The 72089-nt window shown below is 44.9% G+C and overlaps 1 protein-coding gene across 1 annotated transcript; it reads left to right on the top strand.

Annotated features, from left to right (window-relative positions):
- Positions 1-35985: 35985 nt before the first annotated feature.
- On the top strand, positions 35986-66477 carry YWHAQ (tyrosine 3-monooxygenase/tryptophan 5-monooxygenase activation protein theta). Its single transcript, XM_029051009.2, has 5 exons — positions 35986-36510; positions 60363-60486; positions 63594-63757; positions 64285-64380; positions 65345-66477. Exons 1-5 carry the CDS (start codon positions 36217-36219, stop codon positions 65402-65404), a joined length of 738 nt encoding a protein of 245 aa, XP_028906842.1. The 5' UTR covers positions 35986-36216; the 3' UTR covers positions 65405-66477.
- The last annotated feature ends 5612 nt before the right edge of the window (positions 66478-72089 follow it).

The raw sequence follows: 72089 nt of genomic DNA, 5'->3' as shown, positions 1-72089 counted from the left end.
GGTCATGGATTCGACTCCCTCTCTGCCACTTGTCAGCCATGTGACTGTGGGTAAGTCACACAGAAGCAGAGCAGCGTGGCGCAGTGGAAAGAGCATGGGCTTTGGAGTCAGGGCTCATGAGTTCGAATCCCAGCTCTGCCACTGTGTGACTGTGGGCAAGTCACTTAACTTCTCTGTGCCTCAGTTCCCTCATCTGTAAAATGGGGATTAAGACTGTGAGCCCCACGTGGGACAACCTGATTCCCCTATGTCTACCCCAGCGCTTAGAACAGTGCTCGGCACATAGTAAGCGCTTAACAAATACCAACATTATTATTATCATTATTAAGTCACTTAACTTCTCTGTGCCTCATTTACCTCATCTGTAAAATGAGGATTAACTGTGAGCCTCACGTGGGACAACCTGATTACCTTGTATCTATCCCAGCGTTTAGAACAGTGCCCTGCACACAGTAAGCTCTTAACAAATAACAACATTATTATTATTATAAAATTGCTATACTGGGGAGTGAGTAACTAAGTATTGTCACATGTAAAATTATGCCTATCTGTTGCTCTGCATGGTCAATGAGACGCATTCATCTCCAAATTTTATTGTGCAGAATGGTCAAACACCACACCTCGGGAGGTGATTAGTATGAGACCCCAAGACACTTTTTAGGTTACATTTATACCCAAACAATAGCCCCCTTTTCCCCCTTCCCCTACATGCACATTTCAATCACTGACATAGGCATCTTGATTCTCAGATAAGGTTATCTTAGGTGCCAGGGCTTGTTGACACACTCTCAATGGTCAGCAGTAAAATTCAGCCTCTACAAAGGATTCTCTAAACCCGACTTTTTTGTACTGACCATTTAAAAGTTAACTTTTCATAGTGACATTTTAAAAGTTCTCTTCCGCGTTCCTCAAAATGGTGCTATTTCAGCTAAAGCTGTTTCCACCAAATGGCCTGCACATTACTTTCCATATTGTTTAAGGCGTACGGATTCGAGTCGATGCAATAGGGAGAGAAAACGGGACGGGGCGATGAGAGGTTAGTCAGTGGAGGCTTCCTGTAGGAGAGAGACCTCTATTTCTATTTCTGTCTAGCGTTCTGCGCGTAGTATACGCTCAAGAAATGCCCTTGTTTGATTGATTAGCGTTCCAGTGCCCTGCCTCCTCAGAATGCTACTCTCATTTCCTTGTACTGTTTGCCCTTATGATACCGTTTGCATTTCCTGCAAACAGTATCGTAAGATTGATTGTCAGGACAAAGGTCCCTTGGCTGTATTTCAAAAGGAAATGTATGATAATCCCAGCAGCCCGGATAAGAAGTCCCCGCTTCTCAACAAAGTCACTCCTAAGCTAATGGCCCCGGCTCGCTCACACTCACACAGGACCCTGCCCATGTATCTTGTTCAGAGATTCTCCAACAGTGCCAAGTTGAACTTCGGGCTAAGCGTTAAAGGGTTTTTGGGTTTTTTTTTTTAATGGTATTTGTTAAGCGCTTACTATGTGGCAGACACTGCACTAAGCGCTGGGGCGGACACAAGGTAATCGGGTTGGACACAGTCCCTGTCCCACATGGGGGTCACAGTCTTAATCCCCATTTTTCAGATGAGGTCATTTGAGGCCCAGAGAAGGGAAGTGACTTGTCCAAGGTGACACAGCAGACCAGTGACAGAACCGGGATTAGAACCCACATCCTTCTGACTCCCAGGCCCAGACTGTATTTGCTAGGCCACGTTGCTTCCCCTGCCTTTACTGGGAACCCAAATGGAGCACCCAGATCTGCCAGCCATGGTTAAAGCAGGAAAATGTCCCTAGCCAGGTTTCCCTGGCCCAGCTAAATCTATCAAAGAACAGAACCAGCAAGGCAATCAATCAAGGGTATTTACTGAGTGCCTATTGTGTGTACTTTCAGTGGCTACACACCCTCCTCCTGGCCCCACCCCAGCCATTATGTGCTGTAAACTGAGACCACAATTTTTACTTGGAAACCATCTGGAGACACTCTTAATCATTTCTCTCAAAAACTACAAGGCTCCATCCTGGTTCCTGGGTCCTGGGACCTGCAGTTGCAGAAGAGGGACAACGTTTTTGTTAGACCCAAGATAAGTCTGCTGTGTGACCTTGGGCAAGTCACAACTTCTCTGTGCCTCCGTTATTATTATTAAGTGTCGTCGAGTTGTTTCCAATTCACAGTGACTCCATGGATATCTTTTCTCCATAACGTCCTGTCCTCTGCCATAGTCCGCAACCTTTCTAAGGGTTCTTCTGTTATGGTCTCTATCCATCTAGCTGCTGGTCTGCCTCTTCCCCGCCTCAGTTGGCTCAACTGTAAAATGGGGATTAATCCTGTGAGTCCCATATGGAACACGGACCGTATATCTACCCCAGCACAGTGTTGGGCACATAGCAAGCACTTAAATATGATTCCAAAAAAAACCCAAACAAACAGAGGAGCAATTTAGCTTCCAGAAGTGGTAGGAGGGGAGTTGGGATAATAACAATAATAATAATAATGTTGGTATTTGTTAAGCGCTTACTATGTGCAGAGCACTGTTCTAAGCGCTGGGGTAGATACAGGGTCATCAGGTTGTCCCACGTGAGGCTCACAGTCTTCATCCCCATTTTACAAGCGAGGTAACTGAGGCACAGAGAAGTGAAGTGACTTGGCCACAGTCACACAGCTGACAAGTGGCAGAGCCGGGACTCGAACCTATGACTCCCAAGCCCGGGCTCTTTCCACCGAGCCACACTGCTTCTCTATGGGAGTTGGGAGTCCCCTCCAGATTGTAAACTCGTTATGGGCAGGGAAGGTGTCTGCTAATTCTATTGAATTGCATTCGTTCATTCATTCGATCGTATTTATTAAGTGCTTCCTGTGTGCAGAGCACTGGACGAAGGGCTTATACCTCCCCAAGCGCTTACTACAGTGCCCTGCACATAGTAAGCACTCAATAAACACCACTGATTGATTGAGAACACTCTGGGCAGGGAATTTGTCTGTCATTCTGTTATACTGTAATAATAATTATAATTATGGTACTTGTTAAGCGCTTAGAACAGTGCCAAGCACTAGCAGCTTGGCTCAGTGGAAAGAGCCCAGGCTTGGGAGTCAGAGGTCATGGGTTCGAATTCCAGCTCTGCCACTTGTCAGCTGTGTGACTGTGGTCAAGTCACTTCACTTCTCTGTGCCTCAGTTACCTCATCCGTTAAATGGGGATGAAGACCGTGATCCTCACGTGGGACAACCTGATTACCCTGCATCTACCTCGGCGCTTAAAACAGTGCTCTGCACATAGTAAGCGCTTAACAAATACCAACAGTATTATTATTCTAAGCACTGGGGTAGATACAAGTTAATCAGGCTGGGCACAGTCCCTGTCCCACACAGGGCTCACACTCTTATCCCCATTTTACAGTTGAGGTAACTGAGGCACAGAGAAGTGACTTGCCCAGGGTCACCCAGCAGACATGTGGCAGAGCTGGGATTAGAACCCAGATCCTTCCGACTCCCAGGCCACGCTGCTTCTCCAAGCACTTAGCACAGTGCTCTGCAGTAAGCACTCTGTAAATACAATTGATGGCTTGAGAAATGTGCTCCGATCGAAGGAGGTCTGAAATTTACAAGTAGGATGCAAGCCAAAGTGGAAGGGGTGGAGGAAGTGGAAAAGAAACAGGCTGGGAATCTCGAGGCCTAGATTCTATTTCTGGTTCTGTCTCTGTGTCTTTGTTCGTCCCCGGAATAAGGCTGACTGAGTGGAGACCTAATAATAGGTCACCTAGAGCTGACCCCAGGAGGTTTCACAAAGGTAGAGGCTATTGTGTGACTTCGCCATTACCTCGGGCGAGGTGGCCTTGAGAAAGCCATTAGCGCGTCCTGTTCTCCCATTGTCCCCATCTGTAAAAGTGTGACAAGTAATATTTGTTCCCCGTCTATCTCAAAGGGATGCTGTGAGGATTAATGAGTTTTGGGATAGGTCTGCAAAGGACAAGTGTGATTTTTGAAGAGACTTTTTTCGGCTCCAGAAAATTCCATTCTGGACCCAAATCTGCAGAGCCTTAGCACCGGGTTAATCTTATCAAGGATCACCCTCCGCACTTTCAAACCCTTTTTAAAAACACATTTCCTTCAAGAGACCTTCTTCAACTGGGCCTCCATTTCCTCTTCTCCAACTCCTGTCGGCGACATCCCTGTGTTTGGATTTTCACCCCCGGCGTAGTGGCTAGAGCACGGGCCTGGGTGTCAGGAGGTCACGGGTTCTAAGCCCGGCTCCGTCACTTGTCACTTGGCCACTTGTCAGCTGTGTGACTTTGGGCAAGTCACTTAACTTCTCGGTGCCTCAGTTACCTCATCTGTAAAATGGGGATGAAGACTGTGAGCCCCACGTGGGACAACCTGATTCCCCTGTGTCTACCCCAGCGCTTAGAACAGTGCCCGGCACATAGTAAGCGCTTAACAAATACCAACGTTATTATTATTATTACTTGTCTGCTGTGTGACCTTCGCTTCTCTGTGCCTCAGCGACCTCCTCCATAAAATGGAGATTTAAGACTGTGACCCTCATGCGGGTCAGGAACCGTGTCCAACCTGATTAGCTTGTATCTACCCCAGCGCTTAGTACAGAGCCTGGCACATAGTAAGCATTTGACAAATTGGTACTCTGTCTATCAGTCAATCAACCAGTGGCGTTGACTGTATGAGAAGCACAGGCACTTACAAGAGAACACTATAATAATAATAATGATGGCATTTGTTAAGCGCTTACTATGTGCCAAGCACTGTTCTAAGCACTGGGGTAGATACGAGGTAATCTGGTTGGCCCACGTGGGGCTCACAGCTTTAATGCCCATTTTACAGATGACGAAACTGAGGGACGGAGAAGTTAAGTGATGGGCCCAAAGTCACACTGCTGACAAGCGGCAGAGCTGGGATTTGAACCCATGACTTCTGACTCCCCAGCCCGTGCTCTTTCTACTGAGCCACACTGCTTCTCCTAATTTAAGTGACTTGCTCAAAGTCACACAGCTGGCAAGTGGCGGAGGCGGGATTAGAACCCACGATCTCTGACTCCCGAGCCCGACCGCTTTCCAAGGGGCCACGCTGCTTCTCTCTGCCCACGGAGAGCTTACAGTCTAGGGAGAATCATAATAATGTTGGTATTTGTTAAGCGCTTACTATGTGCAGAGCACCGTTCTAGGTGCTGGGGCAGATACAGGGGAATCAGGTCGTCCCACGTTAATCCCCATTTTCCAGATGAGGTAACTGAGGCACAGAGAAGTGAAGTGACCTGCCCACAGTCACCCAGCTGACAAGCGGCAGAGCCGGGATTCGAACCCATGACCTCTGACTCCCAAGCCCGGGCTCTTTCCACTGAGCCGCGCTGCTTCTCTAACTAATCATCTAACTGACAGAGCATCTGAGACGTTTCCACTCACACAGCAACCCAGTTCTCTCACCCCACTGCCATCTTACGGAGCAATGGCAGTTCCCACAGGGATAATGACGACTGTGGTATTTGTTGAGTGCTTCCTCTGTGCCAAGTAGCCAAGCACCGTACTGAACGCCGGAGTGGATACAAGAAAATCAGGTCAGACACTATCCCTGTCTCCCATGGGACTCACAGTCTAACAGGGAGGAGGAAGAACACATATTTAATCCCTCTTTTACAGATGAGGAAACAGAGGCACGGAGAGGTGAACTGAGTTGCCCAAGGCGACACAGAGGGCAGAATGGCGGAACGGGGATTCGAAACCGGGTCCTCTGACTCTCGGGCCTGTGCTCTTTCCGCTAGGACGACTGGCAGCGGAATGAGGGCTCTTCGGAGGGATTTCTTAGTTTCTCCAAGCTCCAACTGTTAATTAAGCAGATTCTGAACCGGTTAGGAGGAGCTCAGAGTATAATTCAAATCTCAACTACCTTTTCAGCCCAGCGCCCATCTGTGTCCTGCCAAAGCGGTTTAGACCAAGGGCCTGCGAGTCAGAAGGACCTGGGTCATAATCCCGGCTCCTCCACTTGTCTGCTGTGTGACCTTGGGTAAGTCATTTCACCTCTGCGGGCCTCAGTTATCTGATCTGTCAAATGGGGTTTAAGACTGGGAATCCCATGTGGGACAGGGACTGTGTCCAATCTGGTTAGCTTGTATCTACCCCAGCACTTAATACAGTGTCTAGCCACTTAATAAGCGCTTAATAAATGCACGTAGTAAGTGCTTAGAAGCAGCGTGGCTCAGTGGAAAGAGCCCGGGCGTGGGAGTCAGAGGTCATGGGTTTTAATCCCGGCTCCGCCGCTGTCGGCTGGGTGACTTCGGGCAAGTCACTTCACTTCTCTGGGCCTCAGTTCCCTCATCTGTAAAATGGGGTTGAAGACTGTGAGTCCCAGCACTTAGAACAGTGCTTGGCACATAGTAAGCGCTTAACAAATACCAACATTATTATAAATACCATTAAAAAAATTGTTCTCCTAGCCGGTCGCTCTATTAATAACTCATTAACAAGCCAGAAGCTGACCGCTTCGTGAAGACGCTAGCGGTTTCCATAACTTTTTTCAACCTACCGCTAGGTTTGCTTTATTCGGGCATGTGCAACATATGTGAAACAAAGTGTGATCTGTGAACAGGAGGTGTCAAACAACTACAAAAAATATGATTTTAAATTCATCTTTCAAATTGCATTTTTCTGTGGGACAGAAATATACTTTATTCTTCATTCAGGTACATCTATATGTAGGGCAAGTGATTAATAAGGATTTAGCATGAGCTGCATGGAACAGTGAAGAAATCAATCACTGGTATTATGTAATGCTTACTGTGTGCAGAGCACTGTACTAAGCACCTGGGAGACTACAATATAACAGAGACAATAGACACATTCCCTGCCCAGAACAGGTTCACCGACTAGAGAGGGAGACAGATGCTAACATAAATAATTTATGTTATGTTATGCATGTAATAAATGCATGAGAAATCAAAGAAATGGGATCATAACCTTTTCCTTAGGACTGGAAATGAAAAAGGACAATAATAATAATAATAGTGATGGTATTGGTTAAGCGCTTACTATGTGCCAAACGCCGTTCTAAGCGCTGGGGGAGATACAAGGTGATCGGGCTGTCCCACGTGGGGCTCACAGTCTTCATCCCCATTTTACAGATGAGGTAACTGTGGCCCAGAGAAGTTAAGCGACTTGCCCACAGTCACACAGCTGACATGACGGAGTGGGAATTAGAACCCACAGCCTCTGACTCCCAGGTCCATGCTGTTTCCACTGTGCCGTACAAAACAGCAGAATCTTCGAGACGGTGAGCCCGTCGTTGGGTAGGGATTGCCTCTGTTGCCGAATTGTACTTTCCAAGCACTTAGTACAGTGCTCTGAACACAGTAAGCGCTCAATAAATACGACTGAATGAATTAGTAGACACATTCTCTGCCCGTAACACATGCACAAAAGCTCCCGTGGAAAGTACATTCAAAGAAATCGGAACGAATATAGAAGTCAGAGCCATGTAAGCTCATCCACTAGACTGTAAACTCATTGTGAGCGGGGAGTGTGACTACCAACTCTGTTTTATTATACCCTTCCAAGCTCTTAGGAATCAATCAGTCAGTCAGTCGTACTGTTTGAGTGCTTACTGTGGGCAGAGCGCTGTACTGAGTGCTTGGGATAATACAATATAACAAAGCGCTCAATAAATATGATTGATGGATAGAGTTCTCCTAAACCCTCTCTCCCCCAGCAAGCCTTCCTTGATTAATTCCACTCCCTTGGCCACATCGGCCCAACGGCCTTCTTAGCGCTTACATATTTATTCTCATCCTCAATAGTTAGGTGTATTTAACTGTTCGAATTTATTCTAATCTATTCTGCGATTTCATCCTGGAATGTTGTATTCATTCTACTCCCCCCCCATCTGACGGTTGTTCTTCTTACCATTCCCACTATTTGTAAAGATCTCGTATGTCTCTCCCGTCTTATTGTAGGGAACTGTGAGACCGTGAGCTCGATGTGGGACGGGGACTGGGTCCAACCCAATGAACTTGCCTCGTATAATAATGTTGGTATCTGTTAAGCGCTTACTACGTGCAGAGTACTGTTCTAAGCGCTGGGGTAGATACAGGGTTATCAGTTTGCCCCACGTGAGGCTCACAGTCTTCATCCCCATTTTCCAGATGAGGTCACTGAGGCCCAGAGAAGTGAAGTGACCTGACCACGGTCACCCAGCTGACAAGTGGCAGAGCCGGGATTCGAACCCATGACCTCTGACTCCCAAGCTCAGGCTCTTTCCGCTGAGCCACGCTGCTTCTCTAACTTCTATCTTCTCGTATCTGCCCTGGCGCTTAGTACAGTGACTGGCACATGGAAAGCATTTAACGAATATCATCGAAAACAAAAACAAACAAAAGGGAACGGTCTTTTGCCTCTGATGCACCTTCTCGTCTTACACACATACCATTTCCTGGATCCTATATATGCATCGGAAAGAAGACAGTTGGGCTCTGGAACTCTCTGGAAGAATATTTCATGGAACCTCCGTCGAAAAGAAAGGGATAAGTTATAGGACCACCCCGGGCTGAACCAGGGACAAAATTCTTTAGGCAGGGATTGACGCCGCGTTCTTCGGATAAAAGAGAATAGTGCTTGTGCCTTTAATTATGGAGATGTCAAGATAAAAAAAAAAAGATGCATAGAGCTTTCCTGGCTAATCCCTTGCTAGTCTTATTTTTATTATTATTTCAAGGTGAAGAGTCCTCATCCAAATTGTTTAACAGTTACCCTGCTGGGATCAGCACACCTTTGATGACCTTCTACTTGGGGGGTTTTTAGAGTTTCATCACATGTGGCATTTTCTTTTTTTAACAAAACACAAAACATCTCCCAGAAACTAGTCACATACACAGACTTTGACAAAATGAAATAAAACATCTGGGAAGGGAACTGACTAATTATCGCCTCTCATCGTGGTGTAGCGAAGCTTTAGCATCATTCTTATGAACTCAGTACCATCACAAACAAACTAGGCAACACGGCCCTGTGGAAAGAGCTCAGGCTGGTGAGTCAGAGGATTTGGGTTCTAATCCCAGCTTCACCATGTACCTGCTGTGTGACCTTGGGCAAGTCACTTAAGTTTGCTGGGCCTCAATTCCCTCATCTGCAAAATGAGGATTCAATTCATTCATTCAATAGTATTTATTGAGCGCTTACTATGTGCAGAGCACTGTACTAAGCGCTTGGAATGGACAAATCGGCCACAGACAGAGACAGTCCCTGCCCTTTGACGGGCTCACGGTCTAATCGGGGGAGACGGGGCAGACGAGAACAATGGCAATAAATAGAGTCGAGGGGAAGAATATCTCATAAAAACGATGGCAAATAAATAGAATCAGGGTGATGTCCATATCTGTTCTCCCTCTTACTTAGACTCCTTTCGGATCTCATTATCTTGTAACTACCCCAGCACTTAGAACAGAGCTTAGCGCATAGTAAGCGCTTAACAGATACCACAACTATTATTATTATTAGACTGAAAGCCTAGTGAAATGATGGGGGTGGTAAGAAGGTGGGAATGGGGTGGCGGAGATGGTAGGGGAGATGCAGACTGTAAGCTCGATGTGGGCGGGGAACATGTCCAAACAGTAGCCTCCAGAGAAACAACCCAGTGGTTACTGGGGGGAATATGGTAATCAATCAATCGATCGATCAATCAATAGTACTTTCTGAGCATTCACTCTGCTGAGCACTGTGCTAAGAGCTTGGAAGAGTACACTATAGTAGACTAGTTACTAGGTTCGTTCATTCATTCAATAGTATTTATTGAGCGCTTACTATGTGCAGAGCACTGTACTAAGCGCTTGGTCGTTACGCAAACCCCAAACCAAAGTCTTACTGAAAGCACATCTCCTCCAAGAGGCCTTCCCCAACTGAGTCCTCATTTCTTCTTCTCCCACGCCCTTCTGTGTCACCTTTGCACTTAGATTTAATAATGATAATAACTACGGCATTTGTTAAGCACTCACTATGTGCCAAGCACTGTTCTAAGCGCTGGAGTAGATGCAAGCTAATCAGGTCGGATACATTTCCTATCCCACGTGGGGCCCCAGTCTCAATCCCCATTTAACAGATGAGGTAACTGAGGTGCAGAGAAGTTAAGTGACATGCCCAAGGTCGCACAGCAGACAAATGGCGGAGGCGGGATTAGAACCCAAGGTCTCTGACTCCCAAGCCCGTGCTCTTGCCTCTTGGCCATTTGCTCCCTTGATTCGCCCCTCCCTCGGTCCCACGGCACTTATGTACATACCCGTAATTTATTTATATTATTGTTCCCCCAATCCATCGACTGTAAACTCACTGTAGGCAGGAAATGTGGCTACCAACTCTTTTATATTGTAACCCATCAATCAGTCGATTCGACGGAGTGGGTGGACACATTCCAAATGCTTAGTACAGTGCTCTGCACAGAGTAAGCACTCAATAAATAATAATAATGATAATGTTGGTATTTTATTAAGCGCTTACTCTGTGCAGAGCACTGTTCTAATACACCTGATCGATTGACTGATTAAGTAGACGCCATCTCTGCCCTCGAGGAGACAGGCATAAAAACAAATTAGAGCTAGGGAAAGCAACTGAACAATACCCAAGTGCTTAGGGGATAAGCACTATTGCACTAATGCAGTGGGGATGTGGAAGTTCTGAAGTGACACTAGGGGATGGAGAAATGGATCCATATCGCCTAAGATCTTTGAAATTCACCACACTTCCAACCCGTCAACACTTTTGTACAAAGAAACAGTGTGGCCTAATGGATAGAGCACGGGCCTGGGAGCTGGATTCTTATCCCGGCTCCGCCACGTGTCACACCTGCTGTCATTTAACCTCTGTGCCTCAGTTACCTCATCGGTAAAATGGGGATTAAGACCGTTAGCCCCATGTGAGACAAGGATTGCGTCCAAAGCAACTAGCTTGTATCTAACCCAACGTTTAACGTCGTGTCTCGCACATAGTAAGCACTTAGATACCGTTAAGAAAGAAAATCTTTATACTCTGATGTTTCCCCTATCTCTAAAGCATTTTAGAGTCTCCCCCACTAGACTGAGGAGAGAGATAATTGCCTTCCAACCCTTTTGTACTTTGCCAAATGCTTAGTACAGTGTTTTGCACACCGTAAGTGCGCAATAAATACTATTGAGTGCCACAGCCTGGGCTCCGCAATAGCCCGGTCCGCTTTTGGAGATTTCTGGCATAAATGACAAGGAGGAAGAGAAGGCAGGAAACGTGTGTCCCATCTCTTTTATATTGTAACCCATCCAGCAGTCAATACGACAGAGTTGGTGGATACATTCCGAATGCTTAGCACAGCGCTCTGCACGGAGTAAGCACTCAATAAATACCACTTGTCGATTGACTCTCCACTCTTCCTTCCTGCTGGGTCTTCACTGCTGTCCCCTTACACCCCAGACAACAGGGATACTCCAGTGGGATCCCCAAGAAGACTTTTGGATGGTGAAACAGAACCCACAAAAGGGTCATCCATAGATTCATTACTGCTCTGCCCTACTCAGTCTCCTTGCCCCATGGTGTAGCGGATAGAGCACGGGCCTGCGAGTCAGAAGGTCATGGGTTCTAATCCCTGCTCTGCCATTTGTCTGCCATGTGAATTTGGGCAAGTCACTTCACTTCTCTGGACCTCAGTTACCTCCTCTGTAAAATGGGGATTGAGACTATGAGCTCCACGTGGGACAGGGACTGTGTCCAACCTGATTTCCTTGTATCCACTTCAGTGCTTAGCACAGTGCCTGGCAAATGATAAGCGCTTAACAAATACCACGATTATCTCACCATAAACCTGCCCTACCTTACTCTGTCATCACATTCTCTGCTTCGCTCCCCCCACAATGTCCTTGCCCATCCCCATACTCCTCCGTCTACCACTCTGGGCTACCATTAGGCCTGTGATCCTCGAGTAGCCGGGAAAGGGAAGGCAAAGTGTAAGGTTCAGGTGGCAGGGAAAAGGAAGAGAGGAAGATGGGGGTGAATGATGGCTAGAGCGGGGCTAAAATCTGACAGAAAAGGGAAAACCTTTTCTCCTCCTGAAGGTAAAATCAGGTGGTCTGCTGGGTATTTGCCCTGCCGCTGTGTTCTGTGAACTGAAACATTTGAGAACCACAGCTCTAAAACACATGACCCAAACCTCTAAACTGCCAATTCCCAAGTGCTGATAACATAAACATCAGGGTTGAAACCTAAACATTTCATTCCAGTTAACATATCTGTCTCCGATGTTTATTGAGAAGAATTCCATTTGAAAATCTCCCACACCTTGGAACAAAATAGACCCTGCTTGGCATCTGTCAGAGACAGAGGTAAGATAAACCACTTGGCTCAAACTGAGCAAAATCAGTTGTAAACCTATTTGTAATTTTCAAGTCATCAATAAAATAAATCTTTCAGCTCCCTAACACTGGAAGTGATATTTACATCAACCAATCTGGACTATCAGAACTTAATTTTTATTCTAAAACCTGCTCCGTGTGACTCTGCCCCAGCTCCCAAATCGGCATATTGTCTATACGTTAGATCATATCTATGATTTATATTAATAATAATAATGTTGTGTGACCTTGGGCAAATCACTTTAATTCTCTGTGTCTCAGTTACCTCATCTGAAAAAGGATTAAGACTGTGAGCCAGCCACACAACACAATAACTATTATTACTGCGGTACTTGTAAAGCACTTACCGTGTGCCAGGAACTGTACTAAGTGCTGGGGTGGATACAAGCAAATCGGGTTGGACACGGTCCCTGTCCTATGTGGGGCTCACGGATTCAATCCCCATTTTTTACAGAGGAGGTAACTGAGGCCCAGAGAAGTGAAGGGACTTGACCAAGGTCCCACAGCAGATGTGTAGCGGAGCCGGGATTAGAACCCATGACCTTCTGACTCCCAGGCCCGGGTCCTATCCACTACACCATGCTACTTCTCTAGACAGTGAGACCGACATGTAGCGTAGGAATATCCAGCAGGATTTGGCAAGAGACTGACGTGAGATCTGAAAGACAGTGAAGAGTCAAGGAAGACACCAAAGTTTCCGATTTCTGGGAGAGAGCGAATCCTGGTGTTAGGGTGGAGATGGGAAAGCCAGGAGGAGGAGTGAGATTAGGGATAATGAATAGTTCCAGGTCCGTTTGTTGTCAAGTTGAGTTTTGAAAGCGCCTAGACTGTCAGCACGTTGTAGGCAGGGGATGTGTCTACGAACTCTGTTGTACTGTACTCTTCTAAGCACTTAATACAGCGCTCTGCACACACAGTGATTGCTCAATAAATACCACTGATTGAATGATTGATCCCCAGTACTGCCATTTACCCCATCATAAAGAAGTTGCTTGAATATTTGACCATCATGCATTGTCCATGTGCACTTCAAGTGTGAACATATCTTGCTATAATGGTTATTTAATTTTTCCTCTTTAGTTAAAATTGTATTCTAGAACCACAGCATGTTTTATGGCATCTATTAAGTGCTTACTATGTGCCAGGTACTGTACTAAGCAGAGGGGTAGATGCAAGCTAATCAAGTTGGACAAAGTTCCTGCCCCATCGGGGCTCACAGTCTTAATCCTTTTACAGATGAGGTAACCGAGGCACGGAGAATTAAAGTGACTTGCCCAAGGTCACACAACAGGCAAGTGGTGGAGAAGGCATTAGAACCCCGGGTTCATCTGACTCCCAGGTCCATGGTCTATCCATCAGGCCACACTGCTTCTCAGCATTTAAATGCATGGCTTTAAAAATAAAGAAATGAGAGCATGGCAATGAGGAACCTCTGTGAAGTAAATCAATACCCTGACACAAGAACACTGTGAACTCTTCCCTGTTTATTCATTTTTCAAAAATGTTTCGTGTGCACCCAGAGCGAAGGGCTCCTAGGTGCATGTGCAAAATTTAAACACATTGCATTCTTTCTCTTTTCTTAAAATAACCAAGATAAAAAGAAGTATTTAACCAGGAATCCACAAAAAGTCTTTCTGAGAGGTCAGGCTAAGATGAAGCTCCCAGTTTTAAAGAACGTAATTTAAATTTTAGTTAGCAAAACAAAACTCCCTGCACTTAGGGGATTGGTTCTTCAGGGGACCCAGGTGGGGCCCTGACCTCCAGAGAATGTGAACTGAAAAGAGTGGAGGGGGAAGCAAGAAAGAGGGGGAGAGAGAGAGCGGGAGAGAGGAAGAGAGAGAGGGAGGGAGGGAAAAGTAGGTAAAGGAGGGAGAGCGAGAAAGATGGAGAGAGGGAGAAAGAGCGAGAGAGGAAGAGAGAGAGAAAGGGAAAGAGATCGGGAGGAATAGAGAAAAGATATAAAAAGAAGGGAAGAGATTGAGGAGCAGAATCAGAGGATGGGCTAGAGAAAGGGTAGAGCCCCAAAGGAGATAGAGAGGGGAAGGGGAAGGACTAGGAAAAAGGAGGAAGGTGGCTTACTGAACTTCGGGTCTCATCTTTCATTCATTCATTTATTCATTCATTCATTCAATAATATTTATTGAACACTTACTACGTGCAGAGCACTGTATAAGTGCTTGGAATGTACAATTCACAACAGATAGAGACAATCCCTGCCCAACAGTGGGCTCACAGTCTATAAGGGAGCGGGGGTTCCTCTCCTATCACTCTAAACTGTAAGTTTGTTGCGGTAAGGGAATGCATCTATTTATTGTTATATTGTACCCTCCCAAGACCTTAGTCCAGTGCTTTGCATACAGTAAATACGATTGAAAGGATGAATGAATCACGACCAGCAGAGTGGCAGCCCCTAGCCTAAGCTCAACTGACCCCTCCTGGGTGGAAGCTCCTTGAGAGCCCGGGACCAGCTCTAATTCCCAACTGTGTATTCTTTCCCAGCATTTAGTACAATATTTTGCACACCCTAAGTCCTCAAAAAATACTATTACTACAACTAAAACTCCGGGCAATAGTTCGTTAGGGCCAGTCGGGTTGAGGTCTGCAGTCCCCTGGCTCCACCACAACTGACCTTTCTGGGTTGTTCCTGGGACTTTCTGGGGGAACAGGTTAATATTTTACCATCAAACCCCTCACTTGCAGGGACAGCCAAAAGAAGGCCAGTTCAGCTCCCCCTCTAAACTGTAAGCTCCCTGTGGGCAGGGAACATGTCTACCAACTCTGTACTCTCCCAAGCGTTTAGAACAGTGCAGGATATGTACCTACCAACTCTGTTATATTATACACTCCCAAGTGTGAGGTGCTATAATGGATAGAGCACGGAGCTGGGAGTCAGAAGGTCGTAGATTCTAATCCTGGCTCCGCCACGTATCTGCTGTGGGACCTTGGATAAGACACTTCATTTCTCCGGGCCTCAGTTACCTCATCTTTAAAATGGGGATTGAGACTGTGAGCCCCACATGGGACAGGGACTGTGTCCAACTTGATTTGCTTGTATCCACCCCAGTACTTAGTACAGTGCCTGGAACATAGTAAACACTTGCCAAATACCGTCATCGTTATTCCGTTACTCTGTACAGAGTAAGCGCTCGATAGAACTAGCGTTTCTACCCCAGCGTTAAATATAATGCCTGGCACATGGGAAGCTCTTAAAAAACACCACAGTTATTACTGTTATTATTATTAATAAGTCCTCCATAAATACAATAGATTAATTGCTCTGCACACTGGAAACATTCACTAATTACCACTGATTGATTCAAATGCTGCAGCAGTGGCAATCACCTCTGCACAGGCTTGCGAAAGAAGAAGAAGAGAAGGAGGAAGAGGAAGTAGGGGAGAGAGGCCGAGAAAGAGGAAGGGGAAAGAGGAGGAGGAAAGGAAGCAGCACGAGGCCCGTGTTTCGTTGTTTAACATAAATAGGTTCCTCCTCTTGACTCTATTTCTTTTCTCGCCCTCTCCTTCTTCCCTTCATTTCTTCTCCTTTTCCTTCTCCCTGTTCCTTCTTTTCCTCCTCTTTCCCTTTCCTCAGTACTCTCCTTTCTCAGTTTCATCCTCTATCTCCCCTGAGGTGAGGGGGCTATACGAGTTCATCTCAGGCAGGACCACACCAGCCGTACCCTGAGAGTGTCTGTGACCCAGTCTCCTGCTTCACCATTACCGTGCCGCTCTTAGCAGTCGATGCCCTCCCTTCTTCCCCTCTGCCTCCTCCCCCTCAGCTCCTGGAGACACCTGAGCAGGATAGACAGGAAGGCAGGCAGACAGACGAACTCCCCGAGGTGAAATGCGGTTCTGTGTCTGAGTCTGGCACGGGGGAAGCAGCCATTTCCTCGAGGTCTCTACTCGCCTCCTGGATCTCAGTTTCTCTGCAGATATCCCGCATTTAGACTTTCAACTCACTCTATCCCTTAATTTTCTTTTAAATCCAGAAAAGCAGCCTTAACGTGGGAAGCGGTAGGTTGAGACACTGCCCTGAAGGGAGAGAAAGTTTCCCAGCAGCGAGGAAGTGTTGTGGAGAAAGGGATAGGAGTCCCGATGACAGCTGATCGAGAATGGCAGGCTGTTTGTCAGGTTGGCGGTAGAGCAGTAGAGGTGGGAAAAATGGCCCGCTAAGCCAGGAGACTCTCCTCAGGGGTCTGCAGTCAGGTTTAGGGGCTGCCACAGTGGAGCACGAAGAAGGAAGCCAATTCTGCTTTCACCTTTCCCTGAAGTCCCTCAGTATCACCCAGGATTTCAAGTCCTGCTCCCTCTAGAAAAGAGGAACCTGCAGAAAGAAGGCTATGATAAATCTACCCTCCACTAATATGGGGGGGGGAAACGTCAGTAATTGTCCTTTTTTTCTCCCTTTTCTTTATAAGAATCACAGTGAGAAGACAAAAGGATGGCAGTCAATAGTTGATGGAGGCTTCTGGGAGAATTACAGGAGAGATAAAACGCTCTAACCAGCAACTCCTCCTGCTTCCCAGCTCCGCAACAAAAACTTTAGTCACTGCACAGACTTTTCAGGTTGCAGTACGTCTGGGTTCGCCCTCCCCTCCCAGCCTATTTCCGCAGCAGTTCTGATGCAAGGTTTTGGCTTCCCTCCCGAATGCAGGGCTGCTGAGTCAGGAGGTAATTCCGGTTTTGACTGGCTTCCAATTTGTGTCATGACCAAAGAGAACTTTTCCTTGAAAAAAGGCAGGACCAGAATAGGAGAGGGGACAGTGGTGGAGGAGAATATAAAGAAAAGGACCTGGGTTCTAATCCCAGCTCCGCCACTTTTCTGCTGTGTGACCTTGGGCAGGTAATTTCACTTCTCTGGGGCTCAATTACTTCATCTGTAAAATGATTAAGGAATTAAGACTGTGAGCCTTATGTGGGACAGGGACTGTGGCCAATCTGATTAACTTGAATCTACCCCAGCTCTTGGGTCCGGCACATAGTACATTTTTAACAGAAGTAAAAATGTACATGGCACATAGCCCGGCACAAATACCATTTAAAAATGCAAAAAGTGCAATTCCTCATGCGGAGTTCAACAAGGAGTTTTCCGCTATCTGCAGGTGGCAGGTAATTCTTTATCTTGATTGAGATTGATTACTTATGGATGAATCGGGACAGGGATTCATGAGAAGCAGTGTGGCGTAGTGGGTAGAGCATGGACATGGGAGTCAGAAGGGCATGGGTTCTAATCCTGACTCCGTCACTTGTCTGCTGTGTGACTTTAGGCAAGTCACTTAACTTCCCTGAACCTCAGTTACCTCATCTACAAAATGAGGATCAAGAGTGAAGCCCCAGGTGGGACAGAGACTTGTCCACCCTGATTAACTTGTATCAACCTCAGCGCTTAGAACGGTGCTTGGCATATAGTAAGTGCTTAACAAGTACTGTAATTACTAATTATTATCATTATAGCATATCCATCTGACCCAGGGCTGTGGAGAAAGACGATATCCTCTGCCCTGACCGTTATCAATCGATCGATGGTTTTCGTTGAGCACTAACTGTATGCAGAGCACTCTACTAAAAGCTCGGAAGAGTCCAGTATAACAGAGTTGGTAGATACGTTCCCTCCCCAAGCCCTTGCAAGTTCCAGAAATCCGGCATTCCCCAGCACACCTAACCTGGTCCTGGGGCTGAGGGTCTTTAAAGTGTATCAAGTCCTAAAAGTATTTAAACGATATGGATCCAAGTGCTTGGGCAGTGCAGAAGGGAGCAGGAGTAGGGTTTAACATATTTGGGACTAATAACATACGGAATGCAGTACGTGCATCCAGTTTACTAAAACAACATCATAAAGCGTAATGTAATGACACCATATGAAATGGGAGGTGGGGGGGAATTTTTCCCAGTTTCAGGGCAGCCGAGTGTCCAGAGTCAGACTTGCACCATTTCACCCCACTATTGATCCATCAGTCAACCGACTATCTCTCGCAGCGTGGCCTAGTGGAAAGAGCAGAGGCCTGGAAGTCAGAAGACATGGGTTCTAATCCCAGTTCCGCCCCATGTCTGCTGGGTGACCTTGGGCAAGTTGCTTAACTTCTCTGTGCCTCGGTTACCTCAGCTGTAAAATGGGAATTAAGACTGCGAGCCCCACGTGGGGCAGGGACTGTGTCTGACCTGATTACCTTGTACCTATCCCAGAGCTCAGAACAGTGCTTAGTAAGTGCTTAACAAATACCAAAATGATGATGATTATTATTACTATTAATAAAGGAGAGACCATTCTCAAGGATGGTGACCCTTCAACCTCTTATGGTTGTCCGTTTCAGTGTTATAGCACCGTGACACTCAAGACACTCTTCCTTATGCCCAAGCTAAATCTCTCCTTTAGTTTCAGCCAGTGATAAATTGGTTGAATTTCTTCATAAGCTTGAAGACATCTTGTTTGCATCACACACTGATTCATTTACAATAATATGTCATCTCTCTGTCTGCAACAGATAGATTGTCGTCGATAGTGTTCTCTTCTCCAGGATAAACAACTCTAATTCCTTTCCCTTTCTATTCCTTTAATCTTTTATTGTTGTTCTACTCTAAGCTCTCTTCAGAAATAAACAATGAAATTTTCTCTTGGGAAAAGGAAAACACACTTCATTAGTGATGTTTTCAGAGTAGAGGATCATGGGTATAATGACATGGAATGACCCAAAGTGGTGGTGATGATGATGATGATGATGATGTTCTAGAAACTCATGAAGCTGAAGTACCTGAAGAAAAGTAGGAGCAGAGTCAGGAGCTGAGCTCAACTGCAAGAAGGGATAGGCCTTCTCTTCCAAATCCCCTGGACCGTAATCATCCCCACCTTCAAAGCCCTCCTAAAAAAGTCCACCTCCTCCAACAGACCTTTCCCCGCTGATTATTAGTTCCCTGAATCTCTCTTATCGACCCTTCAGAAGTCTCTTCATTTGCTCCTATGGGCAGGGAACATGTCTACCAACTCTGTTATATTGTAATAATAATAACTATTATGGTACTTCTTAAGCGCTTACTATATACTAAGCACTGTTCTAAGTGCTGAGGTACATACAAGCTGATCACGTTGGACACAGTCCTTGTCCCACATGGGGCTCACACTCTTATCTTCATTTTAAAGATGAAGTAACTGAGAAGTGAAATGATTTGCACAAGGTCATCCAGCAGACACGTGGCAGAGCTGGGATTAGAACCCAGGTCCTTCTGACACCCAGGCCCGTGCTCTATCCACTAAGCCGCGAACTCTCCCAAGCACTTAGGAAAGTGTCCCGCACATAGTAAGCACTCAATAAATATGATTCTTATGTATTTTTGCCTATACTCAACACTTGTATATAGATACAAATATATGTACATGTGTGTATATATGTATGTGTACATGTATGTATGTATGTGTATATATGTATATGTGTGTCTGTGTGTACATATGTGTGTACATGCACACATACATATATACATATATACACACATATGTATCGATACATATATATGCACGTGTGTGTGTGTATATGTGTGTATGTGTATGTGTGTGTGTATATGTATATATGTGTGTATGTATATATGCATGTGTGTACATACATACATATATACATACACACATATACCCACACGTACATATATATGTATATATACACAAGTGGACATTTCATTTTATTTATTCTGTTTCCACTGCTTGTGCATATTTCTATGCAAAATTTCCCCGCCCCTTGTTAGACAATGAGTTTCTTGTGCACAGGGAATGTGTTCTGAGCAACCGTTATACTCTCCCAACTGCTTAGTACAGTGCATTACATTCAGTATGCACGCAATACCATTAATAACTGTGATATTTGCTGAGAACTTACCATGTGTCAGTCATTGTTCTAAGTCATTCATTCATTCGATCATATTTATTGAGCACTTACTGTGCGCGGAGCACTGCATTAAATGTTTGGAAAGTACAATTCGGCAACAGATAGAGACAATCCCTACCCAACAACGGGCTGGGGTAGATCCATCTTAATCTGGTTGGACACAGTCCTTGTCCCACATGGGGGTCCAAATGTACGTAGGAGAGAGAACAGGTATTAAGTCCTCATTTGATGGTTTAGGAAACTGAAGTGCAGAGAAGTTAAGTGACTTGCCCAAGATCTCACAGCAAGCAAGTGGAGATCGGGGATTAGAACCCAGGTGCTCTGATTCAAGGGTCAATATCAGTGCTACTATTACTAAAGAACCGCATTGGATTTTATTTGCTAGTCACACTGCAACAGTATACACAGTTTGTGTACATAAACAAAGGTACTCTGAATAAAATTCCAGCAGCAGGTAGTTACTGCTTTTATTAAATTCCTAAATCCACCATTTAAAGAATCCAATTAAGCTATAATTCTAAAGAATTCTAATATAATCAACAGTAGCAATGTGTTCTTCCTTTTCAATTTTTCAAATGGTACTTACTAAACAATTACTAGGTGCCAGGCATATATTGTGTTGGGATGAATTATGAAAAAAAAATAATAATAATAATAATTATGGTACTTGTTAAGCTCTTACTAAGTGCCAAGCACCATTCTAAGTGCTGGGGTAGATACAAGGTAATCAGGTTGGACACAGTCCCTGGCCCACATGGGACTCACAGTCTTGATCCCCATTTTACAGATGAGAGAAATGAGGCACCGAGAACTGAAGTGATTTGCTCAAGGTCACACAGCAGACACGTGGCAGAGCCAGGATAATAACACATAATAATGATGATGTTATTAATAATGATAATAATAATGTTTGTTAAGCATTAACTATGTGTCAAGCAATGTTTTAAGTGCGGGGTAGAGACAAGGCAATGAAGTTGGACGTGGTCCTTGTACCACATGGGGCTCACAGTCTTAATCCCCATTTAACCGAGAAATTAAGTGACTTACTCGCTCAAGGTCAGACAGCAGACAAGTGACAGAGTCGATATTAGAACGAGGCCCTTCTGACTCCCAGGCCCATGCGTTTTCCACTAGGCCACCCTGCTTTTGAAACAAAAGTAGGATGTTCCCAAGCCAGAGCCTAAAAACTGCAAAATATTTGAGGAAATACATAAGTTAACTAGGCTTTTAAAGTGATACTTTGCAAGTACTGAAAAATATCGAACTAGTACAAGCTGAGCTGCTAGTTTCCATGGGAACCCCTGAATGATTTTTCAACCTCACAAGGGGCCTTTTCAAACGGAGAATTAAGTTGTGCATTATATATTTAATTAGGGCCTGATCCACTATGACTTCATAAAAGCTGCAAAAGAGATTCTTTTTTTAATGGTATTTAATAATAACGATGGTATCTCTTAAGCGCTTACTACGTGTCGAGTATTTGTAAAGTGCTTATTATGTGCCAGGCACCGTTCTAAGCACGGGGGTATATACATGATAATCAGGTTGGACAAAATCCATATTCCACATGGGACTCAAAGTCTTAATCTCCATTTTACAGATGAGGAACCTGAGGCACAGAGAAGTTAAGTGACTTGCCCAGGTTCACATAGCAGAGAAGTGGCGGAGCTGGGATTAGAACCAAGGTCCTCTGACTCGATCAGTCAATCAATCATTTGCATTTATTGAGCGCTTACTGTGTGCACAACCCTGTACTCAGCACTTGGGAGAGCACAGTCTAACAATATAACAGAGTTGGTAGATACATTCCCTGCTCAAAGAGAGCTTACAGACCAGAGAGCCCCTGTACTTTTCAGTAGACCGTTCTGCTCCGCTAATAGGTCGTAAGCCTACAGTAGGACTAGGGTAAAAGCCCAGATATGACTGATAAACAAAACAAGCAAAAAAAATAAGTAAATGGAATAACAATAATAGTGGTATTTGTTAAGTGCTTACAGTGTGTCAGACACTGTACTAAGTGCTGGGATCGTTACAAGAAAATCGGGTTGGACACAGTCCCTGTCCCACAAGAGACTCACAGTCTCATTTGATGGATAATAATAATAATAACGTTGGTATTTGTTAAGCGCTTACTATGTGCCGAGCACTGTTCTAAGCGCTGGGGTAGACACAGGGGAATCAGGATGTCCCACTTGGGGCTCACAGTCTTAATCCCCATTTTACAGATGAGGTCACTGAGGCACAGAGAAGTGAAGTGACCTGCCCACAGTCACACAGCTGACAAGTGGCAGAGCTGGGATTCGAACTCATGACCTCGGACTCCAAAGCCCGTGCTCTTTCCACTGAGCCATGCTGCTTCTCATGAGGTAACTGAGGCACAGAAAAGTAAAGTGACTTGCCCCAGTGGTGGGCAAGTGGTGGAGCCAGGATTAGAACCCAGATCCTTCTGACTCCCGGGCCTGTGCTCTATCGACTAGGCCAAGCTGCTTCTAAATAACCAGAATGCTAAGGGTAGCTGATAAAATGAGATGACTGAGGAGGAGGGGATAAGTATGGAACGTCTCCTGAAGGATATTAGTTTATTCCGAGCGCTTAGTACAGTGATCTGCACACAGTCAGCGCTCAATAAATACGATTGAATGAATGATTGAATGAATGAATGAATGAATGATACAATGTTTTAGGATGCCTTTGGGGATGAGGAGGGATGTTGGTTGACAGATTTGAGTGTGGAGAGAGTTCCCTGCAGGGGAAAGAGCGTGTACGATGGCTTAGAGACGGGAGAGTCGAGAGCGAATTACAGTTCATAATGGTGGTACTCGTTAAGCGCTTACTATGTGCCAGGCACTGTACCCATCGATACCAAGCAAATCGGGTTGGACACAGTCTCTGTCCCACATGGGGCTCACAGTCTTACTCCCCATTTTACAGATGAGGGAACTGAGGCCCAGAGAAGTGAAGAGACTCGCCCAAAGTCACACAGCAGACAAGTGGCGGAGCTGGAATTAGAACCCGAGTCCTTCCGCCTCCCAGGCTCATTCGCTATCCACTAGGCCGTGCTGCTTCTCCGCGTGCAGAGCACTGTACGGAGCGCTTGGGAGACGACGACGTAATGATAAACGTCCACGGTCCCTGCCCGTGTCGAGCTTAGAATCTAGCTTTTGGTCTACTGTCTAACTTCCAGTCGGGGAGAGCCCCAAGCCACGGGGGAGAGGCGGCGAGCGCGGGGAGGACACCGGCGGAGATGCCAAATGTTTTACGTCCTCACGGGCAGGCCGCGGCACACCGAGCCCGCTGGGATTGGAGCCCGGAGAACCGCAATGGAAAGACGGATGGTTTCCCTGTGGTCTGAACCAAAACTTATTTTCTTGAGGAATAGAGAGCTGTGAGGTTCAGGAGAGACTGCCTGGCTTGGACAGGAAAAATGTAATCCAAGTGCTCCCTCCCCCAAAGACCCATGCAACTCCAACATTCCTGGCAAGGGCTGGATTAATCCTCCTGTGGGCTCGGGGCTGTTAGATTCTGTGGGCCCACTGCATCCAAGATCTTTTTTCCCTGTAATTGAAAATAAATTGATCACAGGTCTGGCACCGAGGCTATTTAACAGCGTACTAAACTTGCCTTTCAGTGAAAATAAATCTGTCGCTATATTTCAATCACAAACATGCGGAATATAGTTTTAATTCCAAATAGCCTACTTTTTTTTTACCTTAGAACACTTGTCTAGAAGGTGGTAGCGTGGTTAACGTCCAGAGTCCTGCTGCTCTACCTTGGAATTAAAAATGGTGGACCGGATCCCGATGAGAGTAAATCAAGCCCGTAAAATGCCATCTGCTGACTTCTCGTGGAAGATTGACCGTTTAGGTCGGTAAGCAGTATATTAAAGAACACGGATTTCATAAAAAAAAAGTAGTTGTGGGCTTCCTGGGGGAAGAGCACAGCTAATTAAAACAGCACTTATGTACGCAGCACATATGTACATCCCACGACACTATACACATACGCAGACGTGTATACCCCAAACCATAGTTTGCAGCGTGGCTCAGTGGAAAGAGCCCGGGCTTGGGAGTCGGAGGTCATGGGTTCGAATCCCGGCTCCGCCCCTTGTCAGCTGTGTGACTGTGGGTAAGTCACTTCACTTCTCGGTGCCCCACTTACCTCATCTGTCAAATGGGGATCAACCGTGAGCCTCACGTGGGGCAACCTGATTACCCTGTATCTACCCCGGCGCTTAGAACAGTGCTCTGCACATAGTAAGCGCTTAACAAATACCAACATTATTACATTAAATATCGGACATATTGTGTTATGTTGTATTGAATATATGTTATATAGTATACATTATCGATCAGTCGTATTTATTGAGCGCTTACTGTGCGCAAGGCACTGTATTAAGTGATTGGGGGAGTGTAATACAGCAGAGTTTGTAGGCACATTCCCTGCCCACAAGGTCATGTAATCAGGAATTTATCTTTGAACGGCCTCCATTAGACCTGGATCGCGGCTCCTCGAGCCCCCAAATTTAATCCAGCCCAGCTCCTAGCCTCTTTGCTCCTATCCTTAAAACAGTAGTATTTATTGAGCCGGTCAGTCAGTCAATCATATTTATTGAGCGCTTACTATGTGCAGAGCACTGTATGAAGTGCAAGGGAGAGCACAGTCTAACAGCATAACAGAGACATTCCGTGCCCACAATGAGCTTACAGTCTAGAGGACTGTAGATTGAGTAACTACTATGTGCAGAGCACTGTACTAGGTGCTTGGAAGGAGGTTTTTTCATTTTAATTGGGAACCCGGTCTTCCAAAGGGGCACCTCAAGCTGCTTCTACCCACGGGAAGATGGGTTTTAGATTTGGGACTCCCAGATGGGCTGCTGCCGGCATCCTCTGTGGCCAGCCTTGAGTTAACCCTCCCATGCTGACGGGACGGTGGCAAGTGAGCCGGGGGATAATAAATCCTCAGAGCTGGGTAAAGGGAAGCCAGCAGTGTGACCTAGTGGAAAGAACCGGGGGCCTGGGAGTAGAGGACCCGGGTTCTAACCCCGACTCGGCCAACTGCTGGCTGTGTGGCTTTGGGCAAGTCATTGCGCTTCTCCGGGCCTCAGTTTCCTCCACTGTAAAATGGGGATTCGATTCCTGTTCTCCCTCCCATTTAGAGTCTTTCATTCATTCATTCATGCATTCGTATTTATTGAGCACTTACTGTTTGCAAAACATTGTACTAAGCGCTTGGGAGCGTACAATACACATTCTCATCCCGTCTGCTGTGTGACCCTGGGCAAGTCACTTAACTTCTCCGTGCCTCCGTCACCTCATCCGACCAAGACTGTGGGGATTAAGACTGTGAGCCCCACGAGGGATAACCTGATTACCTTCTATCTACGTGTCTACGCCAGCGCTTAGAAGAGTGCTTGGCACATAGTAAGCGCTTAACAAATACCGTCATTATTATTACATTCCCTGCCTACAAGGAGCTTACGGTCCAGACAGGGAGACAGATAGCAATATAAATATATAAATAAATATAGAAAAAAATTTGGACTGAGAGTCCCTTGCGGGACCGGGACTGTGTCTCACCAAATTAAACGGTATTCATCCCAGTGCTTAGGACAGTGTTTGACAAATAGTAAGCACTTAACAAATACCATCAAAAAGAGAGGGGAGAGAGCAGAGCGGAGGAGCTGAGTTGCCCTGGAAACCCAGAGTACATTAGGGTCCGTTACCAAAATACTCTCATTGTGCCAAAATTTCCCAGGTCTGCGTCGTGCTTCCTTGCTGCCCGGCTTTCTCCCTCTTGGGCCTCAACTTCCTGCAGGGTAGCCTGCCTGAAGGAGTCGGGGCGAGACAAAACTTCCCCTGGAGGGTCTACGGGAAATCTAAATAGGGATTAAGTCAAACTCTGTGACTCAGATTGAGGTTAAAGGAATCCTAAAGTGTGTTTTTAAGTCGTGTCTAAATAAGAAATGGAGGCAACACTCAACCTCAGGGGTAAGTACAGTGCTCGGAACATAGTAAGTACTTAACAAACACCATAAATCAAAAGGAGTGATGTAATTTGCCAAGTCCTTTCCTTTGCTCATTCATTCATTCATTCGATCATATTTATTGAGCGCTTACTGTGTGCAGAGCACTGTACTAAGCGCTCAGAATGTACAATTCGGCAACAGACAGAGACAATCCCTGCCCAGCGTGGCTCAGTGGAAAGATCCTGGGCTTCGGAGTCAGACGTCACGGGTTCGACTCCCGGCTCTGCCACTCGTCAGCTGAGTGACTGTGGGCAAGTCACTTCACTTCTCTGTGCCTCAGTTATATCATCTGTAAAATGGGGATTAACTGTGAGCCTCACGTGGGATAACCTGATTACCCTGTAGCTCCTCCAGCGCTTAGAACAGTGCTCTGCACATAGTAAGCGCTTAACAAATACCAACATTATTATTATTATTATTCACAGGTGGGGGACCCTTTGCACTCCTGAAGGAGGTTATGGAGTCTCCTTCTCCAAGGACTTAACTACTGGGTAGATCAATCCACAGTATTCATTCGATCATATTTATGAGCACTTACTGCACGCAGAGCACCGTACTAAGGCTTATGCATTGAGAATGTTTGGGAGAGTACAGTACAATAGAGTCCCATCTGCCTGGCCAGGGAAAATGGTACTTATCGAGTGTTTACTATGTGCAGAGCACTGTACTAAGCACTTGGGAGTGTGAGATACAACAGAATCAGTGGACGCAATCCCTGTCCCTTAACGAGCTTAGTGGGGGAGACAGGCGGATGAAATCAATTATCTCTCACAGTCCACCCAAGTCCTAAAACTCCCCGAGAGAGGACCTTGCCTCTATTCTCCATCTAAGCACATTCCCAATCTATGTTATTTTATGGAAGTCAGGAGATCCGATATCTAATCCCACTGGCCTGCCATGTGTCCCGTGGCAGACCAGCGTGACTCACGTTACCGTTCCCTGTTTCGGTTTCCTCATCTGTAAGATGGGGTGAATAAAATACCCCACTCACAGGTGAAGCCAAAATGAGATCACAATTATGAAGTCCTAGAGTTTTAGCGTTTGGTTTTTTTTCTTTTCTCACTAGGGACCTGATGATGTTGTTGATGTTGAATGATCATGAGGAAATAGGTTAGGTGAGGGAGAGTGAAAAGACAGTTTAATTATCAGAGGGGTGTGGATTTTGCAGGGTTTTACTCAACTTGATTTCAATAAATGTTACATTAGGTAATTGGTGATTTTGCTCTCCTAATCATTTTTTTACAAATTGGAGTTAATCCTCCCTCCCCCAAAAGACCCCAACTTAGGTTTTAAAATTCTATTCTGACAGTGAAACTTAGTTGATTTTCCCACAGTGAACTTCATCAGTGAAATCTCATTTCTTCAATAAATTGCCAAAACTTACACTGCCATCAGTAATCAACATGCATTTAGTAATGGGGTATCTGGAAAATTTGATCATTTTAAAATTCACCATATTCTTTTGCCTAGGCAATTTCTTCCCATTTGGAAAGTATCTGGATTTATTTTTTTTTTAGCATAAGGCCACCTATGGTTGGTTCTCACTCCAAAACAGAATTCTTAACTCAAAACCAACATTTGGACATTGTTAAGTTTCAGACTGTTGTTGGAATCTGATACCCCAAACTAAACATGTTTGCTGGGGAGGCTAACTGGCAATTGTGATGTTGAACATTCATTGACCAATTTGCATCATTTGGGAAACGGCAGAAGGAGTAATATTACTAAAGAAGCACTTGCAGTTCAGATGTGGAATGTGAAAATAAAAGTTAAAATAAAATCTAAAAGTTTGGAAAATGTAAACCAGTTTTAGCTGAAATCTAGCAGAGGAAAGAAAAAAAACAAGGCCAAGGATGTCCATCTTATTCTTTATCAAAAATAGTAGGTATTGCACGTCCCCCCCGTTTAGCTAGTTCTGGAATATCCCTTACTTGGAATCGGGCAAGAGAGAAAGCAATCAAAGCCATCTCACTATACCTAAAAAAAGGAAATACACCATTATTGGAAATAAACCAATCTCTGTTTTCTCCGGTCTGAGCCAAAACCTGACAAGATAAATGCATGGAAAAAGATCAGGCTGTTTTGCTGATTTCTGTTTTGCATGTCTAAAGTAAAAGCAGCCAAATAAAGATTTCAGATCAAACAGGTGATTGAGGACTAAATAATCCATTCAGTGCCAATACCCTGTTTTTGTCCCCAAACCTTCCTACCTCCTAAGAGAAAGGAAAAAGAAAATCACTGTTACTGCAGTCTCCTCAGCCTCGCTTCACTGATATCTTGTTTCCTCTCTCCTCCATCCCACAAAATATGCCAAATCTGCTTGAGAAGTGGTAAGGCAGGGTTTTTTTTTTTCCTCTTTATTTCAGGAAATTTGATAACTGTGTTGCTAATGCTGCAGCAGCTTCTGAACTCTGTTTGAAAATATCTCAGGAACTCGTACCTTTCAATAGGATGCCGTCACTGGTTTGGTCAGCTACATTTCTGAGACCAGTGAGGCAGCGTTGGGAACCATTTTTTCTGAGAGTTCTCACGACCGATTGTAACAACTGTTGCTCGCAAGCGGAGAATATCGTCATGTGGGAATACCTGGAGGAGGGTTGAAATATTCATATTTTTTCTAGTAATGATGCAGAGTGAAAAAATCTTATAGATTATAATTGTGTGCTTATTTAGCCCGTGAATGCCTTGAGGGCAGGGAACGTATCTACCAACTCTGTTATATTGCACTCTCTCAAGTGCTTAATACAGTGCTCTGCACGCAGTAAGCTCTCAATAAATACAACAGGTTGATATACTCCTAGAATTTATAGATGTCTGTAGATGTTTCATAATTTCTATATGTGACTTGTGTGGGCTGAACTGCTTTAATGGTCATTTTGTCCAGCTTTCACTGGACAGCCTAAGGAGAGAGACAAAGACAGAAAGAGGGAGAGAGAGAAAAAGATAGAGAGAGGAGAACACTGAGAATAAAAAGAGGAACACAGAGGGTAAAGCATAAACGAAAGAGGAAAGACAGAATGGTGGAAATTAACCGGCAGTGTTTGTGGGGAAGACAGGGTCTCTCGGTCAGTTGGATTTATTGAGCATTTACTTTGTGCACAGCACTGTACTGAATGCTTGGAAGAATACAACAATATAACAGACACATTCGCTGCCCACAATAAGCTTACAGGGGGAGACAGACATTAATATAGACAAATCTACAGATATGTATGTAAGTACCCTGTGGCTGGGAGGAGGGTTGAATAAGGCGACGCAGAAGTGGGAGAAGCGGAAAGGAGGACTTAGTCAGGGGACGCCTCTTGGAGGGTGTAAGCTCTGTATAAGAACAGGAAAAAAAATTGGAAATAAGGGGAGGCTGAAGAATGGACATGAGAGACCAGAAAACTGGGCCATTGGAAGGACAAACAACTAGAGAAAAACATAAAGAGAAAAATACAGAAAAATAGTTCAGAACAAGTGCTGAGGCTCACTGCGGGTGAGGAGGAGCATGACAGGGAGAGCTTTGATAGAAGAGGGGAGAGGAAAAGGGCAGAGAGGGAAGTAGGAAGATTAATTAATAATAATGTTGGTATTTGTTAAGCGCTTACTATGTGCAGAGCACTGTTCTAAGCGCTGGGGGAGATACAGGGTCATCAGGTGGTCCCACGTGAGGCTCACAGTCTTCATCCCCATTTTACAGACGAGGTAACTGAGGCCCAGAGAAGTGAAGTGACTTGCCCACAGTCACACGGCTGCCAAGTGGCAGAGTGGGGATACGAACCCATGACCTCTGACTCCCAAGACCGGGCTCTTTCCACCGAGCCATGCTGCTTCTCTGATCTGCCCTGGACGAGACCGCCGTTGGACTCAATCAATCGATCAGTGGTATTTACTGTGAGCTCACTATGTGCAGAGCACCGTACTCAGTGCTTCCGAGAGTACGGTACTGCTCCGGGACTCAGGAAACCTGGGTTCTATTCCTGGTTCTGCCCATGCACTTTGCAACGTGCCGCCTCCCTGCCCACCTAGCATTCCTAGCCCCAGGAGGAATATTACTGGAAGGGATGAGGGAATGCTGGGCAAGCCACTAGCATTATAATCAATTCCCCCGCACATGAGGAGCAGAGAGTCCTAACGGACAGTGCACGGGCCTGGGAGTCAGAAGGCCCTGGGTTCTAATCCCGGCTCTGCCACTTGTCTGCTCCGCGACCTTGGACAAGTCACTTCACTTTTCTGGGCCTCAGTGACCTCATCTGTAAAATGGGGATCAAGACCGTGAGCCCCATGTGGGACATGGACTGTGCGCAACCTGGTTAGCTTGTATCTACCCAGGGCTTACTACAGTGGCTGACATGTAGTATGTACTTGTACTTGTCAGCTGTACTTGTCAGCTGTGTGACTGTGGGCAAGTCACTTCACTTCCCGGTGCCTCAGTTCCCTCATCTGTAAAATGGGGATTAAGACCGTGAGCCCCACGTGGGACAACCTGATTCCCCTGTGTCTACCCCAGCGCTTAGAACAGTGCTCGGCACATAGTAAGCGCTTAACAGATACCAACATTATTATTATTACTTAACAAAAACCATACACACACACAAAAAAAGTTCTTGGTCCTGAAGCTCCAAGACTGAAGCTGATCTGTCAATTCTGATGGGAAACTCCATCATCATCATCATCATCATCATGGGCCTTTGGGCAAGTCACTTTACTTCTCTGGGCCTCAGTTATCTCATCTGTAAAATGGGTACTGAGACTGCGAACCCCATGAGGGACTGTGTCCAACACGATTTGCTTGTACCCGCCCCAGCACTTAGTACAGTGCCTGGCACATAGTGAGTGCTTAACAAATACCTAATTATTATTATTATTTTCATCAAAGCGGGATGTAACTCCAATACTTGCGTTAGTATAAAATTAGGACATGAAAAATAATAAGCAATTACTCATTTCAAGCACAAGGGCAAATAATAATAACAACAATAATGAAAAAACTGTGGCATTTATACGGCGCTTACTCTGTGCCGGGCACTATGCTAAGTACCGGGGTAGATACAAGGTAATTGGGTTGGTCACAGTTCCTGTCCCACACTGGGTTTATAGTCTTAATCCCCGTTTTACAGATGAGGTAACTGAGGCCCCGAGAAGTGAAGCAACCGTCCCACTGCAGGTAAGTGGCAGAGTCAGGATTAGAACCCAGGTCCCTCTGACTGCCAGGCCCACTGGGCCACGCTGAGAGAAGCAGCATGGCTCCGTGGAAAGAGCCTGGGCTTCGGAGTCAGAGGTCATGGGTTCGACTCCCAGCTCCCCCACTTGTCAGCTGTGTGACTGTGGGCAAGTCACTTCACTTCTCTGTGCCTCAGTTACCTCATCTGTCAAATGGGGATTAACCGTGAGCCTCACGTGGGACGACCCGATGACCCTGTATCTCCCCCAGCGCTTAGAACAAGCGCTTAACAAACACCAACGTTATTATTGCTTCCAAATTTGGAATGAGGCCTTGAGCAGGGGGAAAGGGATAAAAAGGATACACGAGTAGATGGGGGCGGAGGGGAGAGGCATAAAAATCTCCTGCTCAGACCTGAAACCAGATGGAGCGCGAAACCCACCCCACCCGGCAGGGGAAATAAAAGTTTCTGACCTACTTCTGAAGGGGTAGTTTGGGTGCAGCCTCTTCTCCCTCCATCCCCCATCAGCTGGACCCAGGGCCCAGCGGGGTGAGACGGGAGGAGAGGAGCTGAGTTCCTGTTGTGGAGCCTGAGGCTCAGTGTGCGAGGCCCCGCCTGCGGGTCCTTCTGGGTCAAATCTCAAATCCGCCTGAGTTGGACCACTGAACACCTGCATGACGATAGCGCTATTTGTTAAACACTTACTACGTATCAGACACCGCTCTAAGCGCCGGGATGGAGCCGAGATAATCCGATGGACACAGTCCCTGTCCCTTATGGGGTTGCCCTGGAGACCAGCATTCAAAGGGTCATTCATTCATTCAATAGTATTTATTGAGCGCTTACTATGAGCAGAGCACTGTACTGAGCGCTTGGAATGGACAAATCGGTAACAGATAGAGGCGGTCCCTGCCCTGTGACGGGCTCACGGTCTAATCGGGGGAGACGGACAGACGAGGACAATAGCAATAAATAGAATCGAGGGGATGAACATCTCATTAAAACGATAGCAAATAAATAGAATCAAGGCGATGGGTCCATATCTTTTGAAAGTTGTCCAGGATGCAGGACGGATCTCTTTTTAAAAATTTCAAGGGCCAAACGGGCCAGATCCTGAAATTTCAGGACCTGTCAGACATGGACTAGCTTTGTGATGAGGAGGGGCTGGGCCGTTTGGAATAGGAGTCAGTGGAGCTGAGTTCTAATCTCGGCTCTGTCCCTCGTCTGGCGTGTGACCTTGGGCAGGTCACTTGACTTCTCCGCACCTCAGTTCCCTCATCCGTAAAATGGGGATTCGATACTTGTTCTCCCACCTATTCGGGCTGTAGGCCCCCATGCCCAACCTGATTTATCTCATAACTAACCCCAGTGCTTAGTACAGTGCTCGGAACATAGTAAATGCTTCACAAGTAAAATAATAATACTAACGATTAAAGTATCATAATAATGATGATAGCCCCCCTCCCCAAATCTGGCAAGTGCAGAGCTCTATAGTGGGCATTAGCCCCGTACGACGTGACTCTTCTTTGTCTTCCTCATCTCCTATCATTTATCTCTCCCCTATCCTTTCCTCAGATCCATCCTCTTCGCTAATCAGCGTGGCTCACTGGAAAGAGCCCGGGCTTGGGAGTCAGAGGTTCAAGGGTTCGAATCCCGGCTCTGCCAGTCGGCAGCTGTGTGTCACTTAACTTCTCTGGGCCTCAGTTACCCCATCTGTAAAATGGGGATTAACTGTGAGCCTCACGGGGGACAACCTCATTACCCTGTATCTCCACCAGCGCTTAGAACAGTGCTCTGCACATAGTAAGCGCTTAATAAATACCACCATTATTATTAATCGATTACATTTACTGAGCACTTACGGTGTGCAGAAGAGTATACTAAGCGTTTGGGAGAGTACGGTATATGAGAGTTGGTAGACACATTCCCTCTTCATAAGGAGTTTACAGTTCAGAGTTTCCAGTCTCTAATCCAGGATGACGCCTGTGCATTTTACTGAAATACAATTGTTGGCATAGAAAAGATTCTCTCGATCGTCTTCGGCACATACATTCTTTCCACTGGGATTTCTCCCTCCGCCGTTCTTCCCTGGCCCACACCACTGTAAACACTTGTGTATCTAAGGCCCCGACTCAGGGATTCCATGAATAGTATCGAGGTTTTCCGCAGACTCCCTTCTTCGACCCGAATGAAGAGGAGATTATTCACCGTCGGGTCTCATCATTAAGCCCTCCTGAGACCACACGATAACCCTGGTTTGCCGATACGAAATGTCACCTTTAAAAGAAAGGCAGGGGGCTGGGGAAGAAAACAATTCACTCGCTCTTTTGGAAAGGCTTTTTGAAGGACACTCCCATCCCTGGATTTAGATCCTCCGATCTAGAGATTCTCCAGATTTGTTGCATATTTAGAATTGCAAATTCATGCTCAGTCTTAGCATTCCTTGGCTTCCAATAATCCACACTCCCCTAGAGATGTGAGTATAGGTTAACAATGTATTGCATGCATTCAGTGTTGCAGTATTCATGCATCGTTGGGTAGGGATTGTCTCTCTCTGTTGCCGAATTGTACTTTCCAAGCGCTCAGTACAGTGCTCTGCACACAGTAAGCGCTCAAAAACTACGATTCGGTGAATGAATGAATTCAGTGCTTTCATCCCAAGTGAACCCAAAAGGCATTTCCCAGAGGACAGCACACAGCCCCTTGTCTTACTGGAGGAGACAAAAGAAGGATCGACCCTAGCTCACATGCCAAGGAACATTTATGGACGACTTAGCAACTCCTCGTACTCCCCCAAATCCAAAAAAAACCAGTGGCGATGGTTCTTGAAGTTCCCTTTGAAATCCCCTTACATAATAAACCATCTGGAGTGGATTTCCGTTCTTTGGGGTTACAAAACCAAATTGACCCAAGGCCTGGAAGACGACTGTTTCTTTTGTTATTATTTTTTAATGGGGAACAGTATTTTATTTTGGCGTTGGGGATGCTAAACACTCCAAACTCGTATTTATAGTACTTTGATTCGCATCTAGCCCTTTCATTCCCCAAAGTCCTTTCACACTACGGCTCTCTTGTTCCTTCTCCTTCCCTCCCCGGGCAGCAGGGAGAGGTCATTCCATCAACGGGGCTTTAAGCTACTTGCTCGGTTATCTGTCGCGAATGATCCCCTCTATTAAGAAAGCCATGGCACAGAGACAGTAGAGAGAACCACCAGCCAAGGGATGAACTTTGCAGCGCTGAGCCCTTTATCGCGACTAGGATTTGGGAGCGGGGTGCACCCTATTAGAAGGGAAGCAATGTGACTCAGTGGAAAGAACCCGGGCTTGGGAGTCAGAGGTCATGGGTTCGAATCCCAGCTCTGCCACTTGTCAGCTGTGTGACTGTGGGCAAGTCACTTTAACTTTTCTGTGCCTCAGTTACCTCATGCCTCTTATCAGCTGTGTGACTGTGGGCAAGTCACTTCACTTCTCTGTTCCTCAGTTACCTCATCTGTAAAATGGGGATGAAGCCCGTGAGCCTCACGTGGGACAATCTGATGACCCTGTAACTCCCCCAGCACTTAAAACAGTGCTCTGCACAGAGTAAGTGCTTAACAAATACCAACATTATTATTATTATATTCCAGGTCACTTAAATAATAATAATGTTGGTATTTGCTGAGCACTGTTCTAAGCGCTGGGATAATACAGGGTAATCAGGTTGTCCCACATGAGGCTCCCAGTCTTCATCCCCATTTTACAGATGAGGGAACTGAGGTGCAGGGAAGTGAAGTGACTTGCCCACAGTCACCAGGAGATGGGAAAAAAATAAATATAGAAGCAGCAATAGAGAATGCGGGAGGATCTCCGCCTGTTGTTGCTTTTGCGGGAGAAAAGCCAAATAATAATAACAATGATGATGTTGGTATTTGTTAAGCGCTTTCTAGGTGCAGGGCACTGTTCTAAGCACTGGGGTAGATACAGGGTCATCAGGTTGTCCCACGTGAGGCTCCCAGTCTTCATCCCCATTTTCCAGATGAGGTCACTGAGGCCCAGAGCAGTGACTTGCCCCCCGTCACCCAGCGGCCAAGTGGCAGAGCGGGGATTCGAACCCATGACCTCTGACTCCCCAGCCCGGGCTCTTTCCACTGAGCCACGCTGCTTCTCTGATAAAAATGAAATTAAAAATCAATAAAATAGAAAAAGAAATGAAAAAGGAGGGGTGTGTGACACCCATCACCTCCTGCCGCGCCCAGTCCTGGGGCACGCAGCGGGGGGGGGGGGGGGGCCTAGTGGACCCATCGCCATGGCAACAGTGACGTCACCCCACCCTGGATCTAATTGGAGGAAACCCCGTGGCCGAAGCCGCAGCCTCCCGGCCGACCGAACTTGAAGGGCCCGGCCCCCGCCCTTCTCCCGCTCCGCCTTCGGCGCGCCGGCGCCTCATTGGTCGAGAGCGGGGCGGGGGGCGGGACTAAGGGGCGGAGACGGCGCGCCATTGGTCGGCGCCGGCGGTTTCGGCGGGGAGGGTAGGTGGAGCCGGGAGGGGCCGGCGCCTCAGCCAAAAGCGGGAGGGCGCGGAGGGGAGAGGAGGCGAGCGCCGCCATTCCGCTCCGCCGACCGGGCCGCGCTGACTGAGGGCGGTGAGGGGGGGGGGCGGGGGATTCGTTTATCCTTTTAATCCGTACAGATTGATTTTTTAGAAATACTAGTCACCGGCCGCCCTCGCGAAGCTTCGGCGGAGCCTTTCTAAGCGGGTCCGGGCGGTCCCCCTCCCCCCCCGCGGCCCCTCCCCTCCCCCCCTTTCCCCTCTCGGCGTCGGCCATGGAGAAGACGGAGATGATCCAGAAGGCCAAGCTGGCCGAGCAGGCCGAGCGCTACGACGACATGGCCACCTGCATGAAGGCGGTGACGGAGCAGGGCGCCGAGCTGTCCAACGAGGAGCGCAACCTGCTGTCGGTGGCCTACAAGAACGTGGTGGGCGGGCGCCGGTCGGCCTGGAGGGTCATCTCCAGCATCGAGCAGAAGACCGACAGCTCCGACAAGAAGATGCAGCTGGTCAAGGACTATCGGGAGAAGGTGGAGGGCGAGCTGAGGTCCATCTGCACCACCGTCCTGGTGAGCCCCGCATCCTGGCCCCGCGTTTCCTCGGCCCCCGTTGGGTGCGGAGCACTGGGCTAAGCGCTGGGACGGGAGGCCCAAAGGGCGAGGGGGTTGAAAGCCCAAGGGACACTGTGCCCAGCCCTGGGCTTCCGAGAGACGCCTTGTAAGGTTGCAGTAAAGAAGATTGCATTCATTCAGGCCCGTGGGCAGTGTAGGGCACTGTGCGAAGCGATGGGGAGAGGCCTGGCGTCCCCCCCCCCCCCAAGAGACGTCTTCTAAGGTTGCAATAAAGATTGTATTCATTCAGTCCTATGGTTAGTACAGGGCCCTGTGCGAAGCGCTGGGGAGAGGGTTGGACCCCCCCAAAAGACGCCTTCTAAGGTTGCAATAAAGAAGATTGCATTCATTCAGTCCTGTGGTTAGTGCAGGGCCCTGTGCGAAGCGCTGGGGAGAGGGCTGGGCTCCCCAAAAGACGTCTTCCAAGGTTGCAATAAAGAAGATTGCATTCATTCAGTCCTATGGTTAGTGCAGGGCCCTGTGCGAAGCGCTGGGGAGAGGGTTGGGTCCCCCCCAAGAGACGCCTTGCAAGGTTGTAGGAAATAGGATTGCATTCATTCAGTCGGATGGTCAGTGTAGGGCACTGTGCGAAGCGCTGGGGAGAGGGCTGGGCCCCCGAGAGACACCTTGCAAGGTTGCAGTAAATAGGATTGCATTCATTCAGTCGGATGGTCGGTGCAGGGCACTGGGCGAAGCGCTGGGGAGAGGGCTGGGCCCCCCAGAGACGCCTTCCAAGGCTGCAGTAAATAGGATTGCATTCATTCAGTCATATGGTCAATACAGGGCACTGTGCGAAGCTCTGGGGAGAGGGCTGGGCCCCCCAAGAGACGTCTTGCAAGGTTGCAGTAAATAGGATTGCATTCATTCGGTCGGATGCTCTGCGCAGGGCACTGGCCGAAGCGCTGGGGAGAGGGCTGGGCCCCCAAGATACGCCTTCCAAGGTTGCACTAAATACGATTGCATTCATTCAGTCATTTGTGGAGCGCTATGTGTAGGGCACTGTGTGAAGCGCTGGGGAAAGGGTGGTGCCCCAAGAGACGCCTTCCAAGGTTGCAGTAAATAGGATTGCAGTCATTCAGTCGTATTTGTGGAGCGCTATGTGCAGGGCACTGTGCGAAGCGCTGGGGAGAGGGCTGTGACCCAAGAGACGCCTTCCAAGGCTTCAGGAAATACGACTGCATTCATTCCAGTCATTCGTATTTAGTGAGCGCTTACTATGTGCAGGGCACTGGACCAAGCGCTTGAAATGTATAATTCGGCAACAGATAGACGCCATCCCTGCCCAATAAAGGGACACTGTCTAAACGGGGTGAAGGAATTCGCTGCCTACAACGGGCTTCCACGCTAGATGTGGAGGGGGGTGGTCCCTTAAGTCTAGAGAGGTTGTGGAGGGAAGGGATGTTGCCAATCACCAGTCAATCTGTAGGATTTAAGGAGCATTTAGCATGGGCAGGGTGGTGTAGGAAGCGCTTGGAAGAGAACAATTCAATTATAAAGTCACATTCCCTGCCCACAATGGGCTTACAGTCTGGGGAGGGGGGGGTCCCTTATGTGTAAGAGGTTCTGGAGGGAAGGGATGTTGCCAATCGCCAGTCAGAAGGATTTAAGGAGCACTGTACAAAGCGCTTGGAAAAGTACAATTCAATAGCAAACTATACCTGCCCACAATGGGCTTCCAGTCTAGAAGGGAGGTTGTGTAAGGGAGGGATGTTGCCAATCGCCAGGTAATCAGTGGTATCTGAGGAGCACTGTGCAAAGCGCTTTGGGGAGTTAAGAGAGAGTCGTCTTGCAGGGGAGAAAACCAAGACCTATTTGTCGTTTTCAAGCTGGAGGAGTTGGCGCTGCAGAGGGCTCCGGAATTGGACCAGAGTTAAATTTCCTGATGGCTGTCGACACTTGGAGGGGAAAAGGGAACAGGCCTGGTTGGCCTTTAACATTTCGGGGTGACCAAACAAGGCTGGGGACAGTGGACTGGACGAGCCAAGCAAACCTGGGAAAAGTGGGTGTTGGTTTGGGGTAGGTCAAGGATCAGAGAGCAAAGAGGTCACCTTGCGTGACATGTCCCGAGCCTCCAGGATTGGATGGGATTCTTTTTTCTGAGCCAGGGAATGTCTTCGTAAAATCGTTGCTATTAAGTGTGACTTTAGAACAAGGTTGAGAGTGATTTACGTCTTTCCGAAAGTACCGGTTTTCTCTTGGTGCAGCGCGCCCTTGTAATGAACCAGGTGCCTTTGTTTTATGTTGTTTTATTTTTTTTTGTAGCAGTAATAAGTGTCCAGGCATCAATTCCAAGTTAGGAAAGTATGGGAAGTCTTAGATCAGTTGGGGGGTGAAATAGTATAGAAAGGGTGCACATTCTAATTGATATAAACTAGCACTGAAATATCTCGATGTATATTTTTCCAAGTTATTACACCTACTTAGTGGAGAATTTTTGTGTGAAAGTGTGTGCCTAACTGATGAAGGAAATGGGGGGGGGAGAATGACTTGATGCATTTCAGAACTGACCTTAATTTTAAAGTTTAATAATCATCACGAATGAAATAAAATTGATGGGTGCTAAGTTTTTCAGAATTTGTCATTCTTCTAAACTTCTAATATGAAATTGGTGGTGTCTGTGGTAGATCCTGTTTTTCGTTTCTCTAAACAGTGAAAAATGGCTAAAATTGGAATCATTCCTGGCAAGCAGTAAGTAGGGAAGGGCAGCTTTCCAGGCTTCAACTGTTCAGCCTTAGTAATGGTGACTTTGTTGGGTGGAGTAGGTGACTTGACTTATCCGATTCAGCTTTATTACAGACAATACTTTTAGCTTTGTCATTGCTCCTACAGAATCTCATTCTTTTGATGTGGAGAAATAAAATGCTAACATTAAATGAGTACAGTTTTTTTGGATATTTTTCATTTTTTAGTTGACCCAGGCTTGCTCGTTAAAATGTAATTTTTTTTATTGTTTTCAGGATTATATTAAAACTTGCTACATATTGGCCTAGAGTGACATTTTTTCTAATGCTGAAATGAATGGCGGAAACGGGTTAGAGGAAGGGCACGGGGTTAAGAAACCAGGAGCTGGGGTTCAAACCCTGCCTCGGTCACTGATTCTCAATGCAGTTTGTCATATATACCTTCCCTTGCGTTTTCAGTTTGTGCACGAGGAGGAATTAGGGGTGATGATCATAGCTTCTCCTTGAAGGGATATTCTGAAGATGAAGTGATTTGTGTCTATTGGCAATAGTTTTCTGTTCTTATGAAGAAACTAAATAAAGGGTAGTGTCTTTTCTTACTGTGTAATATTAAAAATTGGGGCTTCTCCATGTCATGCTTCTCACTGGATGTGTCGTTTTTGATCTTCCCACCAGGCGGCAGGAACAATTAATCAGAATTTGTCTAGTTCCAATTCTTGGGTGCCTTTAACCCCTCCTTCCCAGTGCTTTTTCTTTTTCCTCCCCTCTCTCCCTGTCTATCTTCTCCTCCTGCCCCCGAATATCACGGTCCTGGGATCTTGTCCCATCCTCCACCCTCTGCAGGTAACACTAAGCCCTGCCTCCAGCCACTGACGCTCAAGGTCTGCCTTTTCCAGGGTCCATGAATCTTGCTACCTCTTCTCTTCATGTAATTAACTCTGGATTTAGGACCCTGTTGTACTCTCCTGCCCTCAGCGGTGACACACTCTTCCCCTTCCCTCCCCAGACAAAGCTCCATTGCCTTGCTTTGCGATTACCCTCTCGCGGTTTTGGTTGAACTCCCCAGTGTCGTCCACGAAGAGACCGAAGAAGAGGACTGTGAGACTAGATGGAAGAAAAGAATGAAGAGGGAAAACCATCATCTGTGTTTAGGTGGTAGACCCAGATAAACTGGAGAAAATGTAGGGAACACCACTGGCTTTCAGACATGTTGGTCATTTTCTTTAACCAACTGGAAGCAAATTTCAGAAGAGAATCAGAAATTTCAATCAGACCAGATTGAAAGCTAGTGGGTGATCAGCACCATAAAGGTCCTGCTGTTGTCGAGGAGACTGGAGTATAGGGAAGAGGGCTTCTCTAAATGCGGAGAGAATAGTATGGTGTGTCGGGGATAGTAGATTAGGGCCCTGATCGACCATTTGCTGGATCTTCAAAAGCCTCTGAATTAGCCAAGGAACTAGGAAGCTTTTCCTCTGAAGTAGGAGCCCCTTGCCCCAGCCAGACTTCTTTCCTGGACCTAAGCCAGCTTTCTCCACTTCACTTCCTACGGCCTCTCAAGCTGGTTCAGAGAAGGCTCCGCTCCTTACCGCTGGGCAAAGTAGTTAGCCTTTCTTCCTCCTTTCTACCCAAGACCTGAACCTAGAAGAGGTGGGGAGGGGAGAAGAGTGAGACTCTACCTTAGCCAGTTCCTTTGGACACCCCTTGAACAAGGTCTCCTTTATAAGGGGCTAGCGTTTGGGATACCATCATTATTGGCCTAGATAAGCATCGTGGCCTAAGGGAAAAAGCACAGGCCTGTGAGTCAGAGAGCCTGGGTTCTAATCCCTGCTCTGTGGTCTCGAGCAAGTCACTTAACTTCAGTGCCTCAGTTTCCTCAGCCACAAAATGGAGATCCAATACCTGTTGTCCTTCCTGCTTACTTTGTGATCCCCGTGTGAGACCTGATCTACCCCAGCGCTTAAAACGGTGCTTGGCGTATAGTATGCAGTTAAATGCCACTATTATTATTACCGTTGGGCTCCTTTCACTTTTTCTATCTATTGAACTTTAAGAATTGCTTCTTAAAAATTGTTCCTGAGAGGAGAGTCCACCTCTCAGCACAGGGTGGTTTACATTTATGAATCGGCCTTAATGGGTGCCCCGACTATTCTGCCCAAAACCATGGCAGTCAGAACTGAGTGCTCTCCTTATGCAGAACAAGAACTCAATTTCTTCTTTTGCTTTAGGGGGCCCCTCCGCACAGGACAGGTGTGTCTGCACTTGGTCTTTAGGAGGCCATTGAAAACCTTCATGAAGTTGGCCTGGGGGGAGGATAGCCCCAGATACCTAGAACTCCCTTAACATTGAGCCATTTTGCTCCCCCGCCATATTTCCCTATGAGCAGGTTAGCTGGGCAGATCATAATTTCGGTACAGTTTGTGAGTCCTATGTTTAATATTACAAGAGAAAACTTGGTGAGTACCTTCAATTTAATGCTCATTGTTCCATTTTTGGAAGACAGAACTATTCAGTGATGCATAACTCTATCGAGTCTGGAAGTTCAGTGGTTACCTACCGCTTGAAAAAGGATCTGTGTACAACTGAAGGTTGTCTGGGTGAAACTTTCATATCACCAGTTATAACATAACAAATACTGGCTGCTTCAGACCCGGAGTCATGATCTCGACAGATCCTGCGTAAAGGAAAATTTGGGTTGCAGTCCTCGTACCTTGACCGCTGCTGTGCATGTGTTCACAGCCCTTCTGGCATCAGCTTGCACTTGATTCACAACTGATGGTGAAGTCGTGTGTTTTGGAAAAGTGACTTGCCACTGGCAGAACAAGACTTGAAATCAGGGTTTCCTGACTCCCATTTCCCTGCTCCTGCCATTGCATTTCACTTTATAAATTTGCCTGAGCCCTTTGTAGCTCGGCTGGAGAAAGCCATGAGCCCCAAGAAATCCTGGAGAGAGATACTTCAATATAACCTCAACCCTGCCAGAACTTTGAAGTGCCAAGGGAGTGTGGCATTTTACCTGAAGAGATGGTGAAAGTGTTCCTTCAGAAAAAATAATGGAGCCACAACACTGATATTGACACCATGCCATGTTTCCTGCCGCTTGCTCATAATTGACTGTTAGACAATTAAAACTCCGGAACCTTGATAGCTTATATGACAGGCCACCCAGAGAGACTTTTTGCTCGGTGGCTATTACATGCTGCCTGCCTGGGCTGTGCACTTTTGGGGTGATAGAAGATAATATAATTTGGGGCCTTTTTTCATTAGTTTAGGAACAAATAGAACATAGATTCTAACTGGGAAGGGAGTGCCTAGAGGAAGACTCAGTCATCGTACAGGATAGACTGAAAGTGTAGTGAGAGGGTTATAGAAACTGAAAGTGTAGTGAGAGGGTTATAGAAGAAAGAAAACCTGTTGCTAATTGGGCAAAGTTGGATGTGTGTAGTGAGAGAGCTGTCAGTCATCTGTGAAGAGAACTCTACTGACCAGTGGGTGTGGCTGATCAGATTGTTGCAAATCTCCGCCCAAAGCTCTGGCCAGCTGCCCCAGTCTTCCAACAGTCCTCTGCTCTTTGACATTATTTAAGATTACTGGAGGCGAGTTCTGCCGTCCCTGCTTACACCGGCCCACTTAATAATGTTGGTATTTGTTTAGCGCTTACTATGTGCAGAGCACTGTTTTAAGCGCTGGGGTAGACACAGGGGAATCAGGTTGTCCCACGTGAGGCTCACAGTTAATCCCCATTTTACAGATGAGGTAACAGGCACAGAGAAGTGAAGTGACTTGCCCACAGTCCCACAGTTGACAAGTGGCAGAGCTGGGATTCGAACTCATGACCTCTGACTCCCAAGCCCGTGCTCTTTCCACTGAGCCACACCCCTTATAGTTCACTCTACAACAACTCTTCTGGGCATCCCGCGCTGACTTCCCTGACCCACCCACCCATCCAGGCTGGGTGGGTTGAGCATTTTCTCGATTCTTCCATTCTCGCTTTTCATGGTTGGTATTCTCGTCCTGCCATTTCTTTGTTCTCGTTTGTAGACTGTGTTCCTGATATTGGCATCAGTGTCCGTGTGACGCCTCCAGTCTAGAGTTGTAGTTTAATGGCTTCTTTTGGAGAACATAATCTGATTCAATCCGTTGTATTTATTGAGCACTTACTGTGTGTAGAGAACTGTACTGAATGCTCGGTAGAGTACAACACGACAGTAATGAGAAGCAGCGTGGTCAGTGGTTAGAGTTCGGGCCTGGAAATCAGAGGAACTGGGTTCTTATCCCGGCTCTGCCACATGTCTCTGCTGTGACCTTGGGCCAGTCACTTCACTTTCCTAGGTCTCAGTTACCACATCTGTAGAATGGGGAATAATATTGTGAGCTCCATGTGGGACATGGATTGTCCAACCCGTTTAGCTTATACCTACCCCAGTGCTTAGTACAGTGCCTGGCACATAGTAAACTCTCAACAGATACCATCTTAAAAAAAAAAAGACATTCCCTGCCCACTCTCTTTCGGATACCCTCTTGTTAATATTGCTGAAGTGAGTAGTCCCCAGATCAAACTGTGGGATAGACTCCATGTCCGTTTTGGGTTCTGAATCATTTCCAGCCTTCCTTTTGGCTGGAGCCAATTCTAATTGGCGGTGGTAATTTGAGTAAACGAGTCCTATAAATTTTTGTGTGTGTGTGTACATATTTTTCCTTTTGGAATCTTTGTGGAAGGGGAAACGGGCTCCGATAATTAAACACAGTTTGAGTTTTGCAGCTTTCAAAGTAAATGATTTAATTTCTGGTGCTTTGGGGATAATTATAACTTGTTCGGCATCATTCAGATGGTGGGCCTCGGGAAGTGGATGAATAATTCACAAAATGCAGCCGTGATGGGTGAGTAGAGTTACCTTGTATTTTTGAGGGAGATTCAGGTAGTTGCTGAATCCTCAGAGATATGGCTGTTGACACAACAGAGTAGAAGTGTGACAGGCCTTATTTCTTTTTGGGATACCTCTTGCCTTGAATAAACAACCAGCCACCTTTTCGGGCAATTGCGTTCAAATTTTAAGAGAACTCCTTTCAGTAGTCAAGCTGGCTCAAGTCTCAAAACCTAAGGAAATAAAAAGGAAGAGGAATTGATCAGTGTTCAAGGGCTCTCTGATTTTTGGTCACAGTCAATTAAATTTATTGGGCACTTACTGTAGTCAGAGCACCATACTAAGCACTTCGGAGAGTGCAATATAACAATAAATGCGTGCAGTAGTCCAATGTAGGTTAGACTGTAAGCATCTAGAGAGTAGAGGTCATGTCTGCCCATCGCATTGTACTCTCCCAAGCCCTTTGTACAGTGCTGTGGCCAAAGTAAACATCCAAATACCTTCGATTGGTTGAGATGCCAAGTATTGGGCTTACAGTGACCATAGTGATCAGGAAACCATGGCAGATAGCATCCTCTGGGATCATAAAATGGTAAAGAGATTTACGTGGTCCTGCCTCCCCTCCCTGCTCTGGTGAATGAATACTAAGCCAGTTGCTTTTCTTTTCTTTTATTAAAAGGGAGGTTTCAGAGTTTCCCTTGGTAGGATCCAGTGTCTATCACCCTGGTGGTGAAGAATTAGAATTTCTTTTGTTTCAGTTGCCCGGAGTAGCCCTTTCAGATTTGCCATGAGGTAGAAATGACTGTCTAAGGAAGCTGCACTCACTGCCCACTGAAATCCCCCAGGTTTAAGGGTTCAAATGATCTGTGTAATTTAATTGTGTTTTGCAGTAAGCACTAAGCTTTTTTTTTCCTCCATAGAATACTTGTTTTATATTTAAATTCTGAAAGTAAGTGCAGAACAACTTGAGTTTGTGTGTGTGTGTGTGTGTTTAATTTAAAAAGGGGGGGGGGAAGGGGCAAGCTCCAGAAACTAGCCTCATTTTCTAATGATTTGGTGATGCAGATGAAGCAATTTCAAAAGCCAATATGGCTTATTCCAGGAATCAATTAAATCATTTAAGGCTTTGCTGTAATAGGTGGGGTGAGGGGAGAATAGGTGCTTTTCAAATAAGGCCCTTCACCCCAACATTTGAGGACTCCTTTGTCCCCCTTGGAGGAAGGTAGGCTACCACAAACCTTTCTGCCTTTATTGGATTTGCTTTTCTCTTATTGATCTTGATAACCAAATTATCAGGTTTGGGGCTCAGGTATGTTAATGTTAATATAGTATAAGCTAAAGATGGGTTTGGCTTTCAGCCTGTTATTCAGTTCAGCATTGTAATGCAAACTAAGAATTTTAAATCACTAAGTATAGCTTAAAAGCATCAGGCTTTTATCAAAATAACAACTAGGTTGTGAAAACAGTTCAGCATGTCTTTCTTTTTATTTTCCGCTCCTGAAATAGTTATTGGTGATTACTGTAAATTAAACCAAGAAACATATAGTTATAAAAAGTAAAATCACTGATTTTTTTATTATTTTTTTTTTTTACAACGGCATCAGTATTACCAAGTCCTGTATCTGACCTCTAGACTGTAAATTTGTTATGGTCAGGGAATGTCTGCCAACTGTTACATTTAGTCTCCTAAGCCCTTACAGCAGTGCTCTGCACACAGTAAGTGCTCAATAAATGATTGAAGACATTTTGCGTACAAATCACTAGAGTGGTTTCTGAAGAAACTTCGTTGATTTGTATTTACTGTGTGCAAAGCACTGTACTGAGCTCTTGGGAAAGTACAATATAACAGACACATTCCCTGCCCACAGTGAACCTATATTTATTTTGTGAGACATCTTTAGAAACATCCCATTAATTTTTGCTTCTCTAATCTATGAAATCATTTAAATTCACCCTTTGAAAGTTCTGCTCTTTGGACCATATCAGACTTCTAAAAGAATTATTAAAACTTCAATGGGTGTTAGCTATAAAAAGCTTCAGTCGGCCTTAGCTCCTTCCCTAGTTTGGAATTTGAAATATTGAGGTCATTTTTCAGTTATTCATGCTGGTTGTTCCAGTATATTGGGTCCCTGTACTCTGAGGAGGATTTATGGTGAGAACACTGTCTTTCCCCTCCCGTTACTCCATTTCTGTTTTGAGGGTGTGGGCTTCATGGATTCCTGTAAAGCAGGAACACCCTTTTTGGGAGCTGAACCCCCAAAACCTCACTTCTGACAAGTGTAAACTCCTGATCGACCCCTGCAGCTGGCCCATATTGATCCATGCACTGCTTCCATCGTAACTATTCATGGAGCCAGGTCCCGGTCAGAGTTGAGCCGTAGCCCTCAGACCCAACCTTGTTAAAGGGCCCGGTCAGAGCAATGACCCTTGACCAGTGGGGTGGCCCTGTGGCCTCTAAGCATGTGTGAAAGAATGGTGTCAATATATGAGTTGGCACTACAAGTCCCCTCAGCCCCATCGCCACCCAGAAAGGAGGCCAGACCTCAGTGGAGCATTCCTAGAGCTGGGCTGGGCTTTTGCTCTCACCCCCGGGGCTCTACAGTAGGGTGGACCAGCATTGGAAAAACCAAACGAGTCTTTTTTTCAGTCAGCACCTAGTCTTGAAATGAATGGTCCCCTTCCTCCTCTCCCCAGAGCATGAGCATACCTAGCTGAGTAGCTGGGAACTCTGCGCATTCGTCGATCGACTGATTACGAGCGACCCCGAACTCATCTTTAGACATGGAATGTATATGCAAAAAGTTAACGTAACCCCTGCTGAAAACCGCCCACATAGTTCAGGTGACTTCCCATCCCCGAACCCGGGGGTGGGTCATGGGAACCCCAGATTGTGGGCCTTGCCCCCACCCCAATCCCTTGGGTGCGGGTGTCCTTTGGTCCCAGGCAAGCCAGCGTTTCCCGAAGACCTAATTTGCAAGAGTCGTGTTTTCTTGCCAGAAACCAGCTGGCATAAAACAAAGGTAAGGCCACAGAGGTTTAGGAAAGGCAGCAGTGGAAAACGTGTTGTTTTTTTTTTTTTATTTCAAAATCCCATTTGAAATGCCAAACTGAAAATTCTGTCTTCACAACTAGAGAGTTTACTTCCTGTGGAACTCAAAGTGCTGTTTCATGTAATGTGTCTTGCAAACGGACAGGAAAGATGAGCAAAGCGGGCCAGAGGCCCCAGTGGTTTCTATACCCACTTTTTTAAAATTACTATTAGAAAAGAAACTCCTGGATTTCAAAAAAAAATTTCAGAGCAATTTTAATTTAAATTGGAACTTTCATGCCTATTCTCAGCCCATAAGGGATGTAGCAGTGAAGTCACCAGCAGATAGACTGCATTAGTGCCTCTGCTGGAAAATACTTGAGGACTTGATTTCTTGAGGACTCTTGGCCTCAAACTGTACTTTATTTAAATTTATATTAATGTCTATTCCCTCCCCCCCCCCAGATTATAAACTCATTGTGGGCAGGGAATGGGTCTGCTATATTGTCAGGTTGTACTCTCCTGAGTGCTTAGTACAGTACCTACACACAGTAAGTGCTCACTGAATACAATTGACTGACTCAATCATGATAACTGAGCTGCAAGTTGCAGGCCTAGAAAGTAAAGAGAGCAAATAGGTGTAGATATAACACCTGGTTCAGCTGTCCTGTGATAAATAGTGAATACCCCCCACTCCTACACAGGTTCCATCCCGGCCTGAATCCATCAGCCACACCTAGTAAATAACTCGAGAAGGTTCTTGTTTCTGAATACCAATGGAACCTTTCCTGGTGACTCCCTCAATTGCTTCTTTAATTCTGCATTTGTGTAGGTCTCTCTGCATACCTCTGCACCACAGCTCATGGGTGTGTCCAGGATAGCTCTCCCTACTTTGGCCCTGAGATGAGGTGGGACAGTGCTGGGTCGGCTTTACTTCTGGGTGACTTTTGGTAGGGGCAGGGATCACCCGGTTTTCAGAGGGGTCTGGCAGCGATGCCGGTTGTCACCCCTTTAAAACTAGCGGGGCGATGGAGCATAAAGAGTGGGGAGCTGAGTACAGGGGGCGGGGAGTAGAAAAGCAGCTTGGAGTTGGGATGGGCTGGCAGCAAGGAACAGATAGACTGTGAATTGACTTCCCTAGTGTGATAGGACATGGTATCGGGGATGAAGTTTGCTTTCTCTGAGGCACCTCGGCAAATAGTCTGCATCTTTCTGGTGTGATCGTACTGTAGGGTATTGGGAACGCGGATTAAACCTGTACTACTTATTAATGGTCACGAAACAATCCAAACAGCCTTGGCGGCTAGTCCATTGATTCCCTGACTATTGGGGTATGCGGCTTAGCTAATTGAAAAACAGTCGACATCCTAATAATTGGACGCTTAACTGTACTAGTGACAAAACAGAAGTTTGAGAGTAGTTTAGCTCCTTAGCTGCTCCAGTGCAACTCACGTGTTCATCGTCCATCACTGCTATGTTGATTTATTTATGGTTCCCTGGTGTTTCAGTGTAAGACTTATTTAGGCTTCTGTTTCCTCTCGTCTTCCGTCTTTTTTTTTTTTTTTTTTTAGTGCTGAGGACTCAAGGAACACAGTGAGTCAGAAGCATCATCAGATACTCCCATTTCCAGTTTATCACTTCCAGTTGTTTGGCCGAACTTCCAAAGCTGTGTGATCGTCGCTAGTGGAAAATATATGATAATAATAATAATGTTGGTATTTGTTAAGCGCTTACTATGTGCCGAGCACTGTTCTAAGCGCTGGGGTAGACACAGGGGAATCAGGTTGTCCCACGTGGGGCTCACAGTCTTAATCCCCATTTTACAGATGAGGGAACTGAGGCAGAGAGAAGTTAAGTGACTTGCCCACAGTCACACAGCTGACAAATGGCCGAGCTGGGATTTGAACCCGTGACCTCTGACTCCAAAGCCCGTGCTCTTTCCACTGAGTATGTATGGAAAATACATACTTCACCACTGTACCCCTTCTCTACCAAGCTGACTTTGACCCTTCAGAAAGAAATCTTAATGTAGCCCAGAGTTGGACTTTCCAGGTCTTTTCTGCCTTAAGACTTTCTTCTGGTCAGAACTTCAGAGAAGTCTGACTAGCGCTAATTGCTCTGCTCTATCTTCTGCGACGTGTACAGATTTGACACACAACCCGACTAGTAGAGTGTGCCATTTACCAGTTGTATAATGGCCTTTCTGGAAAACACTGAAACTCGACCCATATACCAAACTAGTAAAGCAGTGTTAACCTATTTTTAATTACTGCAACATCCTCTCTGCCAGGCATCAGGATGTCTGTCCAGTGTAAGATTACTCATGACTAAACCAAGATTGCGACTTCCTGTGCATGTTTTTTCTTCCTTTTAAGGGAAATGTGCTTATTTCCTCACCAGCTTATCAGCTGTCTTTTCCTTTGCAATAGCTGGAGTCATTGCAGGACTTGACTGCCTTAAAGCAGCTTCTGGATGCTATTCTGTAAAAAATGGCTTCATTTCTAAAAATAGAACCTGATATTGGACCACATTTTTTTTTTAATATACAAGCTCTCTCTCTCTCTCTCTCTCTCTCTGTGCAAAGGACAGTTTCCTTGTCTCCCTGTACCGTAAGGTTCCTCAGCCTTGGTCCTTTACAGTTCAGATTTGGTAAGGTAGTCTGTATTCTTTCTATGCGCTTGGGTGTCAAGTTCTTACAGGCTCCTGTTTTACGCCTGTTGGAGAAGAACCCAGAGGTCCGTCCTTGTCTCATACTCCACAAGCCCAGGATTGCAGGCAGAAATTTAGCATTGAAGGGGAGTGAAACTAGAAGAAAACATATAAGGAGAAATGGAGATGAGTGGTAAAAGTCTTTTGAGAATTTATAATTTTCTTGTGGGTACAATGCCTGATGTACCCTAAAACAGACTCTCTTTTATTCTCTGTGGAAGCTACACTTCAGGCATCCACATTTTCTTCTAGAGATGCTGGAGTATTTATGCAGAGGCTTCCCTTTCTCCTTCAGTAACTGTATCTTCCCAAGCAAGAGAGATTATTTTTAGCTCTCTTCCTCGGTCCATTCCCCACCCCTCGCTTGGAAGTGTGGACTACAGGGAAAGCAGGCCTGATTTCATTTTCTGCTCCTGGAAAAGGGTTTAGTGGATAGGATGATGTGGGAAATAGGACTCAGGCTTTCAGTTCTCCAAAATGTGTTAAAACCCAGCCATTTCAGATATCTGAAAATTGACCCTAGTAAGCACTGGGCAGTCTCATTTTTTAGGATGTTTTACTGCAGGTGACATCACTGCTACTAAGTTTCAAACTTGCAAAAAAGTTCATTTTTTTTTAACCACAATTCTTTTTATTTCAGCTCAGTTTTGGTTAACAGGAATTATTAATGCCCATCTCCCCTTCTAGACTGTAAGCTTTTTGTGGGCTGCGAACACATCTACCAACTCACCTGTACTCTCCCAAGTGCTTAGCATGCAGTAAGTGCTCAGTAAATACCATTGATGATGATAGCCCAAGTTCTCAGATGCCAGGGATTCTATCACTGTCCTTTCTTCCCCCCTTCAGGTTCCCGATTAATTGATCTCCCCCTGTGAGGTTAGCAGCAGTAGAACTTGGGAACCTAGGGTCTGAGTACACCTGTTTTTGATTGTGCTGCTAAGTCTTTAATAGAGAAATCTTCTAGGGTCCAGTGGTTCTCAGGTGCTGAATATTGGTACAACGGCTAATAAAATACCTGTCAGAATATTATTTTTCTTGTATTGAGTTTTTGTGCTTCCCTTCGTCAGTGGGTGTGGGCCCCTTAGTGAAGTGATTAGAAAGCCCAATGGAAGTTGAGAATGTAATTGGTGATCTCTCAGTATCGCCACCAGATTCAGTTTGTTTGGGAAGCTCTTCTGACCCACCAGGGGCAAGTGCTGTAAAAGACTGAAGCTCCTTGTGGGTAGGACTAGGGTCTTCCCCAAGTGCTTATTTCAGTTTTCTGCACCTAATAAGTACTCAAATACCGTGGATTGGGTATCCTAGATACTATGCAAGATACTTGAGAGAGTACAGTTAGAGTGTGATCCCTGACTGCAAGAAGCTCTCAGTTTATTTTGAGTTCTTTTTGTAATTATGATTTGTATTCAGCTTGGTAACAAATTTATTTTAGTGGCCATTGAAAACCACCATTGCAGAGTCATGGAGCAGAACCCTTGAAATGGAGGTTAGGGGGCTAAAGCGTCCATAACTTCAACTCCTTAATAGGTTGTGTTGGTTGATGTTCTTGTACCTATCGCAGTGGTAGTGCTCCACAGTAAGTGCTTCATACACAAAATAATAATAATTGATGGAGCCACTTCTGTTTTCAAAGTGAATTGTGTCTCCCCACCCTGCCCACCCAGTCCCTCATTGTACTTCAAGCCTCAAAGAGAACATGACAACAGGGTCAGTCTCAAAATCTATTGAGCATCATAGTGATAATAATTAGGATACTGGTGAGGTGCTTACTATGTGTCAAGCGCTTTTCTAAGTTCTGGTGTAGATGCAAGATGATCAGGTTGGACACAGTCTTAAAGTGAGCCCCATCATCATCACTCTTCTGGCTGTGCTAAAGACGAATAATTTGGGGGGGAAAAACCCGTGTCTTACAGGAAGGCATTTTCAGCAAAATGCCCAGTTACACTGATTGCCAAGCCACCAGGATGTTGTTAGTCAAAGTTAATCCCATCAACTAGTGGAAAGAGGAGGCTATTAGAATTACAACTGAGACTCCGTTGAATATACTTTCAAAAAACAAATGACCTAAGTAGCCTACTAATGACAAGTGAAAATTGAAAGTACATCAGACTGAAGTTGGATATACAGAGTTAGTGTAAAGTCCCTTTATGATCATGCCATATAAATCAATATAAAAATAAATTCAGTGCATTCTGGACTTTAAGGGGAAAAAATGTTTAAACCAAGTTCCAAAGTAGCTCCAACTTGCTATTTATTATAGCTAGAAGAATCGCAGTGTATCCTGTAAATTACAGTTCTGACCTGCCAAAAGCGAAACTGAGAGTTTTAAAAAGTAATGTCACTGAACACTTATCGTTAAGTGGTTTGACTTCAAAACCAGTACTCCCATTTTTTCTTAGGGTAGTTTTTTTCTCAAGTTGGAAGTTCCCTTTTTTGTACACTAAAAGATCTTTGATCTTTTTCAAGATACATCACACAGTACTCAAACTGTCAGTTGCCATCTATAGCATTTGATTGTATGCTCCTTGATATAAGGGATCATATCTTTTGCTACTTTTCTATGTTTCCCAAGCATTTAATATGGTGCTTTGCCCATGATAGGTGCTGAACAAATTCTGTCGGTAATGTGTTGACTAGAAGATGTTTCTTCACCTGCAAAAGATGTTTCTTCACCTGCAACGTAACCAAAATTCAAATGATATGCTTTTTGTGTTCCTTCATCCTCAATTAAATTGCCCCTTCAGAGGAAAATCTTAGCATTTCAGTAGAGTACTCTGATTGCTGTTTAGTAACTGTTGCAGTCTGTCTTTGAGAAACTCAAAACACAATATTATAAAAAGAGCCCTTTTTTAACCATTGACTGGCTTTTGTGGTGGTAAACTAGGTTCAGTCTTGCCTTGGGGAATCAGTCCTGTATATTGGAGTGCTTAGCTTACTGTGTACAGAGCACTGTACTAAGCGCTTGTGAGAGTACAGTATAATGGAGTTGATAGGCACAATATCTGCTCACAAGGAGATTACATTATAGCCTACAGGGGAAGACAGACATTACTATGAGTAAATTATGGCTCTGTACTTACTTGCTATCAAGCTGAGGGAGAGTGCAGAGCACAGGGGGGAGTGGGAGAAGAGAAAGTGAGGACTTAATTGGGGAAGGTCACTGTTTATGTGCTTATAATGAGGCTTTGAAGGTGGGGAGAGTAATGGTCTGTCAGATGTGAAGGGGAGGGAATTCCAGGTCAGAGGCAGGATGAGGGTTCCGCGGCGGTGAGAGAGGAGATCAAGGTACAGTGCTCCTAATGCCAACCAACTCAAAGTTTGTGAACTCTGTTGTAGTAGGATATCAGAGAGATAAGGTAGGGGGCAAGATGATTGAGTATTTTAGAGCCAATGTTTCTGTTTTATGCAGAGGTGGATGGGCAGCCACTGGAGGTTCGGGGATTGGGGAGTTGGACTGAATGATTTTTTTTGTTTTCCTTAAGAAACATGAGCAAGACAGAAGAGTGACAAATGGATTGGAGTGGGGAGAGTTAGGAGGCAGAGAGGTCCGCGAGGTGGCCAATGTAGTAGTCGAGTCGGGATAGGATAAGTGTGCTTGGATTAGCGTGGATGCAGTATAGATAGGGAGGAAAAGGGCAGATTTTAGTGATGGAAGTTGAACAGTCAGGATTTGGTGACACTGAATAGGTGGGTTCTCGCTCTGTAGATTTAGGATTGTAATTCTTGCCCTCTGCGTATCTCACGGAGACCACGTGAAATAGTACAATATGAAAGGATTCTAGGCTTAAATGGAAGCAGTGCACTGCACTCACACAGGAGAGTGCCTTCAGTCCGTCTGACCTGCCGGAAAATAAAGCTGGGTTCTGTCAGGCCGAGGTTTAGCACATCTCAGAGCCCAGCCCAAACTTTCGGTTCTGGCTGTCAATCAGTGGCATTTATTGACCGTATACAGAATTGTGCTTGGAGCAACATGGCTCTTGCTCCAAATGCATTGCATCTGGTTGTCAGCAGATCTCTCCCCCACCACCTCCCCCAGTATATTTTTGATGGGATGGGAGGCAGGGGGAAGAGTTTGCAGCTGTCATTGTTAGAGAAATCTCATTTAAAACATAAGGAAACCTAAACCAGGTTTGGGGATTTGTGGGGAGGATGCTTCTCAGCTAGAGGAACTTCATATAATCAGATGTGGAGAGTCTATGACAAGAAGGCTTACAGGATAGGAACATTCATAATTTAAAATGAAAATAGTTGTACTAGCTTTCATGCTTTTTAAAAATTATTCCTTCTTAGTTCTCTAAATTGCAGTGGAGCATATTGCTCTAAATTGGAAGAGTAGAAAGAAGATCATCTGAATGAAATCAGAATAATCAGAAAAGGAAAGGTTGGATATTTAAGCAAAATTGGGGAGAAGACTGTGTGTTTATCATAGTGTCTACCTCAGTGCATAGAACATATCTTTTAAAAAAAAAAAAGTCATATGTATTGAGCACGCGGGGAGAGTACAATACACAGAGATCGTAGACACATTTCCTGCCCACGACGAGCTTACTGTCTTGAAGGGGAGACAGATATTAATATAACTGATTTATAATAATTTATAGATATGTACATAAGTGCTCAGGGGTTGAGAGTGAGGCGAATATCAAGTGCCCCAAGGTCACAGATCCGATTGCCTAGATGAAGCAGAAGGGAGAGGGCTTAATTGGGGAAGGCCTCTTGGAGGAGATGTGACCATAAGACTTCAGTTATGTGAGTAAAGCTACAGGCCCAACTAATGGCCTTTCTACTGAGAAGCTTAACTTCACCAATTAATTGATTCCCAGGGACCTAATTTGTTTCTCTGCTACCTGTATTATGCAACAATGAAGGCTTTTTTTCCCTTCTTCACTAGGAGCCTACTTCTCTCTTCTAGTTTCTTTGGCTCCTCAAATTTGTTGACACCCAATAGCTTTGGCCAAGGGAAGAACAACTGTAGTTACTGTTCAGTGCATAAGAATGATCCATTAGAAATCAAAAAGAGAAAGAAAAGGATTAGGAGGAGCCAAATACAGTGTCTTTGTGTTAAAAGTAGAATGGTCTCCATTAAGCGATAAGCTTATTTGCAAGGATTTATTCAAGGAGTCATTTACCAATTTATTTCTGTCAAGTGTGTTGAAGAAAATTTCAAGTTTAATCCTAAACTTTTTTTTTTTGATTTAATGTATGTAGAAGGGGCATGAAATGTAGCCTTTCACAGTATCTTTGACTGGGCTGTCATTATGTCAGTAAGCTGTTTGGTGAAGCCACTGTTTTATTATTGACTAAGGTAGCAATTTCTGCTGCTTCTAGCAAATGTGGTGTTAGAGGAATGAATCTGTACTATCATTTTCCTGCAGGCAACTAGTGACATCTATCAAGGAACCATGATACCTGACTGAGGCTCCAGGATAGAAGTATGGTCCAAGTCACTTTATAAAAGCTTGGCACTGTAAAGTTAGACATTATAAAGATGTGGAAACTAATAGTAAAAGTTGACATTTTGGATTTTACTGACAAGAGCCGTTTCACATTGCCAGAGCCCTCTAAAGCCATAATTTAATGCCCCAGCAAAGAATGATGACAATATTAAAAATTGTGCATATATTACCACCGTGCTCCCCCTTCCCTACCAGCCAAAGATGTATCACTAAGCTCCTACTTGTACAGTCACTACTGGTTTATAAAAGTTACAGGCTGTATAGCCTTCTCCCCATTCCCTCACCCCTCCTAAATTTTATAATAATAATGTTGGTATTTGTTAAGCGCTTACTATGTGCCGAGCACTGTTCTAAGCACTGAGGTAGATATCAGGTTGTCCCACGTAGGGCTCACTGTCTTCATCCCCATTTTACAGATGAGGGAACTGAGGCACAGAGAAGTTAAGTGACTTGCTCAAGGTCACACAGCTGACAAGCGGCAGAGCTGAGATTTTATGCTTCCCCCCCTACCCACTACCCATTTCTGAATATACTTAAATAAGACTTTTGAGGTGGCAAATGGAGAGGGTGAAGAATAGGAGGAACCTAGAGTTTTAAGAGGAAGAAAGAAAAACCTCTTGTTCTGTCATTGGAATGGTTCTGCGGCCCAAAAGAAATTACCTGTGGAATTTTGTAATACCGGATTGTGTATTAAATATTGTCAATGATAAATGAAAGTAACCACTGAGCCAAGACTCGACTCTGAGCCCCCTGTGAGACAGGGACCGTGTCCATTCTGATTGTCTTTTACTTGCCCCCAAATTTAGCACAGGGCTTGGCACATAAGTGCTTAGCAAATTATTAAAATAAAGATTATTGTACAAATGTCCATTAGGTTTTAATTTTGGCAGCAGACTAGGGGAGCAGTGTGGGCTAGTGGATAGAGCATGGGCCTGGATTCTAGAGAAGCAGTGTGGTTCAGTGGAAAGAGCCCGGGCTTGGGAGTCAGAGGTCTTGGGTTCGAATCCCAGCTCTGTCACTTGTCCTCTGTGTGACTATGGGCAAGTCACTTAACTTCTCTGTGCCTCAGTTACCTCATCTGTAAAATGGGGATTAAGATTGTGAGCCTCACCTGGGACAACCTGATTACCCTGTATCTATCTGAACAGTGCTCTGCACATAATAAGCACTTAACAAATACCAACATTATGAATTCCAGCTTTGCAACTTGTCTGCTGTGACCTTGGGCAAGTCACTTGACTTCAGTGCCTCAGTTACAACATCTGTAAAATGGGGATTGAGCCCTGTGTGGGACAGGGACCATTTCCAACCTGATTTACTTTCATTTAACCCAGTGCTTAGTACAGTGCTTGGCACATAGTAAGCACTTAACAAATGCCATAATTATTACCATGAAAAACCCCACTAGATCCATATTTGGTGACATGAAGAGAAAGAAATAATTATGGTTTAATTCTTCCAAGTGTTTATTGGACCAGTGAACTTTACACTGTGGGCAAAATTAATCATAAAAGGAAGATTGTAATGCTTGACTTAAATTATAGTTCACTGTTAGCCAACTTGCTCTGAAATTGTGTACAGCTGTCCTTAGTGGTCTGGGGCAATTCTTAATGATGACAGTGGGTTCTCTTGTCTCCCTAGACCCCACCCAGAACCTTGAAAATAAGGATTTGCATCCCAAAGTGTCTGCTTGGGGGCCAGCTGCTCCCAATCTAGAAAAGAACTGTGGAACTCTCCTATTCAAAAATAAACATGGTTTTCCATTTCTTTTGTTGTTTTAATGAATGTTTTATTATTATTATTAAATCCTGAGCATTTAAGACTTTTTTTTTCCATTAGTGCTGGACAGCATGCTTGGGAAATTCTCAATTCATTGTTCTGTTCGTTGCCCTTTGAAGAAGCAAAATGGAGAGGGAAAAGCAAACAACTCATACGGACAGAAATATATGAGTATTACTATCTGGAAACAGACTTCCAAACTTCTGTTTGCCTATTTTGAATAGCTTAGTTTGGGTGCTTCCCCTTTTTTTTTTTTTTGATAATCATCTGTGTTCTTAAAATCATTTTACTACCAATTTATTTTAGGGTGCAAAAATTCCCCAAATTACAGATACAGTAATATAATTATGTGTATATAATAAAATGTGTGCAATACCTGAGTGTTTGCTTTTAGCCCAGGCCACAGCATTTTCGTTTGGGTTGTAAAAGTTTCTGTTGGAACTCCTGGCCTACGTGTGTCCCCAGTGTAAGCAGTCAAGGAAGGCATCTCCTATAAATTGATCTACAGTATATTCATTCTGCTCCTAAAGGAGTTCTGAATAATGCAGCAATTGGAATGGTCATGGGCACGTAATTACAAGGACAGTTACGTTGTTAGTTTTATTTAAGCTTCTTAGCATCGTATCCCTTTAAGGCCACTGCTATAAGCATTTTGTTATATTAGTGAAAGCTGACCATTTTGGTGAAAGTTACTGTAGGGTCATCTATTATTTGTTTTTTTGTTGTTGGGGTTTTTTGGTTTTGGTTTTTTTTGGGGGGGGAGGGGTGACATTTGGAATTGTCCTAAAAATAAGGTATGAGGTATAAGGTGATTGCCTCATTCTAAGAAATAAGCTGCAGGAATATTTCTCCTCGGGATCCATTGCAGTAATTGGTAGGGAAAAAAATGAAAAAAAAGAACACAGTAATAGAAGGGTTATAGCACTGTGCCATCTTTGCTCTTTTGCTCTAAGCCCCATGATAGTAGCCCGTTAGTGACATTTACCACCAGTGTTACTGCTGTTTTTATGTCGTCTTCATTAAACAGCTCTTATATTGAACTCTAAATGTTGGCTTATTAAGAATGTAATTCTTTGTCAACATAGCTTTTCAAATGGAATGTTGCATTCATTTATAGCTCTCCTCCTGCCTATGGAACTAAAGAAATTGTACAATTTAAAGAAATCATACCCCCCAAGACCTCCACAATTGGTATGAAATAGATGGGAAAAATTCCCACTGCTTTAAAACAAAAATATCTCTTTTCTATCTGCAGGTTGCTGCCGCTCCTGTTGTTTAAATAGTGATGGAGTGGAAAGGGGTAGTCTGTAGGTCCAAATAACTGCCCACCCCTGCTCTAGCCGTTCTTTAGGGGGTCTGGTGGCATTTTTATTATCTCTCTGTGAGCAATTTACCAAAGAGATAGAAAAGGGAGAATTTAGAATATGAATAGCAATTTCCCCAAGGCTTCCCAGGTGCTGGAGGGCAAGAGAAGGTTTTCTTGGAAGCACCAGCCTTCCCAGTTTGATCCCTCCAATGTCTCCATTTGTTTTTAGCCCCTTAGCTAATTCTGGAGCTTTGGAAAACTACTACTTCTCTCCCTTGAAAATGGCCGTTGTCTAGAAGAACCTGATGTAGGCCTCCTCTTCTTTCTTTTTTTTTTATGATTTGGTGGGAAGGGAGCAGACAAGGAACAGCCACATTGTAATTTGAACACTGCCCCCCTGCCCCGCTAAAGAAGGCAATGTAAAGGGGGAATCTCTGGAATCTAAGTACCTTAGCTAAAATACTCAAAAATAAAAGGAATTGTCTTGAAAACCGCCCATCTTACAAAATAAGATCACAGCGAATATATCACGTCTTTTCTCAGTGAGCAAAATCGAAAGTCAGTAAATATAAAAATTCTTGGGGCCAGAGCTGATTTTTCTCTTTTTAGGGGCCAGCATTCTTTGTATAGCGAAATTTGCAATTCTCAGACCACTGCATTGCAGACCTTACATGCCAAAAATATCGGTTTAGATAGACATTCTAATATCTTAATATTCTCTCTCATTTTCAGTATTCCATTCCCTCTGTCTGCAACTTCCTCCAGGTGTTCTTTACCACAGTCTTCTGGTTCCATGCTCTGCAGTCACACTCTGCCTGCCCTTGAATGTATGTGTTTGGAGATGGGCCCTAGTGTCTGCTCCTCTGTGCGACTGTGTTCATGGGAAGAAGAGACTGGAAAAGCCCTGCTCAACCCAGGACCCAAATCCATGCCAAATTGGAATTGGTTTGGCACTTACTTCTGGAGTGGAAAGATTGTAGCTGTCTGTAGCTTGTACTTTCCAAGCCTTTAGTACAGTGCTATGCACACAGTAAGCGCTCAAATACTATTGAATAAACGTAGCTGTCTAGACTGTAAACTCAAACTCTAGACTGTATGGCGTAGTGGATAGAGCACTGTCCTGGGTGTCAGGAGGTCATGGGTTCTCATTCCAGCTCCACTACTTTGCTGTATGACCTTGGGCAAGTCATTTCACTTCTCTGTGTCTCGGTTATCTCATCTGTCAAATGGGAGTTGTGACCGTGAACCCCACATGGGACAGGGACGGTGTCCAATTTGATTTGCTTGTATCAACCCCAGTTCCAGTAAAATGCCTAGTACATAGTAAGCACTTAACAAATACCATCATTATTATCATTATTAAGCCCGTCCTCTAGACTGTAAGCACATGGACAGGGAATGCGCCTACCAATTCTGTTACGTTGTAGTCTCCCAAATGCTTAGTATAGTGCTGTGCACACAGTAAGCACTAAGTAGCTATGATTGGGCGCTGATCAGTAGGTAGATCAAGGAATGGGGTACCTGAGAACAGCTCCTGTAACCCTGGACTTGAAGATTAGACTTTTGGCTTGGCCCAAACTTATCAGTTTTTCCACTCTGTCCTCAATCGAACATGGTGAGAGCAGCAGGAGACAACAAGGCCAGATTGCCAGGATGTGAGTCCGGTGGCCAAATGCAGCCAGTGTGGGCTTCTTGGTTGACTATGGAGCTTGGGACCAGTTGACCACGACTAATAACATAAACATCCTTGCTCTTGGAATCAGTTCATTGCCACTAAGACCTGGGGAGTGGAAGAGAAAGAACCTGTGTTCTATTCAGAATGGTATGTTATTTTATTGGGCTGAAGTCCGATGCATTGTAGTTAAGCGACGCATAGTAGTGACGCATTGTAGTTAGGCCCAGTTCAGAATGAATTGGGGATAGAATTACTCTGTTTAAAGTGATTTTTATTAATTCTGGTTTCTTGTGTTTCTCATTTCTCTGTTTCAGGAGTTGTTGGATAAGTTTTTAATAGCGAATGCAACTAACCCAGAGAGTAAGGTCTTCTACCTGAAAATGAAAGGAGACTACTTCCGGTACCTTGCTGAGGTAGCATGTGGAGATGACCGAAAACGTAAGCATACGTTGAAAATCAGTGATATGCTTCTTTTTCTTTACTTTTTCTCCTCTCTACCCCCTCCAAAGAAATCTCATTCTCTATGTGAAAAGCAGTAAATATTATACCTAAAAATGTAGGTCTTAAGCCTTAAACATAACTTTTATATTGTATATAGTGGATTTTAAAATCTTCCATCTAATCAGTTCAAATTTGAAATTAGTTGAATCTCTGCTTTTTTTTTCCTTCCAAATTCTCAACATCATAGTCTTGCTATTACCTGATCACCACTTAGTTCATTAAATCGTGTGAAGTTTTTCAAAATGCAAAGCCATTATATTATATAGAGTCTTAATTTTAGAGATCAGGCATTCTTTAGGACAGGTAGATGGTCTAATGGAAAGGAGCATTAGACTAAAACTTTTGAGAACCGGATTCTAGTCCCATTGTCTGTGGTATGTTGGGCAGATTTCTTAAACTCCTCGAACTTGGTTTCTCACCTATAAAATCAGGAACTTAATTCCTTCTCCCTACCTCACAGGGTTGTTAGGGTTAAATGAGTCCCTCACTCTGTTTCCCTTTCCTCAAGCCATTGCTGCTGTCACAGCTGCTGGAAAGCCCTGGGATCTGGTCTTTTTTCCTTCCTGTCTTTCCTGCCCCACACTCCCAGATCGGGCCAGAAGTGTTGCCAATTAGATTACGTTAACTACCACGTGATTTGGTGGTAGAAAGGCAAAGTAAATTTCTAGGAGATGTTTGTATATTTGTAGTAGTCATAGTAATCGTACCAACACTGTACCAAGTGATGGGGAAAATTACACACAACCCCGGTTCTCAAGGAGCTCACAATCTCATGTAGAAGGGAAAGAGGACAGGCGACAGAGAAGGATGAAATGATTTAAAAAAAATAAAATAGGAAGGGCAAAGATATATACAAAAAGGGGGGTGAGGCATCATGGCTAGAGGAGCAGAATTTTGGCTCATCGTGGTTCTGGATCCAACAGTCAGAGCTGCAGGAATAGTCTTCCCCATGTTCTGGAAGTTGGGAATGGCTCGTGCTGCTGCTGCTTCCTCGCCCTCCCGGCTGGGCAAGAGGAAGCTGCTGGGAGTCCTCTCTGACAATCTGGTTTCAGTGGTACTTCTCAAAATCATCTTTGGTCAGGGATACCCCCAGAACCACAGGATGGCAAAGTCTGTGGGGGTGAAGGGAGTGCTCACAGAAGGCTTGTCTTGTATTTTGTACGATGACGCCCCATCCTTGGGAAGGAAATGCCAGTACATTTGGACTCAACCCGTTAGACATAGTAGTAGTAGTAGTAGTTGTATTTTTTTGAGCACCCTCTTAGCAGGGGGCGCTGAACTGGGCTCTTGGGAAGTATAGTGTTAAGAAATGACAATTTTCAAGCCCACAAAAAGCTTACATGGTAGCAGGGGAAACCAATAGAAGATATTCAAAACTCAAGTGGTCAATGTAGAGTACACATAAATTAGATGAGTGCAAGCCAGGAGGTTTGGGGCTCACTTCTGGAAGATGGGAAAAACAAGCAGCCCCACAACATGCAGGATGATTGTTCAACCACTCCGTGGGCACACCACGTTTGTGCACACTGCACAAACACACTTATTGCCCAGCCACTCGAGGCCTGGAAAGAAGTTAAAGGGAGCCTGAGCTCTGTTGGAAACCTCTGCTTTAGAGAAACCGTAGACAGCACTGAACGTGAACATTTATAACCAGAATCTATATTGGTTTCTGAGTTTTCCCAGGTTGATGTACTATATGAGCATTACATTGTAAAATTTCATTTTTCCTAGTTTTAGACTTGAAGGGTAAGGGAGAAGAGGAGTGAAATGAGTTGAACCTTTATGTCTGTAAAGGGACAGAGACAGTTTAGGGAAAGGCCCCGGATGTGTGTGTGTTTTATTTTTTGATGGAATTTGTAATGTATTTACCATGTAGTCAGGCACTGGATTATAAGCACTGGGGTGGATACAAGCAATTCAGGTCTGTCCCACATTCATTCGGTAGTATTTATTGAGCGCTTACTATGTGCAGAGCACTGTACTAAGCACTTGGAATGTACAGTTTGGCAACAGAATTGGCCACATGGGGCTCACAGGCTTAATTTTGTAGATGAGGGAACTGTGGCACAGAGAAGTCAAGTGACTTGCCCAGGGTCACACGGCAGGCAAGTGGCAGAGCTGGGATTAGAACTCAGGTCTTTCTTACTCCCAGGCCCGGGCTGTATCTACTAGGCTACTGTATCTCCCCAATCACGTGTCCCCCGTGATCATTCCCCTCTCTCTTTTAGGGAAATTGACTATTTTTAGGTTGGCAGCCTGGGTCCCTGGGTTGTCTTGGTCTCCTGCTTTATAAATTCTGTGGTTCTGGAATGAGTCAACTCACATGTGGAAGCGTAGGAATGTGCTACTTGAGGTTGGTGACAGTTCACCCATCTACCAGCTCTGTCATCTTCCCTTTAGAATGTTCATTATTTTGTAGTGATCTCAGCGGTCAGGGAAGTTTTTGGATTACTCTTCAAAGAAGACATTACCTTGGTAACTCTGAAAATTGTTTCTAGAGCTTCCTTTTTGGATTACAGAAGTAAGAAGAGCCTGTCCCTCTTGACTGTAATCTTGTGAGCAGGGAACGTGTCTAGCAATTCTACGGCACTGTACTCTCCCAAACATTCTCCCAACGCACTGTACCATTGATCGACTGTCAGCATTGTTCTCTTTCTAGTATTTATGTTTATCAGATAATACTTGCTAGGGCTTCCCATCCCTCCTCTCTGGATTTTCGGGATGACTGCCTACTCATTTTCCCAACATGAACATCAGAAATTTTGAACTTTCCTGGCTTATTGAGAGAAATCACCCGCTGTTAGGGATTTAGCCAAGAAAGAGTTGGTAAGTAATGTTTCCTTTTCTTTGCCCAAGGCACTCGCTAGATTTATTTACTAGATATTTGGTTACCACAGGGTTGATGAATAAAGTACAGATTATTTGGTTGAAATCTGCAAAGAGAAACTTACCCAGTAAGTTAAACATATGTGATCATCAGCCTCTCTCATCTCAAATGGGGAAAAGTAGATTCAACATGTTTCTATTTATTTTTCTTTCATCAGAAACAATAGATAATTCCCAGGGCGCTTATCAAGAGGCATTTGACATCAGCAAGAAAGAGATGCAACCTACACATCCGATTCGCCTAGGGCTAGCTCTCAACTTTTCTGTATTTTACTATGAGATCCTTAACAACCCAGAGCTTGCCTGCACACTGGCTAAAACCGTAAGTTCATTATTCAACAGTCTGCACCTGGAGACAGATTTTTAAGATGGACCTCTTAGATTGTGATCGAATTAAATTATAGATATTTCACCTCTTAATACCTCCGGATTCTTTCTTCCTAATGGTCATTTAAGACCATTAAAACACCAAATATGTGCATAAAGTCATTTATATGGGTTTGCCCCAAGCACATTGTGGACCATTCTTATTTATCCTTTCGTCTATGGCTGCAATTCCTATAGCTCCTATTACCACCACTTCATGCTGTTAATGGAGGGGTGGTGGGAGTGAGAGGGTTTTTCTTTTTTCTCTCCCTCCACCGCCCATACATTTCACTTTTCTGACTAATCTAAGCCAGAAAATTGAAGTTTATTGTATCAGAAAAAGATTGTGTCACAGAATTATAAACTCTAGTATAAGGAACAGATCCATGCGAGGGAGGCAGTGATATATTTCTTTTAACACATGGTGTTGGGATTAATTTTTTTTTATTATGGTACATATAAACTATACTTGCATGTCTTTAGGCTTTTGATGAGGCCATCGCAGAACTCGATACACTGAATGAAGATTCATACAAAGACAGTACCCTTATCATGCAGCTGCTTAGAGACAACCTAACAGTAAGTTGCTCTTTTTATAAACTAAGACTCCTATAAATGTCATCTTTGCTTCTGGAAAAACAGTTGTTCACTTACAAAATGCTTCTGGTGCAGTGTTATGTAATAGTATGTATACTACCAAATTTTCCTTGGACAAGAGATTTTATATATATAAACATATATATACACACACACACTTTATATAGCGAAGCAGTGTGGCTCAGTGGAAAGAGCACAGGCTTGGGAGCCAGAGGTCATGGGTTCGAATTCCGGCTCTGCCACTTGTCAGCTGTGTCACTGGGCAAGTCACTTCACTGTGCCTCAGTTCCCTCATCTGTAAAATGGGGATGAAGACTGTGAGCCTCACGTGGGACAACCTGATGACCCTGTATCTACCCCAGTGTTTAGAACAGTACTCTGCACATAGCACTTAACAACGCTGGAGAAGCAGCGTGGCTCAGTGGAAAGAGCATGGGCTTTGGAGTCAGGGCTCATGAGTTCGAATCCCAGCTCTGCCACTTGTCGGCTGTGTGACTGTGGGCAAGTCACTTAACTTCTCTGTGCCTCAGTTCCCTCATCTGTAAAATGGGGATTAAGACTGTGAGCCCACGTGGGACAACCTGATTCCCCTATGTCTACCCCAGCGCTTAGAACAGTGCTCGGCACATAGTAAGCGCTTAACAAATACCAACATTATTATTATTATTATTAAATACCAACATTATTTTTTTATATATCTATATAGATATATATAAATTCTCTTGTCCAAGGAAAATTTGCTAGTGACTGAGTTTGTTTGTTTAAAAGAAGGTACGCTTAGTTTTAAAATCGAATGTTGTATAAAGCTCTCTAGGAGGTTTTCAGAGTTATCTTTATAAGCAAATTGTTTCTGAAGTCTTTCAGCTAAATCTCAGTTGATCTTTAATATAATGTGAATTGAGAAAATGCCTAGAAATAACGGTTGCGGTTCTTCTTGTCTTTCCAGTTATGGACATCAGACAGTGCCGGCGAGGAGTGTGATGCTGCAGAAGGGGCAGAAAACTAATCTGTCCACAGGGTGTCATCTTCCCTCCCCTCTCAAGAAACCTTTTTACACGTCTCCATTCCTTATAGCTCCACTTGGATTTCCTATAGCAAAGAAAACCCATCCATGTGTATGGAAATCAACAGTTTATAGTCTTTTCACACTGCAGCTTTGGGAAAACTCCATTCCTTGATTTGTGTTTGTCCTGGCCTTCCTGGTGTGCGGTTACTGCTGTAGAAAAGTATTAATAGCTTCATTTCATATAAGCATAAGTAACTTCCAAACACTTATGTAGCGGACTACAGTGTATCTGGTATTTAAAAAATCTGAACCAGTTCTGCAGGTGACTGGTTTTTTTGTTTTTTTGTTTCATTTCGTTTTTTTTGTATTACAGTAAAAACATGGAAATGTAGTTAAATTGAAACTGAAGAGTTTTACGTCTTTTTTTGTTTTGTTTTGTTTTAAATTTCCACAGTCCCTTCCTAATTTTGCAGGGATTTCCTTTCAGTTAACAACTTTCACCCGATCTTGTATATTCCTTTTAAGTCAGAATCTGGAAATATTTGGCTAAATACTAAAAGTTTGCTATTGGGTATGACAAATAAATCTGAAATGCCTCTGTAAACTATATTTTGGAGGCCACCGTATACCTGACGACCTGAAGTGTTCTTATTCACTCTTCAGTTGCCATTGTTTAAGACGACAACTTCGCTCCCCAATAAAAGTTCACTTACACTCCTGCCTTTGTAGTTCTGGTATTCTCTTTATCATGTACTAAAAATAGCATGTTCCAGTCCAGAATACAAGCAGTGTTTTTTTAAGCAAACTTAAAGCGCATGTCATTCTTGAATACAGTAGAGTGGAAAAACAATTTGACGTACACAAGTCCAATACTAAAATCTTAGTACTTTTCCATGCAGATTTTGTGCACGTGCGAGGGTGTTGAGTATGTCCAGTGATTGTTAATTAGAGAGTTTGGACCACTATTGTGTGTTGCTAATCATTGATTGTAGTCCCAAAAAAGCCTTGTGAAAATGTTATGCCCTATGTAACAGCAAAGTAACATAAAATAAAATTACATTTTATAAACCATTTACTATTGCTTTGTTAAAATTGCATGTCATTATTTTGAAGGCAAACCTAGGTGAATTTATTTTTATAGGCATAACTTCTGTCCTTATATCATACCCCAGTAAGACTTAATGAAATGACCCTATCCAAACTTCATTTACATGCCACCAATAACGCCCTCCCTTCCCTAATATTGTGTCCCTTCCCTCCACATAATTGTCGGAGGCGAAACCAAGAAGATTATGATGTTAGATCTAAAACGTGTTGACGTTAAGGGGAGTCCCTCTGTGGGAAATAATACGATCAGCACTGAAACCCCGTTGACTTCAGGTGGGAGCAGTTTCCAGTTAAGCTTCACATGAAATAAAATGAGTCATAAGAATAAAAATGCAATTAGTGTCGTCTTTGACTCATGATGGACATGAAGAGGTCTTCCTGTCATTTCCCCCAATCTGGCCATCTGAATGACAAAAACGTAAAGATTTAAATACAACGTAGGCAAAAGCCTGGGCTTGTTTTAGAATTTGGTATTAAAAAAATCAAAGCCTTGAGCATAGTAAGTTTACTTAGTTTTCTTGCCTTCCCGAAGCTATGTGCTGGGTAAACAAAATATGCTGTGATGTAATTAACCAATTAGTTTGGGTCTGCGGATTTGGGAGAGTAAATCATTCCAAAAAACTGAGGCCCCCCCCCTTTTTTTTTTTTTTAGCCTATTCCTGTCATTGCAGGGTCAAAAATGGTAGCGTCAATTTCGTGAACAAAAATGGATTAACAGCAACTCCCTGTTACAGAGTTCCACCCAGGCCGGCTACCTTAGCTGAGCGGAGATGTCGGTCTCCACTCAGGTGAGGTGTTCCTTCCTGTCAAGGGACTTCAGATAGACTGAGTCTGCCATCGTGAGGCGTCAGGGTGACCGAAAGGACTCCAGGAATGCCACTCTCTGGGAGTCACCGGGAACTCCGGACGGTAGGGTTCCCCGGAGCCCCTTCAAGTACGAGAGGTCTGACCCTACCCACCCACCCACGCGTACACAACTCTATTTCGGGATAGAGGCAGACCCGCGTCTCGCCTTGGCAGTGACCCATTTGATAGCCCTTGGACTGTCATGATCGAACATTAATCAGAGTAGTCAATGGACCAGTAAATTGCATTTATTGAGTGCATCACGATGTGCAGAGCACGCTACTAAGGGTTTGGGAGAGTACGCTATAGGAGTTGGAAGACGTGGTAGTTGGGAAATGGTTTGGCAGAGGGGCCTGTATAATTTTTCAGTTTTCATTCATTCAATAGTATTTATTGAGCACTTACGATGTGCAGGGCACTGTACTAAGCGCTTGGAATGTCCAATTGGGCAACAGATAGAGACAATCCCGGCCCAGTGATGGGCTCACAGTCTAAACGGTTTTGAAGACGACGTAAAGTGGGTTTGCTATATAAGCCATTCCCTTCTACGTTGACAAAGCTAACGTCCTCATGATATCCAAGTGAGTTCAAGCCACAGATGCCAATTTTTGAGACCCTTGACCAGGAATGTGTAATCTTTAGTGGCCTGTGTTGACGTAGCTCTGCCCCACGTTTACTTGTGCCCATGTGTGTTAGTTACTTTGATTCTCACAGGTTTTGGGTGTTGCCTTGAACAGGGTAGTGTGTTGGGGCCTTAAATCTTATAACCTTATGACTGCAACTTATAAAGAAAATTGATAACTGTATGTGTATGATCCGGAAATTATTTAAATTCATATTATTTTGGCCTCCTGTTAGGTTTCATCAGTGGTTTGGGCTAACACCCCAGCCACTCTGGCTGATGCAGAAGGGTGGAGTGAAGCTGTGGCTAACCATAATTGTGGGTGGGGTTGTTTATAGCCATTTTTCAATGTTACCCTCCCATTCCCCGCTTTTGCTTTGCCTCACTCTTCCCCCCCTCACTCTGTCAGAACTGGATATTCTGTTGATTTTGAGACCACTCCTTCCCACAGGGCGTCTAATTCAACCGTGTCCTATTCCTGGGCTTCGGTGGAAGTACCAATACGTATGTGCTTCTATTCCCCTTGCCCAGGGTGACCTGAGTGGCAGCTAAAGTGAACGGGAGGGTGTTCGGGGTAGGTAGAGTCGTGACGACGTAACATTCCTCTTGGTTTTGCTCCACTGGCGCTAAGGGGACTGGGCCAATACAGAGTTGAAAGAGCTCCAGTTGAGATCTTTCTCTAAACCCCCTTTAACATCTGCTGTTGAGAGGAGGGAGGAGCTGGTTGGCCTTTCTTTTTTATTCTGGCTCTGCTGCTATAACTGCTGAAGATCCTTGGCTTAACAAATACTGGTGACTGAAAGATTTTAGTGTGAGCTCTGCAGAATTTGCCACGAATTTTCACAGCTGGTTGAAATCGCAGGCTTTCCGGTAAATGATAAGAACGCGTTTTCGTGATGATTTGAAAAAACGGTGAAGCAACGTCTTCAAAATGTAAATACAGAAATTTGGTTGAAGCAGACTCGTATTACTGCCGAGGGACACGTCGCGTTTATGCTTAACATGGAGACCTTGAATGTGAGTTACGGGAGGGCGTTTCTGGAATTTCCCCGCATCCCGACAGTAGGCCGTAGCTATTTCATTCATTCAATAGTATTTATTGAGCGCTTACTATGTGCAGAGCACTGTACTAAAGCGCTTGGGATGAACAAGTCGGCAACAGATAGAGACGGTCCCTGCCGTTTGACGGGCTTACAGTCTAATCGGGGGAGACGGACAGACAAGAACAATGGCACTAAACAGCGTCAAGGGGAAGAACATCTCGTAAAAACAATGGCAACTAAATAGAATCAAGGCGATGTACAATTCATTAACAAAATAAATAGGGTAACGAAAATATATTGTCAGCTGTGTGACTGTGGGCAAGTCACTTAACTTCTCTTTGTCTCAGTTACCTCATCTGTAAAATGGGGATTAACTGTGAGCCTCACGTGGGACGACCTGATGACCCTGTATCTACCCCAGCGCTTAGAACAGTGCTCTGCACATAGTAAGCGCTTAACAAATACCAACATTATTATTCCCATCCTAACAGGAGGGTGCAGCCTCTGCCTGAGATTTTGACCCGCAGAATTAACCCATATGACCCCCGATGTGGACTGGACATTCTCTTCAACCTCACAATCAACTCTGTAACGAGCGATCCGGCTTCAGCCCTCCCAAGTCTCAGTCAATCAGTCGTATTTATTGAACGCCTCCTATGTGCTGAGCACCGTTACTAAGCACTTGGGAAAGTACAATGCAACAGATTTAGCAGACACGATCCCTGCCCGTAAAAAGCTTCCAGTCTAGAGGGGGAGGCAGACATTAATATGAATAAATACTTGAAAATAGGCAATTTTAAAGATTTGTACATAAGTGCAGTGGGGTTGGGGATAGGACAAAGATCAAAGGTCACATTTAAATGCATCGACAACCAAAGGGAAAGTGAGCAAGGGGAAGAGGGCTTTGTTTGGGACAACCTGATTACTTTGTATCTACCACAGAGCATAGAACAGTGCTTGGTGCATAGTAAGTGCTTACCAAATAACATCATTATTATCTTTTAGTGTTTTCAGGACAAAAGGCTCTCTAGAATTGATCTTAATCCATATTCCTTAAATTTTCTGAGAATCACCCACCACATAAAATCCAGGACAAACCTGTATTCATTTCTTTTCCCACTCCCTTCTGCGTCACCCTTGCTCTGGGATTTGCCCCCTTTATTCACCCCGCCTTCAACAGCACTTACGTACATATCTGTAATTCATTTATACTAGTGTCCGTCTCGCCTCCTTCCTCCCCGACCCCGCCTATAAGCTCCTTGTGGACAGGGAACGTGTCTAATAATAATAACGTTGGTATTTGTTAAGCGCTTTCTATGTGTCGAGCACTGTTCTAAGCGCTGGGGTAGATACTGAGGCTCACAGTTAATCCCCATTTTACAGATGAAGTAACTGAGGCACAGAGAAGTTAAGTGACTCGCCCAAAGTCACACAGCTGACAAGTGGCAGAGCTGGGATTCAAACTCATGACCTCTGACTCCAAAGCCGGTGCTCTTTCCACTGAGCCACGCTGCTTCTCCCAAGCGCTTCGAACAGTGCTCAGCACACAGTAAGTGCTCAATAAATACGATTGTATTCCCGCGTCCTCTGAAGCTGAAACCAAATGTGGCCACACAAGAGCTGACAAGTGTAGCCTTTCCAGGAATGGTTTGTTCATTCCCACTTACCTTGCTTGTCTCGGGGAGAATGCCGAGACCTCTGCTCCGAGCGAGGTGCGGTTTAGGGACTTAATGGCTAATTTTGCCCCAGATTCCTTGCTCGCCGAGGATTGTTCAACTCTGTTGCCTTGCTGTAAAACTCGTCTCGGCTGTTTGGATGGTTTGAGGACAGCATCAACTTAGGAGATCAAGAAGAGGTGAGGACGTGTGGCCTGTTCTAAAGATCCCAGATAACTTTCAATGAATTCAGGAATCATACCCGAGGTTGGTTTTAGCATTTCCTCCTTGCTTTGGCCATTTCACTCTCCAATAGCGTCTCCACCCCAGGGTGAAGAGGGAAAGGGAGATGAGAGATGAAACTCCAAGTCGTACAGTCCTAGCAGCAGTTCAAGAGGAAATCTTCACATGCATGCCACACGCGGAGATGCATGCTGTGTTTCACGCAGTTACATCTGGCGGTGCGACGGAAGCGACGCCGTATACACCATTTTGTGGAAGCATTTCCCTAGGGATTTGGGGTGGGGGGAGAGACCCCCTGACCCACCCCGCTCGGCTATTTCTGGAACGTTTCCCTCCTGGGTTCCCGTGGACGTGGGCACCGCTTCGGAGCTGCAGAATTAGGCAGCCGGAGCTGTGATGGAGGGAACCTGTGCTTTGTGGTCCCCTCTAATAATAATAATGTTGGTATTTGTTAAGCGCTTACTATGTGCCGAGCACCGTTCTAAGCGCTGGGGTAGGTACAGGGTCATCAGGTTGTCCCATGTGAGGCTCACAGTCTTCATCCCCATTTTACAGATGGGGCACAGAGAAGTAAAGTGACTTGCCCACAGTCACACCGCTGACAGGTGGCAGAGCCGGGATTCGAACCCATGACCTCTGGCTCCCAAGCACGGGCTCTTTCCACTGAGCCACGCTGCTTCTCTAGACTATAAGCTCATCATGGGTAGGGAGAGATACATGTCCCCCAATTCTGTTATAGCATATTCTCCCAAGTTCTTAGTGTAGTGCTCTGCACACTGTACGGGTTTTCTAAAGATGATCGATCGAATGAAAATGCCCAACATAAAATGTCTGCCCAGGTTTTGTGCTCTAGGTTTACCACCAGCAGGAAATCAAGTTCTATGTGTGGGGAACCCTGTCTCTTATCTGTTACCGATTTGTACATTCCAAGCGTCTAGTACAGTGCTCTGCACATAGTAAGTGCTCAATAAATACTATTGAATGAATGAACCCGTAGATTTTCAGTTGTTTCTCCACCGTAACTGTGACTCTGCTTAGTAAGTAACCTGCGTTTGTATTGAAGAACCAACGTTTAGCTCATTTCCACAGGTAACTTCTCTGTGCGGGCATCTTGGTATTGTCCTATTTTATAATGAGTCCAGCTGTAAGACCCTGCTTCTGAAATATTG

The sequence above is a fragment of the Ornithorhynchus anatinus genome, chromosome X1 (genome assembly GCF_004115215.2).
Source record: "Ornithorhynchus anatinus isolate Pmale09 chromosome X1, mOrnAna1.pri.v4, whole genome shotgun sequence".
NCBI classification, from domain to species: domain Eukaryota; kingdom Metazoa; phylum Chordata; class Mammalia; order Monotremata; family Ornithorhynchidae; genus Ornithorhynchus; species Ornithorhynchus anatinus.
The sequence above is the reverse complement of the archived record's forward strand: the minus strand, read 5'-3'. Positions and strand labels throughout refer to the sequence as shown.

What these genes read in the sequence shown, in the direction of transcription:
- YWHAQ (XM_029051009.2), top strand. Translation starts at nt 36,217, where the DNA reads ATGGAGAAGACGGAGATGATCCAGAAGGCCAAGCTGGCCGAGCAGGCC. An exon ending in CCTGCACACTGGCTAAAACC is followed by an intron (nt 63,758 to 64,284) that starts GTAAGTTCATTA and finishes GCATGTCTTTAG; the next exon opens with GCTTTTGATGAGGCCATCGC. An exon ending in TGCTTAGAGACAACCTAACA is followed by an intron (nt 64,381 to 65,344) that starts GTAAGTTGCTCT and finishes TTGTCTTTCCAG; the next exon opens with TTATGGACATCAGACAGTGC.